Source organism: Tasmannia lanceolata, unplaced genomic scaffold (genome assembly GCF_043159265.1).
Source record: "Tasmannia lanceolata isolate RefF3 unplaced genomic scaffold, GAP_Taslan_0.1 ptg000044l, whole genome shotgun sequence".
Taxonomy (NCBI): domain Eukaryota; kingdom Viridiplantae; phylum Streptophyta; class Magnoliopsida; order Canellales; family Winteraceae; genus Tasmannia; species Tasmannia lanceolata.
In genome coordinates, this window is record NW_027518721.1 from 819,932 (window position 1) to 891,754 (window position 71,823).

General features: G+C 45.0%; 2 protein-coding genes across 3 annotated transcripts; one reads left to right on the plus strand and one right to left on the minus strand.

Moving 5' to 3' along the window:
* Positions 1–12,579: 12,579 nt before the first annotated feature.
* On the minus strand, positions 12,580–58,827 carry LOC143863524 (uncharacterized). Of its 2 annotated transcripts, none has more exons than XM_077374209.1 (4): positions 58,381–58,825; positions 57,576–57,723; positions 18,856–19,068; positions 12,580–18,364 (listed from the first exon to the last, which is right to left on the minus strand). In XM_077374209.1, coding segments are annotated over exons 1-4 (729 nt in total). In that variant the 5' UTR covers positions 58,747–58,825; the 3' UTR covers positions 12,580–18,362. The 2 variants fall into 2 exon arrangements, with proteins under 2 accessions (XP_077230324.1, XP_077230323.1); XM_077374208.1 differs by lacking the exon at positions 12,580–18,364 and adding an exon at positions 18,642–18,761 and having other exon boundaries at positions 58,381–58,827.
* A 3,117-nt stretch (positions 58,828–61,944) lies between these two features.
* On the plus strand, positions 61,945–63,914 carry LOC143864018 (uncharacterized). The gene is made up of 3 exons (XM_077374837.1): positions 61,945–62,376; positions 62,533–62,668; positions 63,166–63,914. Exons 1-3 carry the CDS (start codon positions 61,945–61,947, stop codon positions 63,912–63,914), a joined length of 1,317 nt encoding a protein of 438 aa, XP_077230952.1.
* Positions 63,915–71,823: the final 7,909 nt, after the last annotated feature.

Consider the following 71,823-nt stretch of genomic DNA (forward strand, 5'->3'; position numbering starts at 1 on the left):
CATACATAACTAGCTAGGGAGATCACATATAAATGTATACCGATTCATGTTTGAGATGTTGGCGCAAGGCCAAATTATTATGTATAGGTGAATGTACCGTCCCCTCTTAGAACTAAGAAGGCTAAGAGTACCAATTGAGTGACTTTTAAGATAAATGTTTTAACATCTCATACGTGTAGGTATTACCAAACAAGGGGTGATAACTATAGAGTATATATAAACCAATTTGAGTTTAATTCTATAGGACTAAGATATAGTAAGAATGATCAATAAAATATCATGTCTTAGAGAGACATCCATGATTCATGAAGGTGAGAGTATACCTCATGAGAAAGATATGATCCATATCAAAGCCTTCATGGATAGTCAATCATGTTTGGACAAGGTGAACATGACAAATGAAGTACAAAGTCCAAACATCTACTTCCTACATCCATATACCACATATGTAAAGATAAGGCATTAAGCACATAGTGAATAGCCCATTGAAAACCAAAATGTATGAGACATGTGTTCCCATCACAATGTATTGTGTGCAACCACTATATGAGTTTTAATTTTACTCAAGCGAGTAAATGCCCAAATATGATACTAGATTCCAATGAAATTTTGAATTTAACTCAAATGAGTGTCATACATTGAATCTAGATTCATTATTTAACTTCCCTATATAATATATATCATTTTATGAATTCAGGGAAGGATCCAAGGATTTTAGGATATATATGTGTGTGTGTGTATATATATATATATATATATATATATATATATATATATATATATATATCAAATGATGCAAAGCACCTTGGAGGCATGTATTCCAATATGAACTTTCATGATTATTTGAATAGAATACATATAAAATACCTATATATATTAAGGTTCATCTTAGTCATGAGATTATCCAATTAAAGCTCTTTGGAAATACACTAACTTTTAACCCATCTATGATTCTTATTATATTTGATAAAAATCATTAAGTATGTGATAGAATGGGTTTGATAAGCCAACTTGGTGCAAAGTAATACACATGTTTATTCACCTAGGGCACAAACTGATGTCTAAGAAGGAATTTGAAGTGATTTCTTAGACATAGCATCTAATATCTTAGTTTTGCTAGAAATGATATTTTAAAATATTTTAAGTACATAATTATGTACCAAGTGCCATGTTTATCGAAAAATAGAGGCTAAAGAATGATACTTTGGCATTTTCTCAATTTTTTTGCTCAAGTATTATTTGATTGTAAAAAATTTCCATTTAAGTTCAAGTCTTTAAACCTATGAGTTTCTTTTCTTTTGGTTTCGCTAGAATGATGTGATCATTTAACCTAACTCCTAGCAACTACCAAAATGGGTTCAAATTTTAAGGATGTTCTTGAAGATTCAATTTGAACACATGGGCAAGAGGTGTGGTTGAATATCCTGTAAGCACAATTTATGCTTTCACATTAAGTTCTCTATTGTGGTTTTACATGTGGATGAGTACTAAGTTCACAATTGATTTGAAGTGATTGTAAATGTGGGCACTTAGACTAGTACATATAGATACATAAGAATCAAATAATACAAGCCTATTGTATCTATAAATTACTTCTTTAAAAAGATGAGATCATTAAGCACAAGCATAAGCTAGATATCAACATGAGATATCTAGGGAACCTTTTCCAATAGATATTACAATATAACATGTCAAAGTCTTATTGCAAATAAGTTTAAGCACATAGACTTTGAATTCTAAAAAGAGATTTATCATTTAAGCACAAGCATACATAGATACATGGAATCAAAACAAAAATAAGCACATGGTATCTATACAATCAAATTTATCAAATGATATTCAAATTAAACTTCATACCCCTAAATCTACTAAGCATATAAAATGCCTCAAGTAGGGGGTTTTGGAACCCAAATCATCTTGGGCCCAACTAGGTTTGTGTGATATAATGAGTCATTTCTAATCCACACAAACTTAGAACTATTTACAAATCTAAATTTGCATTTAGATTTGTAATGTCCAATCTTACCACAATAATTACAAAAAGCATAAGAGTATGTAAATGGACGGGATGAACAAGATGATTTACAAGAGGAGTTATGATGACAAACATTAGCATTCTCTTGTAAATTATGATTTTCCAACATAATCTTTTCATTCTTCATTCTCATCTCTTCAACTTTCATTTTCAAATAATCTATGTTATGAGATGAAGGTGTTCTTATCTTTTCTTCTTCTTTAAGGAGTTGGTTCATATGTTCTAGATTATCAATTTTTTTACTTTGATGTGCATGATCTATTTCTAATAACCAAGCTCCTTGTTAATATTAGCAATATTATTTTTCAAGTTTGAATTCTTGGCTAGTTGATCCTCAAGTTTCTTATGTAATTCTTGGACATTTTCAAATAGTTCTTGAAATGTGAATTCGGCACTATCCAAGGTGTTTTCATTAGATAATCTCATTAAGCATATGTTTTGATTTTGAAGATTTTCAATAGAGTCTAAAATATTTTTAGCATTTTTGCACGAGGATACTTTTTCATAAATGTTAGGTGGTAATGCACAACATATTGCAATTAGGACTTTTGTATTTAGCAAAGATAATTTTGTATTATATTCATTTAATCATTTAGATTTAGCATTTAAAACAAATTTGTTTTCAATTATCTTTACCACATCTTTATCTAGACCTTTTAAGTATGTCTGCATATGGATCAACCATGATCCATACTCCGAACAATCCAAAATAGGTAGTTTAGATCCCATCTTTTAAAGTTGTCAAAAAATTAGATCGTTTAACTCTTAACCGATTAGGATCTTAATCAAGAGCCCTAGCTCTGATACCAATTGAAATCCGAGGAGTAACTCAGTTTGGCAACCTAGAGGAGGGGGGTGAATAGGATGTTTATAAAACCTTTGCCTTTTAAAAAAAATTTCCTAAAATTTCACCTAAGTCTTATCCCTTGTTTAATTAAGTTTGAAATAGATAAACTTAAAAATAATATTACAAATTAATATAAGTTCAAAACTGTTGTTGATTAGCAAACTTAATTAGGTGATTAATAGCCTAATTAGCAAGGTACAAATATTGAATCAAAACCAAAGTGCTAACTACTCACTCAATTCTAACTATGTAAAAATGCAAGCACAAATAATAGAGTGAGAGAGTGAGATAGATAGAGAAATACCAACACAAGTGACACAAGGATTTATAGTGGTTCGGCCAATGGCCTACTCCACTCTACTCAAGCCCGCACTTGAGGATTTCCACTATTGAGATCTCCACGACGCCCGGCTTTGAGGCTTTTACAACCCAAGGGAATTAAACGAGGATGCCCTTGCCACCTTTACAATGTCTCTCCTACACGGCAGAGAACTAAGCTCTTCACCCAAGGGAATTAACACGGGATGCCCTTCCACCTTTCTTGTCTCTCCTACACCACCGAGATCTAAGCGCTTTCTGAAGAAGAATATAGCTTTGCCTCTAAGTAGGTTACAATGCACAATGAAGCTTCCACAATGTTCTCTAAAAAAATAAACAAGTTTAAGCCTAAACCAATCTCAAATGATTTTCACAAATCAAGGCACAATGAGTTTGGTTGGTGAGAGAAATTAACCCAAAAATAATTGCAAGTGTGTTTCTAGGTTTAATTAGAGTTAGAAATGTTCTCCCTTAATGTTTTGAAACCATACAACATATATATAGGTTCCCAACTCAATATTACCGTTTCAGGGGCAAACTGGTAATTTTCGGGTCAAAAAGTCCACTAACCATTGTAGCCGCAACGGCTAAATTTTTTGAGTTCATAGTGTTCTCGGAACTCCGAGAACAATTATCGGATTTCAGAGAAAAGATCTCGGAGTTCCGAGAAAACGGCCAAAGTAAAAATTTTACTACCTGGACCATTTCTCGGAGTTCTGAGAAAATCTCTCTGAGTTCCGAGAAGATGTCCAGAGTATAGATTATACTCCCTGGAACATTTCTCGAAGTTCCGAGGGAACTCTCAGAGTTCCGAGAAGCCTATGAACAGCAGGTTATTCCTGTTTTTAGTGTTGTTTTGTTTTGGGCTTTTGGAACTCAATTTTATCATGTTAAATGGAATTCGTGAGGGTTCCACAATTATGGAACACAACATGGTCATTCACTAATCCAATTAGGCTCTGAGGGTGTGTTGTAGTCTCTTTGGAAAATATTATTTTTCACTAGTTTTAGGGGTTTAAACAATGTGCCTTTGCAAGAGAAAATGCAAGAGAGATAGGAATATATTCTACCATTTCTATCACTCTCATGAACTCTTCTCTTGAGCTGGGATCTTCTATGGTTTAGCTTCCATGCTTGACATCTTCAAGTTGTTTACAAGCTCCTTGGTCCTTTGCATTGGTTCTTGATCCTCCAGCTTTGGCCTTCATGATCTTCTCTGTATGTTCAATGCTTTGAGATGATTGTTGAGCTTCTCCTTGGTAGATCCTCCAAGGTGTGGTTTTTCCAAGTATGCTATAGCTCCTTTGTCCATTGGTTGGTTCATCTTCAAGCATAGGCCAACAAGGTGTGTGCTAGTATGATTTGACTTGTGTAGGACCTGTCTAAAGCACAACACTCTAGGCAAATGATCAGTTCATAAACGACTAATCGATTTGCGTTTGTTAATCATCAAAACAAGATGATTGAATGAACCCATGGGGAACCCTTGGGCTTACAGTTAACCATATATATCTACTTGATTATCTAACTTTGCAATTGCATTTTATATGTCCAAGTTTACCGCATTAGTAGCAAGTAAGGGTGACTTTAGACCTAACATGATAACTTGCTTTTGAATGTGTCGTGCTAGCTTTTATGAATGAAATGTATGATTTGTGGGTATCTTTCTTATATGAAAATTTCTTTTGATGAGGTTGGTACCCAAGACCATACTTATCATAAGAGATTTTCATATCAAGTATCTCATCTAGTTTTGTCTTCCCACAATTAAACTTTAAAGAGAGTTTTTCATTTTCTCCTTTCGATTCTTTATTTTCCAAGTATAGTCTTTCAATGTTTAAGTAGATTTCTTGATTTTCTTTTAGAAAGTCTTGGTTCAAAACTTCAAGATTTTTGACTTTATCTAAGAGGACTTTGTTTTCATTTACTAAACAAGTGAGAGCATTGCATTCTTTCTTAGATTTTTCAAGTTCAAGATTTAACTTTTCTATTTCCTTCATAAGTTTGATGTTTTTGAATATTCAAGAATGTGTGCTTCTTGAAATTTCTCACAAGCATCATATAGATCATCATAAGTAAAGGAAATATTTTCATCTTTGTCATTATTTACAACATTAAGAGGAGAAAGAGAACTTACCTCCTTAGGTGAATTGTCCTCTTGAATTCCCATGAGATATATGTGGGAGACTTCTTCATCGCTTTCTTCACTTCCGGACGAGCAACTAAGCCCGTCATATGTTGCACCCCATCTTCATAATAAAAAGTATAACTGTCCATGTTAACAGTAATCTCATCATCAAATTCATCCTGACTGTTATACCCATCATCAATGTCCATCAGGGAAACAACTTGGACATTCTCCTTTTGTTCCATGCGAAGTTGCTGAACTATGCTGTCCTCTTTATCAATGACCGCTTTTTCATGAGTAGTATCCACCTCTAGCTCATTTATCTCACTCCCAACATCATCGAGTTCAATGCCTTCATCACCCGGTTCCAAAACAATGACTTCTTCGGCCTCCTCTTGGCTTTCAATTTGTGAATGACTGTTATGCTCATTTTCCTCTTCATTTTCATCACAAATCTCTTTAATATCTTGCTTATGTATTAGCTCATGGCGGCCTTGGATGTAATGATCATTTATATAGCAAGTGGAAGGTGCAAAAATCAAAGAAGAGTAAGAAAGTACCCTAGATGACAGTGGTTGAGATGTAGGTGGAGGTGAAAGACTAGCAACTCTCGGCCTTGATTTCAACATATAGTGATATCCATAAGGAAGAAATTGTCGTGCCACCTCTTTTTTCAATTCTTCCCAAGTCCGAATTGGAAGTTCATCTAATTCCCGTCGCCGGTAATTCAATGATCGCCACCAAGTCTTGACTCGGTCTCTAAATCTTGCCACAACCTTAGGCACTTGATCCTTAGGAGGTACTCTCTTGGAATCAAACTCTTCCTCCACTTCATGAACCCACTCTACTATTTCCACGGCCTCCATTCCCCAATAAAGCTCAGGGATCTCCATCCATCTATCGCCATACACGCCCAAAGAGAAACTAGGGGCTGCTTGATAGAAAGAGTCATGCTCACATTCATCCTCCATATACCTATCCCACTCCCCTTCTTGAAAAGCATGCTTACTTATGGGAAGGGACTTGTGGTGCAATGATTGTCGCCTAAAACCTTGTATTTCAGTACTTAGTCTCTTCTCCCCCTCCAAAAGTTGTGAAATGAGCTGATTGTAGTATGATATATTTGCAGCCATTTTATTTTCTTTATACTGCGTAGAAGTGTGAGTGATAAAGTCGCTTTAAGTTCTAACAAGTACTGGGCAAACAACAGTAATATCAGCTGGTTTCAACATTGAATTGAATTGGCCTTGGATGATTTCAGTTGGAGTTCAGAGTTCTATTTGGGTACAATTTCAGAGCAGCACTGGTTCGGCTTCCAATAGCTTTTCATTTATTCAAGTGCAGCTGCTCAAGTCGTGCAATGATCTAGTACCTTTGAAACAAATCATCAAACAGCATGTAGGCCTTAGCAATTGCTTTCAACAACACAAGTATTTGTGTGCATGTGAAAGAGCATACTCCTACTCCATCCTAACCGTGTGCACAGCATGATTGGTTGTTTTAAACCTGAAGCATGATTTTTTTATTTTTTTATTCTTTTGTTCAATCAATGGCTCTGAGTTTCAATCCTAGGCTCAAAATGAACGAAAATAGAATCTTTTGAGCAGGAACTATTCTCGTGAAACTAGGAAGAAGATGTTCTCAATTGAAGAACGATCTGGATCTCGTGAGGCTTCAATTGCTCAGATTAACAAAACTTAAGATGATGAGATTACTTATCTGCAACAGATCTTGAAAAATTCCTCAACTTTTCCACCAAGAACAGAGTAATATGACCGATCTACACACTTTCTTTGATTTTACCAGATGTTCTCCACAAATTGCATCAGATCTCTGCAAATTTATTCCAAGATCGGCTGAAATTGAGAAATTTCGGCGATTTGAGCTCTGATACCATTTGATGTAGGTGGCCGCGAAGCGCCTTCATCGATCTTTGGGAAAGGATCGGATCTTCAAAGGAAAGTGTCGATTATTGCAAAGGGATGCAAGAAATCTAAAATCAGGGATAAATCTTGCATGAAACAAGATATAAAGTGAAGAAAAAGAAGAAAAGATTAGAAAAAACCTAATCTTGTTTCCAATTTCACAAGAAAGAAAACAAAGATAGATGAGAAGAGAGAACTCTCCCAAACCTCTCCAAAAAAAAAAAGAATCTCTACTCAATTTCAAACTCAACAACCACTTACAAATGAGAGGGAATGGCTATTTATAGCCAATTACAAAGTAAAATGACCCTAATGCCCCTAACTAATATCAAATGATAAAAATACCATCAGTGATGCTAAAATAACCAAACTACCCCTACTTGAACCAAAAGACACAAAAGACATGTAAAATGATCAAATTCACCAACCTACCACTAGGCTAATGCATCAAATGCTAAAACTACTATACTACGAGCATGGAAGGGCCAATGTAGAGATTCCAGGGGATGCTCCTGCATCAAACTCCCCTTCTTGAAAGAACTCGTCCTCGAGTTCCCCACCGGCCTCATCATTGTCGGACTCCACCCGGATCAAAGATGAATATGGCCCATGCTCTCTTCATGGTATGCAACTCATAGTAGTCGCAAATCCATAAATCTCTCTGCACTTTAGTAGTATGGCTGTAATAGTAGTGGTAAAAGGCATCATCATGGCGAATGTTATGCATATAGATCAGTCCATGTAGTAGGGTTGCCGGATACACTTCATAAAATTCATCTTGAAGTGTTTCATCTACCTTGGACAACATCTCAAAGGCTTCAACTAAAGCTGCTCTAACCCCTTTTGTATCATAGCTGAACTCATTCTTTTGTATATTCCTGTTCTTTTCAACGTCATCCGTATGTTTAACCTCAATGCCACCTGTCTGGATACTGTCGAACATAAAAGAATCAACCTCATATTCGTTTACAGCAAAGAGAAACATGGCCATATCAACCTCATATTCTTCATTTGCATCCCCATCTTCATAATAAAAAGTATAACTGTCCATGTTAACAGTAATCTCATCATCAAATTCATCATGACTGTTATACCCATCATCAATGTCAATCAGGGAAACAACTTGGACATTCTCCTTTTGTTCCATGCGAAGTTGCTGAACTATGCTGTCCTCTTTATCAATGACCGCTTTTTCATGAGTAGTATCCACCTCTAGCTCATTTATCTCACTCCCAACATCATCTAGTTCAATGCCTTCATCACCCGGTTCCAAAACAATGACCTCTTCGGCCTCCTCTTGGCTTTCAATTTGTGAATGACTGTTATGCTCATTTTCCTCTTCATTTTCATCACAAATCTCTTTAATATCTTGCTTATGTATTAGCTCATGGCGGCCTTGGATGTAATGATCATTTATATAGCAAGTGGAAGGTGCAAAAATCAAAGAAGAGTAAGAAAGTACCCTAGATGACAGTGGTTGAGATGTAGGTGGAGGTGAAAGACTAGCAACTCTCGGCCTTGATTTCAACATATAGTGATATCCATATGGAAGAAATTGTCGTGCCACCTCTTTTTTCAATTCTTCCCAAGTCCGAATTGGAAGTTCATCTAATTCCCGTCGCCGGTAATTCAATGATCGCCACCAAGTCTTGACTCGGTCTCTAAATCTTGCCACAACCTTAGGCACTTGATCCTTAGGAGGTACTCTCTTGGAATCAAACTCTTCCTCCACTTCATGAACCCACTCTACTATTTCCACGGCCTCCATTCCCCAATAAAGCTCAGGGATCTCCATCCATCTATCGCCATACACGCCCAAAGAGAAACTAGGGGCTGCTTGATAGAAAGAGTCATGCTCACATTCATCCTCCATATACCTATCCCACTCCCCTTCTTGAAAAGCATGCTTTCTTATGGGAAGGGACTTGTGGTGCAATGATTGTCGCCTAAAACCTTGTATTTCAGTACTTAGTCTCTTCTCACCCTCCAAAAGTTGTGAAATGAGCTGATTGTAGTATGATGTATTTGCAGCCATGTTATTTTCTTTATACTGCGTAGAACTGTGAGTGATAAATTCGCTTTAAGTTCTAACAAGTACTGGGCAAACAACAGTAATATCAGCTGGTTTCAACATTGAATTGAATTGGCCTTGGATGATTTCAGTTGGAGTTCAGAGTTCTATTTGGGTAGAATTTCAGAGCAGCACTGGTTCGGCTTCCAATAGCTTTTCATTTATTCAAGTGCAGCTGCTCAAGTCGTGCAATGATCTAGTACCTTTGAAACAAATCATCAAACAGCATGTAGGCCTTAGCAATTGCTTTCAACAACACAAGTATTTTTGTGCATGTGAAAGAGCATACTCCTACTCCATCCTAACCGTGTGCACAGCATGATTGGTTGTTTTAAACCTGAAGCATGATTTTTTTAATTTTTTTATTTGTTCAATCAATGTCTCTGAGTTTCAATCCTAGGCTCAAAATGAACGAAAATAGAATCTTTTGAGCAGGAACTATTCTCGTGAAACTAGGAAGAAGATGTTCTCAAGTGAAGAACGATCTGGATCTCGTGAGGCTTCAATTGCTCAGATCAACGAAAATTAAGTTGATGAGATTACTTATCTGCAAGAGATCTTGAAAAATTCCTCAACTTTTCCACCAAGAACAGAGTAATATGACCGATCTACACACTTTCTTTGATTTTACCAGATGTTCTCCACAAATTGCATCAGATCTCTGCAAATTTATTCCAAGATCGGCTGAAATTGAGAAATTTCGGCGATTGGAGCTCTGATACCATTTGATGTAGGTGGCCGCGAAGCGCCTTCATCGATCTTTGGGAAAGGATCGGATCTTCAAAGGAAAGTGTCGGTTATTGCAAAGGGATGCAAGAAATCTAAAATCAGGGATAAATCTTGCATGAAACAAGATATAAAGTGAAGAAAAAGGAGAAAAGATTAGAAAAAACCTAATCTTGTTTCCAATTTCACAAGAAAGAAAACAAAGATAGATGAGAAGAGAGAACTCTCCCAAACCTCTCCAAAAAAAAAGAATCTCTACTCAATTTCGAACTCAACAACCATTTACAAATGAGAGGGAATGGCTATTTATAGCCAATTACAAAGTAGCCCCTAACTACTATCAAATGACCAAAATACCATGAGTGATGCTAAAATAACCAAACTACCCATACTTGAACCAAAAGACACAAAAGACATGTAAAATGATCAAATTCACCAACCTACTACTAGGCTAATTGCATAAAATGCTAAAACTACTATACTACGAGCATGGAAGGGCCAATGTAGAGATTCCAGGGGGTGCTCCTGCATCAAAACTCCACTTTCCTTTATTCTATTAATTAATTAATCCCATCAATCAATTAATAGAAATGCAACACTACCACCGTATATTCACTTGAGTGCATACTCCCTTAGTATGGTATAAATCATCTATGTATCTAATACAGATCATCTCATCCAGCCTTGCAATACATAAATCTGGGATCTGAATTCTACAAGAGTCCTCAAAGGTCAAGCAAGTCATGAGTGGTTCAATGCAGGGATCTGAGGCAATTAATGTCTTGTTTTGTGCCCTTTCTCCTGAAGAATTTCATAGGGTCTCCACCTATTGAACCGCTAGGGAAATTTGAGATTATCTTGAAGTGAACCATGAAGGGACAAAGACAATAAACTCATATCCCTAGTTCGCCACCCTCCAGCCCAGAATGCTTGGCCTCCTGTATCAAGTCGATCTTGTACACCATCATGAGATGACCAGGTGGCCACATAGGTTGGTCTTACAAAGCTCAATCAACTTTTCTTCCCATCACTAAACTTAATGAATAGTCGGCATTCTATAAGTAGTTTTTCGAGTCCATGAAACTTTGCTTCTTGTAGTCAGCACGCAGCACCTCTGTTCAATCACGCAGCACCTCCGTTCATTTAACTCGTGTCCTTCCAGCCCAGAATGCTTGGCCTCCTGTGCCAAGTCGAACTTGTACACCATCACGAGATGACCAGATAGGTAGCTACAGGGTCATAGCAGGCGTGGAGGACACACACCCCCCCCCCCCCCCCCCCCCCCCCCCCCCCCGACCAATGCAGGCAAAGGCAAAGTGTAAATTCGTCCGAACCCCAAGTGTTAATTGCAGGCTCCGCCCCTGGGTCTTAGTCCAAAACCGATATCTCACGCATAGGGCAAAGGCCTTCAAAAATCAAGAATTTAGCTTTTTTCTTGAGGAACTCCACATGAAGCTTCATGAATCAAGGGCTAGGATCAACCAATCAAAGTGTGTCAACAACAATGGGCATTTATTGTTGTTGGAAATCGAATTAAGGAATCCAATAACATTCAGCTGGAACAGGTGGGGCTGAAATACTGCCTCGTAGGAAAGAGCGTAGCAACCACAATCTTCTTACGATTTTTCTATATTTTCTGTTATATGTCGGTAGGGATTTGCTAGGGACCATCACAGAAAGGCATTTCGTGGGTGGCTGTTGCATGAGAGAGCAGCCACCTCAAATGAATTATATGAACAGGACAAAATCTGCTGAAAAGTGAGCCTATGTGGCTGCTCTCTGACGCAACACCCAGCAGCAAAATGCCTTTCCGCGATGGTCCCTAGCAAATCCGAGGTAGGTAATATGATAAATATCCCGCTATCTTGAGATCACTATTTCATCTACCCATTTTTTTCTCTGATAAGTCTGTCTTATAAATTGACCCTTTTTCATAATTCATGAGGAAAACTTCAGAATGGTCGCGACCTCATTGCAATACAATGCTATGTCATATTGGGTCCCACCATATTGATCTTAACCTTCAATTGATAGGCCTTGCTTTGGATCTTTTTGAGTTAAAGGGGCAAAGGGTTTATATTTTATTTTATTTTTTTCTTCTTCTATATATTTTGGGTTAGAGGCAAGGTTCTATGTCCTCCTCTTGTAACAAAAGAATGGCCCAAGAATCATGCCAATCATCCAATCCTAATATGCAATAACGTATATTTTAGTTGAACATGGATGTCAACATAATTGTAACTTGGACAGCCAAAAATTGCCCCGACTGTCTTCTTCCTCGCGAGAAAAAGAAAATGGCTCCAGAGAGAGTTTGGGGAGATTATTAGCATTATATATGTAGAGAGAGTAGGCGTAGGGGTAGGGGTAGGGGTAGGGGTAGGGGTAGGGGTATCATTACCATTATATATATGTGCAGAGAGGGTTTGGGGAGATTATTAAAAAGGGTGGAGTGCTGATATCCAAACCAACCAATTTTAGTGGTCGAGAGAAAAAGAAAATTGCCCCGACTGTCTCCTTCGTCGCAACAAATACCCCTTGGCTAAAAAAAGAAAAAAGAAAACAGAAAATAGAACCCTCCTCTTTCATGGCAAAAAGAACCCTTGCTTCATTGAAGAAAAAACCACAAAATGAGAGAGTTCTGTATATTCACCCACAAAATAACCTAGTTTTTAGGTTATTCCAATAACCCTCTTCACGGATGTCACATGGGCCAACAAGCACCCAACAAATACCACTTTTTGCCAATTTATCCACCTCTTCATTTGCGGAGCGCGTTCTATGCTCTATCTTGGGGCGTACTTCTCTAACCAAGTCTCTTACTTCAGCAATGATATTCTAGAGCCTCCATGGACCCTTTGACTTCTCCAGCGCCCAAGCAATAGCATTAGTTGAGTCCCCTTCTATGATTAGAGGATTTGACAGATAATCTTTCTACCATTTGAGACCAAACAGCATGGCCCTCACTTCCGCCTCATTTGCATCGCAGTTACCCACAGTTACCCACCGGGCCCAAGGTAATTATCGTTCTTCCTGTTGCATCCCGGATTAGACCTCCAATCCCTGCTTTTTCGGGATTTCCCAATAAACTCCCATCAACTTTATCCATCCCTCCAGTGGAGCCTTCCATTTCGGAGTAGGTTTATTCACAAGCTTCCTCTCCCGTGTTATAGGGTACCAATTACGCAGGATTTCTCCCAGTCCGTAATTTATACCTCTTTCACCTTTTGCCCAGCTGATCAGGTCCACCTTGACATCCGTTCGAATGCCAGCCGCTTTTTCCTTTCTCGCCGAAGATGCGATTGTTCCTATCCTTCCAAACGTTCCAAATGATGATGTGTGGAAGAATTTTCCAGAAATCATGGCCAGTTTCACCAAATAAACCTCTTGTACGGTTTAGTAATATCCTACGAACTGTTTTTTGGAACAACCCATGGTACTCCAAAATACTTCATCGCACCCGTCCATATTTTGAAAGTAAAAGGGCAGTGCAAGAGTAAGTGATCCAGTGTCTCATGATTCTCTACACAGCACACACCAACCAGCCATTTCAAAGCCCCTCCTTTGTAATCGGTCACCAGTGTTTATCTTTTTATGGGCCACGGTCCAGGCAAAAGCCGCAACCCTAAGCGGAGCCGCGGTTTTCTACATGCATGCCCTCCGAGATGCCTTTTTATGTTTCCTTATTCAACAAGGAAAAGAAAGATTTAATGAAAATTTCAACTTGAGTTTACGGTGTCCACACACGCTCATCAGCTTCAAAAGGCGAACAATAATGTGAATTCAGATCCTCCAGCATCGAAACAAAGGTCACAATTTCCTCGTCCTTCAAGTTTCCAGGAGATCTTATGTCCCAAAAGATCCGTCCATCCGACCCGCGCCTAATGAAATTGTCCGATACCTTAGATTCTCCATTTACTGCAATTCTAAATAGATTGGGGAAAGTTTCATACAATGGTTTTTCCCCTATCCACAAGTCCATCCAGAGACGAACATCATTACCTTTACCGACTCTAAACCTTACGAATTTTTGGAATTCCACCATCAATGAGTAGATTGATCTCCAGGCTCCCGACCCCTTTCCGACTTTAGGTTTCCGGGCGTTCCAATCCCCTACTTCCCTCCCGTATTTGTCTCCAATAATGCTATGCCAAAACGCCTCCTTTTCATCTCCATAACGCCACAGCCATTTACCGAAGAATGATTTATTCCTCAATTTGTTTTCCCAATCCCCAGTCCACCATGTTTCTTTAATTTTGTCACCCTTTACCAATTCATTAGGTGTTTGGTTGTTGTTTTTATACCATCACCTTCCCATAGAAAATCCCACTGAATTTTTTCGATTCTACGAGCAGATGCTTTAAACAATGACATAAAATATACCAGCATGTTCGCGAGTGCCGCTTTGATCAAAGTTATTCTCCCTCCAAATGAGATATATTTCTTCTTTCATGTAGCTAATTTATGCTCTAACCTTTCCACCACCGGATCCCATTGAGCAGCCTTTGGAACCCCAAACCCGAGTGGTAAACCCATATATGACATTGGTATTTCACCTTCCTCAAATCCCAAGATATCCGCGTAGAGCTTCAGTTGCTGACGATCCACATTAATCCCAGCGATGAAACTTCTACACAGGTTGATTTTCAGACCCGAAACTATCTCGAACCATCGGAAAATTCTCTTGACATTAACAACAGTCGTTTTATCCAAGGTTGCCAGAGCGGGAATCGGAATCGAAAGCGGGAATCGAAGGCTCCCGGGGAAGAATCCTGATCAAGGTTGCCAGAGCGGGAATCGAAAGCGGGAATCGAAATAGGAATCGAAGGCTCCCAGGGAAGAAACCTGCTTCCTAGGTTTTATCTTCCTCAATCATCACAAGTGTATCATCAACGAATTGCAAGTGGCTTACCGTCCGGTTGTTAACACTAGGCCTCAAGCCTTTAATGAATCCTTTAGCTTCAACTTTCGTAATCATTTGACTCAGCGCCTCCACGACAATATTGAACAAATACGGAGAAAGTAGGTCCCCTGCCATAGACTTCAAGTGCTACCAAAAAACCCTTCAGCAGTGCCATTCAATAGAATAGAGGATGTTGATGAGATACAAGCTCTTACCCAACTTCGCCATCGTAGCCCGAGCCCCATTTTTTGTTGGATGAAGTCAAGAAAGTCCCAATCCACATGATCGTATGCCTTCACGATATCAATCTTGAAGAGCAAACCTCTCAGTCCTTTCCTCTTTACAAAGTCGATTACTTCATTCGCAATTAGTACCCCATCTAATATTTGCCTTTTGTCTACGAAAGCACCTTGAAATTGCAAAATCAGATCCCCCATAATAGCTTTAAGCCTTCTGGATAGCATGTTGGATATAATTTTGGATACCCCATGGATAAGGCTAATCGGGCGGAAGTTCTTAACGCCAAGCACCCCTTCCTTTTTTGGAAGAAGGGTAATGAACGTAGTATTAGCTTCCTTGTTCAGGATTCCACGCTCGTGAAATTCATGGTTCCGCCATAAACTCATCTTTCATCACTCCCCAGTAGTTCTGATAGAAAGCCATAGGGAATTTGTCACGACTGGGAGCTTTGTCCTTCGCCATAGAGAATATCTCTCTCTCCACTTCATCTTCCGTAAATACCCGTTCCAGATACGTAGCCTGAGCTGTGGAGATTGAGAGAAATTCTAAACCGTTCAGCTTGGGCCTCCAGGAATATTCATGTTCATATAGATTGGAGTAAAAGCCGATAAGGAAATTTTTTATCTGCTCACTTTCTTCCACCAGTACATCTCCCTCCTTGAGACAGTTGATCGAATTAATTCTTCTACGTACATTCTCCATGCGGTGAAAAAATTGAGTTATGATCCCCCTCTTTTAACCAAAGAGCGTGGGATCTCTGACGCCATATGATCTCCTCCCTCCTCATAATTTCTCCATGTTCCTCCATCAGCTGTACTCTTTCCAATTTATCACTGGTTAGCATTTGTTCAACCTCTTCTTTGATTTCTAAGGTGTGTAGTAGCATTTCTTCAACCTCTTCTTTGATTTCTAAGGTGTGTAGTGAATGTAGAACCTCTTCTTTTCTCCTTCTCCTTAGTTTCTCCTCCTCCCTCTGCCAAACCCTTTCCCTAGCCTTCCACCCTTATTTCATTCCACCACGAATAAACTCTGTCATCGAACCCCGTTTGCTTGCAAAGATCCAAATCGAAACGGAAAGGTCTCGGACCACCAGAGTAAACGGATATTTCATAAGAATAGGGTTATGGTCTGACGTTGGTTTCAGCAAAACCCTCTGATAAATAAAGGGAAACTGCCATTCACATTCTTTGGAGACGAGAATACGATCAATCCTAGTCCTCATCAGATTATCCTGGTTATTCGACCATGAGAATCGAGCTCCTTCTAATGGAAGATCGGTCAACATAGTTTCTTGTATGAAATTTGACAGGTTTCTCATACTGGCAGTAATCCTTCAATGGTTATTTTTTTCCGACGGGTACCTGATCGTATTGAAGTCGCCCCCGACAATCCACGGTCCCTGCCATTGTTCCGTAATGTCCTTTAGTTCCGACCACAACCCTCTTCTCTCACGTGCTCTAGCCGGTCCATATACAATAGTTATCTTCCATTTTTCATTCCAATCAGCAGATTTGAACATGATTGAAATTGAAAAACGTTTTATGCATACCTCCTCCATTATAAAGCAACCGTCTTTCCAGATTACGATAATACCCCATGCCGTTCCAACCGCTTCTTTAGCTACCCATTGTCTGTGATTTCTCCCGCATAAGTTATTGATTGTTGACTCTGTTACACCAATGATTTTTTATTCAATAACAGCTATTAGATCAAGATTTCTGCCCCGAACCAAATCTTTAATAGAATGCTGTTTCTTCTCCGCCCCCAAGCACCTGATATTCCAGACAGAAATCTTCATAATAGCACATGAGAAAAACCCCCACCCTTGTTCCCAGTACACCTCCGTTTAAGGCCCGCACCTCCTGGTGCCCCTTTTTTACTTGCTTCCTCACAAACCTTTTATTTGCTTCCCTGTGATCAATATCATCAGAATGTTCCATGTTGCAGCTTCGTTTTCTTCGTAACTAATTCCCAGCTCCTTACCCATTGTTCCCATTTGTTCCCTTTCCGGTATGGTAGAATCCACAATCGTGTTATCCAATTCATCTGATAGAGAAAGAGCTTCTCGAATTTTTCACGAACCTCCACTTCCAGCGAGTATTGTTTAGTCTCTAGACTTCAAGGCTTCCAACTCCCCACTACTCACCTCTCGATCTTCATCAGGTTTGTCTTCTGTCCTTTCAGCCTCATCCGAAACTCCCTTGAAGTGGGCTCCCTTAAAATTCTCATCGACCCTTTGTACTGCAACTTCTTTAACGATCTCTACCCTCTCCTTTGGGATCTCCACAGTTCCTGTTCCTTGTAGCGACCCCTTTTCTTGCAAGTTTCCCTTCACAACTTTCAGCACCCACCCTCAGAAATGATATTATTCCCATCACCCGCCATCGTTCCTCCACTAGTGGTTCTTTGGACGGTAGCCTCGTCCCGTGAGGCATCAGACTTGTTAGCCTTACTCCATTTCAATTTCAGAAACGCATGTGCAATATCCTCTTTTTTCGGTGACTCGGAAGATCTTCTCCGCTTTCTGAGCATCGAGTTAGCGGCACGAGATCACATTTCTGCGCACGGCTTTTCTATAAGCATGTAATATCGTCGTTTGGAGAAGAAACCAGAAAATGACCCAGAGGAATAGTGCCGGTTTCTATATCAACTCTTGTGGTGACCGGTATTTACTTTCCACCGACTGACCACAAAAGTCCTACGTTTGTATTCACCTTCCTTACCCGGTTTCCCATCTTCAATCAGCATGGGTGCAAACTGGTTAACATGATCCATACTACTGACAAGAGGATAACAGCTGGTGGTACCTTTTTCGAAGCAGCGAGAACATGGCACACCACGAGGGTTAGTGGCGTTACACTCGTCACCGACCACAATCTCCACGGCCGGTATCCCGATCGATTCAATCCTCACTTATTTTTCCTCATTAGTGTAGCACCAGAAGGTTCCCGTTGAGGATACATGTTCCATCCTCCGTACATACATTTCTTGATTTTTGCCAGATGTCCCCGCAATCATATTGAAACAGAACGTGTGTCCCCCCCACCAACAGTGCTTATCCTGTGGTGAGACGGCTCACCCTTTCCATTTGACACCCTCTCGTCGACGTGTGTCCCATTATCTGGCACTTGGTAGGCATTATCTGACACTTGACGTGTGTCCCATTACCTGTTTCTGTTATGTGAGAAATTGAATCAGCTCTTGATTTAGAACAATGGTTATAACCAAATCCATTCGTAAGCAAGCTTTTGTGGTTGGCAAGGTTGGGTTGCCTTGAAAACTTGGACTGCTGGATACCCAAGTTAATGAGAACAGTGCATATGGATTTAATTGTCAATTTATAGGTCACCCATTGGATGGTTAGGATCAATTAATCAATAAAAGTTTTTCAAATTGAAACCACCAAATGACTGGTTTTGACCATTGAAGGCAAGTTGGAGCAAGAGCTGTGTGGAGAAGTGGATGGAAAGTGGAAACACTCTCTCCCATCATAAAATACAAGAAAAACCCAGAGTCCAGAGATTTTGAATTTGTGGCTAAATTACAGTATTTACGAGCAGTGTGAACCACCCTAAGAAAACATAAGAACTGATTCAGAATATTTTTCACCTTCATCAGAACATGGAATGATCAAAATATAATTCGTTTAGGTTAGTTATACTCACAAGCCTTAAGATGTTCTTCTGTTGCATTAAGAGTAGGAATCTTGACCCTGGGAGGTTTATCTAAGCTGTACAGACCCTCAGGGCTAAAAACTATGTAGAGAACGTCATCCATGCCGCTCTCTAAAGAGTATAAATGTTGTCCAGCGGCGAAGCTACCCAGTAGTTGGTATGATCTCTCTGATCCATCCATCTGGAGGCAGAAATCCTCAGTACCTACGAAAACCAGAGGCAACACTATGGTAATCCAGGTAATGTAAATTTGACATGAAAACAGAGAGGATTTTTGGTACATATATATGAGTACAGCAGGATATAATAACATAGAATATACATTAAACTGTATTTGGGTACCTAAAAATACATATACAAATGAATGAAAGCAAGCCATGCCAACAAGAGAGATCAAGAGGTCAGAAGTCCTACAACATCACACAGCACAAGTTATTGGGTGCTCAGATTGAACAGAAAAAGAATGCTTCTTTGAGAATAAAGGAGAAAACCACATCCCAAACAAGATATCAAAAAGCCTATGTGACACTTTTCCCCACTCACAAGTGACCCACCAAAAGGCAAGCCTAGAAGAAAAGAAGAATGTTTAGTATAGTCTTTCACCAAATACTTTTTCTTTTCTTTTCCCGATATTTAGTTCTCATACAACAGTACAAGCATACAAATAGGAGCAGCGAATAGCTATAATAAATATCAACTTTGACATTTTTTGACGCACGGTTCATTTTTCAAGATGATCTAACGTCAACATGAATGACGACCCGGAATCAGCCATTTGTGAACATTTTTGTTTCTAGTGCGACTAACTCTATCGGAGTGGAGGTTAGATCACATCGCTTTTGTTAGCCGATGCAATTAAATAGAAATCAGTATTACTACTTTTTAATAAGTCTTACTACTAACTACTAAATGTTAAATTAAGAAGTCCATGAAATTCTAAATGTGGATATACTAACTTTGACTGTCATAGAAAAATGTTTTCTTGTTCGAAGATATTGTAGAAATTAAAGAAAAATAATCCTCAAAAAGAAAAAAGACACTTCAGCCTAGTGAGCATGTGCGTCCTCTGCCATCGAGATAAGGAGACTTTGGATCATCTCATGTTGCATTGTCCATTCGCATACTTTTTATGGACAACAACATTTGGAGCTTTTGGGATTTCTTGAGCTTGCCTTGAATCTATTAGCTCTCTTCTCCTTGGTTTGCGGTCAGGGCCTTTCGGTGAGATGGTTAGATACCTCAGGGCAACAACCCCCTAAGCCATAGTATGGAACATCTAGAAGGAGCGCAATAGACAGATCTTTTAGGCAAAGAGTAGAATTGCTGCCCGTGTCGCCTCTGATATCAAAGTGGAACTGGTCTCCTGGATAAAATCAAAGAAACAAACCCCTTACGGGATGGGGATCTGATAAGGAACTGGTGGTCTGTGATATGAGATAGAACCATCACGTCCAAGCCCAAACCTAAATGGATGAGTCCCCGAACGGGGTGGTTGAAACAAAACTTTGATGGTTGTTCCCTGGGTAATTCTGGAAAGGCCGGGGTTGGAGTTGTCATTAGAAATTCCTCTGGGATGTTTACTATGACGTATTCGGGACCATGCGGTATATGTGACTCTAATGAGGCGGAGATCAAGGCCTTACTTTTTGGACTGCGGTGGGCCTTTGAACACGATCAACGTCCCCTCATAGTGGAAGGTGACTCCTCAAACGTCGTAGCCTGGGCTTCTGAAACATCAAAGAGTCCTTGGAGATTTCAAGCCCAGTTACAGAAATACTGGATCTGATGCGGGTAGTTAACCCGAGACTTAAACACCGAAGGCGTTCAACGAATGAGGTGGTTGACACTCTAGCTAAGGCGGGAGCTAACAGGGAGGATTTCGAAGTAGTATCATATTTGTAATTAGTCTTGATCCTCAGGGAAGGGTAGTGTACATCTGTTTTTGGAAGAACAAATGTTCCTCTTTTTTTCCTATAATAGTCCTTGTATGCCCGGTTTCCAGTTAATATTTGTAAAAGCAGGCTGGGACTACTGGTCCCGAATGCTATTTCAATATTTATGGAAAATGTCATCTTTCAAAAAAAAAACAGGAAAAAAGAACAAAGGCATCAATGAAAATTCACTCCAATTAATTTGCAATTGGAGCTTAGATGGATGAAAAGTGAAAATCTTGGATTGTTTCCCTCTTTGGGAAGAGAAGAAATGGTTTTGTGCAACCTAGGACCAGTTATTTCTGACCAATTTACTAGTGGTCACTTGTGCACTCGGTGGTCATTATGGGATAAGGCTAAAAACCTTACACAATCACCTAAAATCCTAGGAACCCATCTAGGCCCATAATGAGATATGTAGCAAAACATCAATTATGAACTTAGGTAAGATTGTGTAGCTAAATGGCACGGAATACTAATACATTCTCATATTCTGATATTGTAGAAATTAAAGAAAAACGATCCTCAAAAAGGAAAAAGTACAAAGCCATCAATGAATTTTTTTTTTTTTTTTAAAGATGACAAATTTCATTAATATTTGAAGCGCAATCGGGACCAGGGGTCCCAGCCTGCATTTACAAATATTAGATATAAGACACCGGACATATCCGATGGTTTACAAAAAAGGCAAAGCATACTTCCAGAAGAAAGGATAGAACTATCCTTTTCATAATGGAATACTCACATTACAAATACGAAAATATTTCATGCTCCTCCTGTTCTACTCCCGCTTTAGCCAGAGTGTCAGCCATCTCATTTGCCGATCGCCTCCAATGTTCAAGCCACGGATTAAGTACTCGCATTAGATCCAGTATTTACGCTACTAGCTCCTGCAATCTCCAGGGACCCTTTGATGACTCAGAAGCCCAAGCCACTACATTTGAGGAATCCCCTTCCACTATAAGGGGACGCCGGTCGTGTTCAGATGCCCATTGTAGACCAAAGAGTAATGCTCTAACCTCAGCCTCATTAGAGTCACATATTCTACAAGGTCCCAAATATGACATAACAACTGAGCCAGAAGAGTTCCTAATGACTCCTCCAATCCCCGCTCTTCCAGGATTGCCCAAAGCGCTGCCATCGAAATTCAGTTTCAGCCCGCCAACTAGCCTAATGGTGGGCATGACCATTTTGGTTTAGGCTTGGAACGAATAGTTCTATCCCATATTATTGACCACTAGTTCCTTATAAGGTCACCCATTACATAAGGGGTTTGTTTCTTGACCTTTGTCCATGAAATCATTTCAATTTTGATATCCGAGGCAACACAAGCCACAGTTCTATTTTTCTCCTGGAAGATGCGTCTATTGCGTTCTTTCCAGATATTCCATACTATGGCATATGGAGTTGTTGCCCAAAGATATCTACCCATTTCTCCAAAGGGCCTTGAGCGCCATCCAGAAAGGAGGGAGCAGATCGACTGAGGGCAGACCCAAGAGACCCCAAAAGCTCTGATTGCTTTTGTCCAGATATGATAAGCGAAAGCGTAGTGCAGCATTAGATGGTTCAGGGTTTCTTCATTTTGACGACTAAGAGCACACATACTAGCCATACTGAAGTGCCTTTTTTTTAGGCGATCACATGTATTGATCCTCTTGTGTATCAGTGTCCATCCAAAGGCTACTACCCTTGGTGGAGCCAACGATTTCCAAATACGCCTTACCGGAGAAAGATGCCCCTCATTTAACCAAGAGAAGAAAGACTTGGCGCAGAAGTCCCCACTCGAAGAGGGATCCAAATTCTTTCATCCTCCTTATGTTGCGAGCAATATGCCGATTCCAGGGAAAGAAGTAGTCTCTGGAACTCTTGAATTTCATCATCCTTGAAGTCTCGACGCAAGCGAATATCCCAGAACCCTATTCCACCCTGACCCTCTCTCACCAAGTAGTCAGCAACAGTCGCTTATGGATTCGAAGCAATTCTAAAAAGCCCTGGAAATTCCAAGATGAGCCTGCTTGTTGGACCAAGTGAACTTTGCTCCGTTGAGTGGGATGTCCAGTAATTCATGATTCTGTATAAAGTTTGAAAAAATCCTCATGTTGGTTGTGCGCCGTCAATGAAAATTCACTCCAATTGATTTGCAATTGGAGCTTAGATGGATGAAAAGTGAAAATCTTGTATTGTTTCCCTCTCTGGGAAGAGAAGAAATGGTTTTGCACAACCTAGGACTTGTTATTTCTGACCAATTTACAGGTGGTCACTGGTGCACTCGGTGGTCATTATGGGACAAGGCTAAAAACCTTAGACAATCACCTAAAATCCTAGGAACTCAGCTAGGCCCATAATGAGATATGTAGCAAAACATCAATTATGAACTTAGGCAAGATTGTGTAGCTAAATGGCACGGGATACAATAATAAAAGACTGTTTTTGCAAAATCTGTGCTGTTGTGACTTGTGACTGTAAAGTACAAATATTACTGAAAACATTATATTCCTAATTTTCTCACAAATTTCAGGAGCAATTAAATTTCTGTCGATTTCATTAGGATGGTCTTAAAGGTACTTCACTCATTCTGTGATATTTCCCCGCTTGTGACCCGCTCGGTTTGTGAGCGCTGTTTGCCTTCTTTTTCTATAGAAGTTTTTTTTTTATATCATTAAAAAATTCATTCTGTAATATACTGGCATTTCTCATTTTATTTATCGGTGAGCATATATTTATTGGACATCAGTGTGGCCTTTCAGTCATTTTACATGGATTTTTGTTCGTGTAGATAATATTTGTGTATTTTTCTTTATCCATACGAGCCTTGGCGCAACGGTAAGGTTGCTCCATTGTGACCTAGTGGTCACGGGTTCGAGTCACGGAAACAGCCTCTCTGCAAAGTAGGGGTAAGGCTGTGTACATCTAGCCCTCTCCAGGCCCCGCAATGGTGGGAGCCTCGTGCACTGGGCCACCCCTTTTCTTTATCCATGCGATATTGTAATTGTTCAGTATTTCCTGCTAGTGATAATGCATATTGTAAAACTAGATGCTAGCTGATCATGTGATAAATTAAACATTCATAGGTGGCTTTACTACTCGCATAGCAAGAGTGAGATGAGGCTAATCACAAGAAGGTGATAAGCCGCCTTGATTTATCAAAAGGTAGGATGACGCCTTTCACACGTTTATATGTTTGGATGAGCTGTTGGACATGAAACAAATGACCTGAGTCAATTATGACATTTCTTAATGATAAAAGATTTTATTGATAGAGAAAAGATCCCACGATCGAGGTGGCCAATGTAAAGGTGTAATACCTCCTTAATCTTGACCAAAATTTCCAAAATTTGACCGAAATTCCCAAAATTCGACCGAAATGGTCAGAACGACAAAAAAAATGAAAAGATGATATTATTTGCATTTCCTTTCAATTCATTAATGTAAGAATGATATTTGGTAGGCAACAAAAAATTATATCTTATGTAGGAGATGTCAAATCAGCATGGGACCAATAATACCTCGTAACTCTATGTGGTCTTGACATAGAGTTGGGGTCCTTCGAGGGGAGACTATTCAGTGTACTTACTTATACTTCATTACTTGCTTATACTTCATTACACTCTACTTCTTTATTGACTTTACTGTTCCAGAAATGTGCGACTACGCATGTTACTGGGTGTCCGATGTGATTAAGCCATTATGGATAGCTTTCTTGGTTATGTGATGGTTTCTAAGTATGTATTTGTGCTTATTCTAGCATTTCACAAAGTTTCATATTTAAAATTTCATCATTTGCATATGTTTTCATACATTTCCTTGATTTTACAAGATTTCCACCGAAAGCAAAATATTTCCATTTTCATGCCGACCGAAATCGAAATTTAAAACCTTTGTCCACTCTATTCTTCTCTAGCCCAGCTCACTCTTTCTTTCTTGTTCACCTCCACCTCTCTTTGGTGTCCCTGTAGACTTTTGGGGCTATTAGAGAGTGGTTTAGGGACTATTCATCATAATAGTCTCATTTTCGCATCTTTCTCATATTTTCTTACCCTTTCTCAGTCCATGCGGTATTTTCCTTATTCCATAGAGGCACCCTGCTGTTTGTCGAGACATTTCATTGATTTCCTCTCAATTTGCACCACCTTGTCCAAGATTTTTCATCTCATACCAGTTTCTTTCCGTTTGGGCTGCAGTTCTCATTGTATTTTCCACCCCGGACATCATTTACTATTGAATGCTGCTGCGCGGAGACTGTTCGGGGCTTCCGAGCTTCTCCTCCACCATCTTGGACCTCCAACATACGAGTTTTGAAGTTGATGTGCTGACTTCTTTGGGTGAGATCTAACCTACACCGTTTCTACCTCATTAGACTTGATTTCGCCAATGATACCATTGACTAGCTCGCTTACCTTAGCCTTACTCTTGAGACTATTCTCCTTTAGATTGATGTTTGTTATTTGGGCCTTACAGTTTGCACTTTTTTTATTTTCGGATTTTATTCATACCTATTACTTATTGCTTCCCATAATTATCTATAGGTTATCTTTGGTGTAAGTCCTTATTGCAAATTATGATTGAACTGAATTTTGTATGAATTATCTCAAAGGTTGACTTAAGTAACACTAACACGAATTGTTTAACTTTTCGAACACTTAATCTAAAATTGGGTTTGCTTGTGCTATTTTATGTAAAGATTAACCAATTAAGCTCCAAAGGTTCTTTGAGATAAACCCACGAACCTTTGGGTTCCCACCAAGAATGGAGCTTAGGTAAAAGGGAGTCGACTCAAGGGTGTCCATGATGAGGCAGGGGAGTTTTGAAACTATGCATACACCTCATTGTAGTCCATTCACCCGATCGGACTTGAGAAACAGAGAATTTGCTCACTCATGTGATCCCTGAAAATGCCTCCATTTCACTTTCTTCCCACTTCTGTTTGCGTTGAACGTCCAGTGTGGAGTAGCAGAAGAAATTGTTGGCATATGGATATGCATCCCAACCACTTCGGCAGACGGTGGGCGTATGGGGGCATGCCAGAACTGATTGTGGTTCAATGAGTTAGGCCAATTTTGACCTGAAGTACCAAAGCAACTGTATGATCGCTCACAAATCATGTTTGTTGGCCGCTGGTTTGGTCATTCGTCCAAATAAAGCGAGTACGAAGGCCTAAGTTTCCCTATGGGATCCCTCGGAAGTACAACTGTTGATGTGATCCAACCTTAATGAGCATCTACTATTTTAGGACAGTTTCTATTTTTTTATAGTTTTTATTCTGAGCATCTAGGCTGCTTTTTATTTTGAGAACACTTTCTATTTTGAGTTTCTATTTTGGGAGCCTAGATTTGGGGGTTGTCCACATCAACCAGGGCCCACACCACCTTACCATCATCTCACACTTATATCTTTGACCATGGCCCACCCATCACTTACCCCTTAAGTCATTTAACCTAATGACTTAAGTGAAGCTTATATCCTATTGGCCAATAGGTTGAGCCCAATCATTTAACACTTAAGACTTTAATACTTTTATAAACCTAATAGAGGCCCACTCAAATCAGTTTTGTGACTGTGTAGTCCACAACTGCAACAGTGACCTCCTCTTCTCTTTCCCCTCTATCATTTCCCCTCCTCTATTTTCTCTGTCTTCTTTCTTTCCTTCTCTATCTCCCCTTCACTCCATGCTGCCTTCCCTGCAGTTTCTACAGTCCCTAGTCAAAAAGCAAGAAACAGGACTGTGCATAACCAACAATCCTCTCAATCCTTCTTGTCTTCTTGAATCCCTTCTTTCCTTCTCCACGCTGGTAATAGTGCTTGATAGGGTATGAAAAGCAACGACCAATTAGCTATCGACATGTGGCCAAAAGCAACGACCAATTAGCTATCGACACGTGGCCCTTAAGGGGTCCACCACGAATTTAACACTGGCCCAGGGGTAATCCAGTAATTACCTGAGAGTAGGTAAACCTAAACCCACAGAAGCGCCGACACCTGTCCTGGGGTAGGTAATTCAACCACCCTAGGCCTCCCTCTATAAAAGGCCTCTCAAGGCTCAAAGCAAAGGGTAATAACTTCTAAGCTGCCACTCTTAAAGTTTGGCTCTGCACTTCTGCTCATACTGACTTGAGTGTCGAAGGGGGGTCCGGAGCAACGACTCCAAGTTGGTCTTCTGACTACGTGCGCTCTTGGGCAGGACTTCAGTTCCTTCAGTCCAGCTCATTGGGCCCGCCAGATCAGCTCTTACGTCACTGCCGTATCTGTTACCGATTTTAGGCCTAACAGTGCTAGTTACAAATCATGCACCAGCTTTCTTCACTGTTTTCTTTAGTTTTCTATGCACTCAATTCTTCACGACCTACCTTGCTGGATATAGGGATATGTCACTGGTTTTCTCTCAGCATAGCATCACTTTGATGTCATTTACAAATCTTATCAGTGACCTTACTTTTGGGCTGTGCACGAGTATATTTCTTCACCCTAAACATGGTATAATGTTGGTTGCTCTTGTCATGGACTGGTCCCTGCTTCTCCACCGCTCCTCTTCTCAAACATTCATACGTGTTCGGGGTTTGAGGGGGTAATATATCAAGACGAATCACACAAACGGCCCCTACATGATCCCCATCCAGGATAGTCTGATCATACTCTCCCTCAAACATTCTTACCATGTGAAGCATGTTATTCTTCACATTTAGTCTTATCATCACGTTCTACTGGTTCTGCTGTGTTGGTATAAGGTTTTTTTTTTAATGGTTGTTGGTATAAGGATTGAACACCCTAAGTAGACAATCAGACAACCAGTGAATTGGTTCACGCTTTCGGGGGTTCCTTAGGGACCGATTCACTCTGCGTAGATTGACTCATAGCCTTATGCATTCAAGTACGTGTTTCTAGTCTCTTTCCTTCGTGACTCTCGGATCGAAGAGATTGGGTGGTTTGGGTCCTAGAAGAGCACGCCCTGCGCTTGTCTCACCGACTGGGACTTTCACAACTTTGCTCTTAATAGTAAGAGTGGAGTTTGGCAGACTTGTCACAGGGTCACTAGCGGCCATTGTTTTAAATTTCGGTTTCGGTAACAATTTTTGCCTTGGCCGAAACCGAAATTTCGGCCAAAATCCGGTAATAAAAAAAGTATTATTTTATTCTTTCCCAAATTTCAGCCAAAATTTGGGAAGAATACTATTTTAAAAAAAAATCAAATTTTCTGAAATTTCAGCCCAAATTTCCCAAATTTCATGGTAATTTGTTAAAACCGAAATTTTGAATTTCGTGAAATTTCGGTTTCGGTTTCAACCAAAATCCAAAATTTCAGACCGCAATTTCGGATTTCGGCCGAAATTTAAAACCATGCTAGCGACCGAGCTAGAGGACCCTGTCCACAAATGCTAGGAAGAAACCTTTCAGATTTCAGTCCATGTGGCTTGAAGACAGCTCAATCTATGAAGTAGTTGAAAGAGCTTGACAAATCCAAGTGAAAGGCACACCTCTGTTCAGAGTCAGCCAAAATCTAAGAGAGGTCAAAAAATGCCTGAAGAGCTGGAATCATGGGGTCTTCGGAAGGATAGACATCTTTGCTCCTCTCCTAAGGCAACAACTAGCAGAAATCCAAACCTCAATTGCAGCCCGACCCATGAAGCAGAGATTAAGGGATGAGGAAAATAATCTTTAAGATGCCTATGTCAAAATTGCCAGAAAAGAAGAAATTTTCTCCAGAAAAAAATCGAGTCCAATAGCTCAACCTTGGGGACTCAAATACATCCTATTTTCACTCAGCTATGATGGCCCATAGAAACAGCAATAACATCCAGGGGACCACCACTAGAGAAGGAACAATCACTAATGACCCTGAGGCTATTGCTAACACTATGGTAAGCCTTCTTCCAAGATTTGCTAAATGCAGACCCTGAAGAAAAACTCATAAATCAATCTCTCATCCCGAATCCTAAAAGGTTGCTTCAACCCCAGGATGCCGATGCTCTCACCAAAGATTTCTCGGCTGAGGAGATTTGGGATGTCATAAGCAAGGCCGATGGCAACAAAGCCCCAGGCCCAGATGGCTTTAATGGAGATTTGTTTCAAAAAAATTTGGTACTTGATAAAGGAAGATATCATCGAGGCCACCCAATCCTTCTTTGCCAAAGGAAAAATCCTCCCAGAGCTGAACACAACTCTCATAGCCCTCATCCTCAAAAGCCCAGAAGCTAGCTCTTCAGATAAATACAGACCCATTTCCCTGTGTAACTTCCTGTAGAAAGTTATTACCAAGCTCATGGCAAATAGGCTCAAACCTTTCATGGGTAAGTTAACTAGCCCCTACCAATCAGCTTTCTTTAAAGGTAGAAACATCTAAGATAACAACCGCCTAGTTCACGGCCTTTGCCACAACTTTCATAAGAAGAAATCCAGGAGAGCAATGTACATCAAGATGGACCTAAAAAAGCTTTTGATAGTGTAAATCATTCCTCTCTGATCATTTTCCTCAAGAAGATTGGATTTCCTGAGAACTGGTGCAAGTGGATCCATCAATGTGTATCCTCCCCTACTTTCTCGGTTCTCATTAATGGCAGTCCCCATGGTCTCTTCTCCAGCACCAATGGCTTGAGACAAGGATCCCCCTAACCCCTCTCCTCTTCTGTTTCATGATGGAAATGCTTTCCTGCCTCCTAAACTCTTATATCTCTCAAGGTCTGCTTTCCTCCCCCTTTTCTCAAGGAGACTTAACAATCTCCCACACCCTCTTTGCGGATGATGTCATGATATTCGCCAACCCAGATGCTAAAACAGCAGAAGGAATCATAAAATGTCTGAGACTTTAAATTCTGTTCTGGCCTGGAGTTCAACCCGTCCAAAGGTGAAGTTTTCTTCTCGGGAGTTCCCAAAAGCACTGGGAGAAATGGGGAATTATATGCAACATCCTGAAGATTGGTGAAGGCGTCCTCCCAACCAAATACCTTGGCCTTCCATTAATCACCACCAGACTTACCTCAAGAGACTGCCAACCCATTCTCGACAAGGTCAGAAATCAGATCTCCACATGGTCTAACAGGCACTTACTAGAGCTGGCAGAGTAGAAATGGTGAGAACTGTCCTTAGTGCTTTCCAAGTCTACTTAGGTCTGCTGCTTTCCACATCCTTCAAATGTTTTAGACAAAATTGAGAAAATCTCCAGAGACTATATGGTCGGGGTGCAAGCTGGAGAAAACCAACCACAGCATCTCTTGGGACACCATATGCAACCAAAAAAGGAAGGAGGACCTGGCATCAGAAGACTCTCCGACCTTAACAAAGCCTCTCAGCTGAAGCAACTCTGGCATATTCTCAATGAAGAAAATATCCCCTGGGTAAACTGTTTCAAGAAAAAGTACATCCGAAATAGAAGCATCTGGAATCTCTCCATGCTCTACAATCCTTCCTGGGCTGCTCGTAGCATAATCAAATCAAGAACCCTTGCTCTCCCCCACATCTGCTACATTGTTGGAAGTCAATCCAAACTTCTTTTCTGATCTGATCCTTGGCATCCAAATGGCCCTCTCTCTACACTCACATCCCTGGGATCCCTCCCCACCTTTATTCCCCAAAACGCAACAATCTCTGATGCTATGATGAATAACTGGTGGGACATGAACCAAGTGGAACATCACCTCTCTGAACTCAAAGATTTAATTGACTCGGCTCTCCTCACTCATTTGGAAACCTAATACAGATGGGATCTATACTATTCAGAGCACTTGGGATGCAATTAGAGACCATAACCGGAGCGCCGATTGGGCTCCCTCAATCTGGTTCTTGCGCATATCCCCAAATTCACCATCACTTCCTGGCAAGCTATCCAAGGCAGACTCCCCACTCGTGACAGGCTTCACTTCCTTGGCTCAGCGAGAGATAGATCATGCCCTCTCTGCAATGTGGAAAATGAATCCATAAATCATCTCTTCTTCTCTTGTAGCTACTCAGCCAGGATTTGGAGATCAATCCTGTGGCGTATCTCCCATAGAAGAAAACAAATGAAATCTCTCAAAGATGAAGAAGCATGGATTAGAGCCAAATTCAAATTCAAAGGCCAAGCGTCGTGTCTTGCTTGAATCCTCCTCACGGCTTCAATCTACTTCATTTGGATCGAAAGAAACAACAAAGTTCATGGGGAGCAAAAACCCACAAACAATTCATACAAAAAAAAAATCATTAGGGCCGCTAGGGAGCGCATTCTCTTCCTCCGGCTAGACCACAACCCAACTGATGAAAACAGACTCATAGCAGAAAACATGAATTTGCTCATCTTCCCAACAATCAAAGTACCTAAGAGCTGCCATTGGCAACCTCTGGCCGCCTCTAGCGTGAAGTTAAATACCGACGTGTCCCTCGCCAATGATAAAGCGTGCATTGGTGGACATCTCCATAACAGCAAAGGTAGCATCCTCGCCCTCTTCTCCATTGACTGCCAGCCTAGCACAATTCAGAACCTTGAGATTGAAGCATCCACAAAGGAGTATTGATGGCACGCAATTTGAATATCTCTAACCTCTTGATTGAATTTGATTCTCTCCTAGCGGTTAAGGTAATCCAAAAATTCCAGCCTTGCCCTTGGAAGAAGTTGCAGTCTCTAGAAAAAATTCAATATTTGCTAGACCATTTTGAATCGTGGAAGATCTCCCACATTTGGCGAGAAGGCAAAAGAGCCGCAGACTTCCTTTCAAAATTTTCATGTGCTTGTAAAGGAGATTCTATCCCTATCCATTCCATCCCGATTGAGCTATCTTCCATCTTGATAGAGGACTCTTCGGGAGCCACTTATATCAGAATGTAATCTTCTTTTTTCTAATACATCTGGTCGGGGTCCGCCTAACCCCAAATTGCCCATCCAAAAAAAAAAAAGAGGAGCCTCTATTAGTGTCCCTTCGCAGAATACGATGGGCGATATTCTCGGCCTTCAGGGCCACTCGGAAGGCATCATCAATAGGGCGGAGGGTATGAAGAGAAACCGACTCATAGATCTGAAATCGCAGACCAATGATGAATCGAGCTGTAGCCTGCTCTTCATCTTCAACCAATGCATTATGAACTGTCAAATGATGGAACTCTTTTGGGATTACCTCACGAAAAAAAAAAAAAAAAGAGTAGCCTATATTAGTGTCCCTTCGCAGAATACGATGGGCGATATTCTCGGCCTTCAGGGCCACTCGGAAGGCATCATCAATAGGGCGGAGAGTATGAAGAGAAACCGACTCATAGATCTGAAATCGCAGACCAATGATGAATCGAGCTGTAGCCTGCTCTTCATCTTCAACCAATGCATTATGAACTGTCAAATGATGGAACTCTTTTGGGATTCCCTCACGAAACAATGCCCCTACTGGCAGGTATTTTTACCTTTCAACTTGTCTTTTATTGTGGCCCAACTACCAATCTTGGCCTTTCCTTTATTTATCTCTCCTCGTTTGAAATTGTTTCTACCAAACAAGGGAAACTCCTTAAGTAGAGAGGAGAAGCTTATGGCCAGGTAGAAAACGGGAGTTGGTGGGATCTTGTGCAAACTTGACATGGAAAAAGCTTATGACCAGGTGGAGTGGTCTTGCCTAGACTACTTACTTGGGAGAATGGGCTTTGGATCCCATTGGAGAGGATGGATCACAAGTTGCCTTTCTTCAGATTCATTCTCTATTATCATCAACGGATCGCCTAAACGGCTGTTTAAATCCTCCAAGGGGATGCGTCAAAGAGATCCGTAATCCCCTTTCTTTTTGTGATTGTAGCAGAGACCTTGAGCCGTCTATTGGAAAAGGGTAGAAATGTCGGGCCGATTGAAGGGTTCAGAATTGGACAGAATGGTGTTGAAGTGTCTCATTTGCAATTTGCAGATGATATTCTCTTGTTTTGCTCCCCTCATTCCGCAGATTTTGAATTTAAAGGCTATTCTCAACTGTTATGAATTGATTACAAGGCAAAGATCGAACTTTCATAAGTCTAGTATCTTTTTCTTGAACTGTGATCCTTCGATGGCAAATGGAGTAGCTGGAATTATGGGATGTAGGTTGGATCATCTCCCTTCCACTTATTTGGGTTTGCCTCTTGGGGTGGGTAGACCTAAGAAACCCTCTTGAGCAAAGATCAGATAATTGGAAAAGGGAATTTGGTGTCTCGGGGGGTGGTAGAGTCACTCTCATCAAGGCGGTGCTAGCTAATATCCCCATCTACCAGCTTTCTTTGTTTAAATGTCTTATGAGCATAGTTAATAGGATTGAACAGATTCAGCATAGATTTTTATTTTTATTTTTGAGGCGGGGGGAGCGGGGGTCATGATGAGAAGAAAGGTATTCCTTTAATGGAATGGGAAGATGTTTGCAAGACCATTAAAGGTGGGGTGTTGGAATCAGGAGGATCAAAGAGTTCAATTTTGCGCTTTTGGGTAAGTAGCTATGGAAATTTGGGGAAGAGAATTAATAATTTTGGGCTAAAGTGATCGCTAGTAAATATGGAGCATCTCATGGCAATTGGGAACCAGAAGATAGGTTTAGGAAGCAAGGGTCGACGGTTTGGCGTGATGTCCTGAGAATTCGACATCGGTTCAATCAAGGTATCAATTTCAGGGTCTATTCATGCGATCGCATAAGGGTTTTTTTTTCTCTTTAAGGATGTTAACCATAGAATAAGAGCAGTTTGGTTGAAGTGGAAGCTTGCTTGCCTCAGGAGTTCTGTCCGATCGTAAAATCCCTACCAAGTTGAAGGGAAAGTTTTATAAGACAGTTGTGAGGCCAGCCATGCTGTACGAGAGAGCACCGCTTAAGATGGTTTGGACATATCCAACGCAGGCCTTTGGATGCTCCGGTGAGAAGAGGTGACTCATGCCAAATTGATGGAGTAAAAAGAGGTAGGGGCAAGTCGAAAACAACTTGGGTAGAAACAGTGAGGAAAGACTTGATAGCTAGGGACATAACAGAGAACATGACCCTGGATAGGATAGAATGGAAGAAAATGATCCACGTAGAAGAACCCAACTAGAGCCAGGATTAGAGCCGGAGAAATTCCTTTCACATTCTTCATGAAATTTTTCTAAAGGATCCATTTAGCCGACCCCAACTAGTTGGGACAAAGGCTTTGTTTAGTTGAGTTGAGTTTGGGGTGGGGGGGGAGGGGGCGCTGGGAGGCTTGGTGTTCCCCTATCCCTTTAGAGACCTTTTCCCTGACTTGTCTGAAGTTGCAATTCATAAGGAGGCCTTAGTGAAAGATTGTTTCGTAAGAAGTGGGGATAGGGTGATTTGGAAGCCAAGCTTTAGAAGAAACTTCTTTGAGAGGGAACTTGATGTGGTGGCAAGGCTTCTTCACTTGCTAGATGAATGTTACATCGAGTTGTCTTGGGTGGATAAAAGGATATGGATCTAGGAATCTTCTGGGGTTTTCTCTGTCACATAATTCTACAACCATCTTGTGTCGTGCCCTGTGCTCTCCATTGAAGCTAAAGTGTGGAGGATCCAAGCTCCTCCTAGAGTTTGCACTTTCAGCTGGGCTACTTGCCACGGTTGGATCCAGGCGATTAATTTTCTTCGGAAGTGAGGGATGTGGCTAGTGGATCATTGCCCTCTTTGTATAGAAGATGGGGAATCGATTGACCATATTTTCATTCATTGAAAGGTAGCTAGGGAGGTTTGGAGTGGTATTCTGTCCAGGTTTGGAATGTCTTAAGTATTTCCATCCAGGCTTGTAGATCTTCTGGAAGAGTGGTCGTTGGTTCCTTGGAAGAGTAAAGGAAACGTTTTGTGGAACATTTCCCTATTAGCTACCGTATGGGTGCTTTGGAAAGAAAGAAATTCTAGGGTCTTTGAAGGTGTCGCCAGGTCTCTTCATTTCTTATTCATGAAAGTGATTGAAGCGACTATTGCACGGGTGAGAATCCTCCCCTCCTTTAGGTTCGTTTCTGCCTTCGACCTTTCGTAGGGTTGGAGGGAGGTGTGCTCTAGTATAGAAAGGCGCCCTATGACTGTCCAAGAGTGGGAGGCTCCTGTAGATGGGATGCTAAAGCTAAACTTTGATGGTTCTAGCATGGGGAACCCTGGAGCCCTGGACTAGCAGGCATGAGTGGTGTTCTAAGAGACTCTAGTGGTGTTGTCATCTGGTCCTTTTCTGGGCCCCTTGGGATTGCAGACACAAGTGAGGCGGAGGTTAGGGTCGTCCACTAGGGAATAAAGTATTTGGAAAAAGATTGGATGGATAAGGTCATAATTGAGGGAGACTCCTCGAATGTCATTAGGTGGCTTAGTGGATCGAGAATATACCTCCATGGAAATTTGCCAAGTTCTTCGACGAGATCCAAGACAGGTAAGGGTCGTCTATCATTTTTAAGCATACCAGAAAGTCTGCTAATGGTGTAGCGGATAGACTTGCGAGGGATGGGGTGGGGAAGCAGGAGCTAGAGTTGTTTGAGTTCCTTCCCCCTTGATCTCTATCTTTATCTTGTAGCTTTTATATTCTCTTCTTTCTTTCTTTGATTTGTACTCTCCGGTTGACCATCTCGGTCTTCCCTTTTTCTCGAATGAAATTTGCAACCATTCAAAAGAGAAAGTGATGCAGATCGTAGGCCAATAAGTGGGATATTTGCCCATTACGATTTCTAGGCATTTATTTTCCATGTTATTTAGTTTTTAGGCTTTTATTTTCCATCTTATTGAGAATTATGAAGTTTAGTCTTTTAAGGAATTCTTATTTTAGTAGGTTTCTATCTTCTAGGTTGTTAATTGCCTATTTATAGGCCTCTTTACAGCTTTATTGTGAACTGTGATGATTAATTGAATTGATTGAGAGGTTCTCCCCATTCTTCCCTCTCTTCTTCTACTTCTCTTCTCTTATTCTTCCCTCTCTTCTCCTCTTCTCCTCTTCTCCTATTCTTCTTCTACTTCTCCCTAATTTCGTCTGTTCTTCTCTACTTATTCTTCTTCTCTCTTCTTCTTCTTCCCCTATTCTTCTTCTCTTCTTCTTCTTCCCCTATTCTTCTTCTCTTCTTCTCCCCTTTCTTCTATTTCTCTCTTCTTCTTCTCCTTTTATCCCCTTTCTTTTATTTCTCTTCCCGGTCCTACATCAAATTTGGTATCAGAGCAAAGGTTCCAAGATCGTCTTCAACCTCCACATCAACACCATTAAAGTTTGCCGCACGAAGCTTCAGATTTGCTACAGTAAAAGCTATTGTTGCTGCTTGTTTTGACGAAAGAAATAGCCCTGATATCAGCTGCGAACCAGTCCCGAAAACCCCAATTTTTTTTTTTACTTCGAATCCCCTCTAGAAACCCTAGCACTCACTTCGTGAAAGCCCCAAACTACCCACTCACAGCCACCTCTCGATACACTAAAACCAGTCCCTAAACAACCCAGAAATTCCCAAGTGGCAGAAGACCAGTCCCGAGATCCCTTTCAAGGTACGCCATCATCTTTCCCAAGCCCATATTTCGTCCTGAATCTCAGCCGATAACCCAACAATCTTCATCTTTTATTTTAGTCCAGAACCAGTCCCGAGACCCAAATAGCCTTAATCCCTCCCTTGAATCTAAGCCAACACCATCCTTTCAATTTTATAATCAGCCCATCTAGGTCCCATCTTTCTTCACAGAGCCACCCCACCCCTACACAACTTATAGAAACCCCAGCCTCATCCATAATCCCTTATTTTTTCCCCCTTCACCACCAATCAACCTGAAATTGAATTGACAACCAGCCCCTTGCACCCTGAAGTTGAATTGAAGCTACACACAACAGCCATTAGAAACCCAGTCCTTTCTCATCCAAAACAGTCCCAAGAAACCCAATTCAATCAGTTTTGCAACATAAACCCAGCCTAAAGCCCTGCAGATTTTTAGCCGTAATCATCCGGATCCTCTCTTTTCGGTGTTCAATCTCCTCTCCATCAAACCCTGTCCGCTTTCTTCTCCGGCAATTCCTTTTCGTAAGAGAGAAGCTTGAGTCTTTCTTTCTTTGGTCCTATTGAAAAGGCAAATTGCCTTGTTGAATAGGTTTGTTTCATAACGTATCTGTAGCTTTCTTGCAGAGAAAGGCAACTTACTTTAGCTGTTACCTGTGCTAACAGGTCAACTTAAAAGTAAGTAAGTCCCATAAACCAGTTTCTATTTCCTTGTTCACTAGACAAGTTACACTGTAACTTGAGAAAGTAAAGTCACATATTGGTTTCTTTCTTTCATCCGATTGATGGTGGGCCACAAAATATTAAAGAAACACGTGAGGTAAGTTATCTAATATCTTATACACCCCCTCTCCTTTCCAGTACACCCCATCCTTTCCCTTTGGGTATATTAAAAAATCAGAAAAATTATAAAAAAAGAAAAAACAAATCAGAGTTTCTATCTCTCTCTTCATTCTCTCTCTACTTTTTTTCTCTACCCCATCTCATTTTCTCTCTCCTCACTCGAGCCGTTTCTGCTCAAAATTGGGTTTCGCCATCAACACGAAAGTTTTTCATGACAACTTTTCGAGTATATCTAACCTACTTTCAGCAGTCAACAACTAGTGCAAGCACTACAACGACTAACTTTGGCCGTCCGTCCGTTTTGGTCCGATCGCAAATCCGAGCCATCTAACAGTCCAATCTGAGATCAGCGAAAAGCAATGTCTTCCATTCGACATGACAGACAAATCAGACGGTTGATTTTATTTTTTCGACGCCGATCCCAATGGCTCCACCATATGTTCCATATTTTGACGGGTACGACGATAGTTATTTGAAGGCCAGACTCACTATAGCTATTATGAGGATGCATGTCTACGATGGATCTATGATTTAGATGCCTATTATGTGTACTATGACTATGATGACCACGCGCCCATCTACCGACTCAGAAAAACTGTAAGAGGACAAGCTCAGTCATTTTGAACACACATGGTGACATAGCGTCGTAACTTAGGCGACCCTCCATACAGTCAATGGGAGGATGTCCGTTATGATTTTCTGCGAGCTTATGCCCCAATGCCTCTTTATCGGTCCAGGCAGAAAAAAAATACGCGAAGAGAGGCAGCTCGCCGCGAACATAAAGCCTTCGTTGTTGTCACGCCCCAAACCCCACCCTAGGCGTAGGACATGACAGCGCCGTATACCTGTAAAGCGAGCTCTACAAGTATACAAGGCTAACAGAATAATATCAGATCCAAGCATAAAATAAGCTAAGCTTAAAGAAATTTAGCGACGTCTTTTACAAGGTTCACATAATACTCACTATCTAACTGATCAAATCAAACTAAAAGATCTCCAAGGTAAAGCCTCGACTTCCTCGTTTGCCTCACGAGGATCTAAATCTGAAAATGTTATAAACCACAGTCAGCTGAAAAGCTCAGTCCATAATAAAGCACTACTCTAAGTGTAGGTCTAAGCATGCCAAGGCTCAATAAGGGTCAAATAGAAAGGTCAGAATTGAATATTGAAGTCACAAACAGAAAGAGTGGGTATAGTGATAATCAAAAGAGCATATCAAAATAGAATACTGAATCGAGGTGCAATCGAAACTACACAGTAATCAAAGCTAGTATCAAAACAGAAGTCAAAGCTAGGATCAAAACAGAAATCAAAGCCAAAAAGGGTGTCCAAAATACAAAGTCCAGAATGCGTCCACTTTGAGATCATCGTCCTGATCCAGAAGGCACGTTATTACTCACACCGACTACCCACGGTGTTGGAACCAAGGTTGCCAGGGCGGGAATAAAAAACGGGATTCGATTCGGGATTCGAAAGCCCCGGGGATGGTTGGGAGCAAGATTCGAAATTTCGCAGGGGAATCGTCGGGGAGTCGCCGGAGATTCGCTGGGGATTTGCTGGAGAGTTGTCGGGGACACCCATTGCAAGTGTACTTTGCAATCAAAGCCACTGAATTTTTCTCACATCATGTACATTAGCCCCCTTTGCAATCAAAGCCACTGAATTTTTCTCACCCATTGCCACTGACGATGGGTGTGGGGTGATCAAAATGGGCGTAGATATCACTCCCCTAAACCATTCTCAAGCCCGGAAACCTCTCAAGCAGTTAACCATTCACACAGAAACCGTTCAAGAGGGGGGGTGGGTTTCTATCCGGGGAATCGCAGGGGAAATGGATTTCAAGGAATGGGATTCGCGGTTTTGGGTAATGTGAATCCGCGAATTATATTATCAATGAAATGCGAATCCATAAATGAAGAATCGCGATTCCGGTGGAAAAGAAATTGCGATTCCCAAATAGGGATTCGCGTTTCCGATGAAAATGATTCTGGATTCCCCTATTTTGGGGAATCGAACTGAATCCCGAATCTGATTCGCGAATCGGGGAATCGCGATTCCCTACCTGTGAGAACGAATCCTGCTTCCTTGGTTGGAACTAGTTCCTTAAAGTTCAGATACAAGTCGATAGGGCCAGTGTTTTATCCCACTGACGAGCCAGAAGTTCCAGTGTACTACCCCCACGGTGGGTCCAGAGTTGCCAATTGATTTACCCCCATATGGCAGGGTCCAAAAATAATCCAAGCCTCCCCCAAAGTGCCCAGAAACAGAAGGTAAATCCAAAGTCAATAGCAGATAGTTCCAAAGGTCCAGATAACAGTAAAGAGATTCTTGGCAGATATTATGCAGAAGTCCAGATGGCGAAACAAAAGTCCAAAAAATAGTATCCAAAGGTCCAAAAGGTACGGATCACAGCTGATCAAAGATTTCCACAAAAGGGGTTCAAAGGTTCATATTACAAATAAAGTAAGCAAAGTAATGACAGTACAATAAACAAAGCAGTGACAAGTACAGAAGTTATAAGGGTCCATAGATTACAAAATAGGCATGCTAGACCCAATTAGTTGCTGAGATAATGTAAGGCAAAGCAAAGGTACACAATTCTACTAGTCAAAGGTGCAAAAGATCGAATCAAATTGGGCTAACAATTCACCCAAAGTAATACGTTATTACGTACCTCAATATCGGATGTGTTTTCCTCAAATTCTCCATAAGGATTAATTACCTGACCCAAACAAATCATATTTATCATTTAAAAGGTCTAAAGAAATGGACCGAATCAAAGAATCTGAAATCCGAAACTCAAAACAAGATTCACAATTCCCAGTGGGTTCGGGCTCCTGACCAAGGTTATTCGGGCGTCCAAACACTCCCTTCGAGAGACCCTCGGGCGTCTCTAAGATTCTTCCAAAAATCTGAGCTCTCAAGTTTTTCTAAACCCCACACGTTTGGGAGCCCGACCCAATCTGTTCGGGCTTCCGAAACCGTTAGATTGGGTTTTTCTTCCGGGTCCGCGAGTTTACATATTTTACCCGGCTCTTCACAACTTTGAACAAATTAGATAATTGATCATTAAAACTACATCAAAATAGGTTCTTAGCTCGAACCGATGATTCTGACGCCCACTATATATGCCAACGATCGGATCGCACTCTGATTCCCTTCTTCTTTCTTATTCTCCCATTTCAAGCTTAGATGGGACCCTTTCCTTGCTCGACCCTCTTTGACCGGATAAATCTTCCTCACAGCATACAAAAATGATTTATAGCTTCCAATTAAAAGTAAAATTGGAACATCCCTCTCTTCAGGTTTCATGCCTCTTATTGAACCCAAGTAGATTTGGAACCCATGTGATGACCAAAATTTAAACTATGGGAAAAGATTTCTTGATTTCCTCCATTCATTGCAGCCCTTCTGAATTTGTAAATTCTTCCTTCTTGATCACCCATCAGATCTTATGTACGCGTAAGTAAAAATTCTCCTTTTTATGATCAAATCATAGCAACTAATCCTAATCCCAACCATCCATCTTAAAGGAAACTCCCTATAGTTTCCTAAACCCATGGTAGACCTCCAAAAATCCCTCTCTAAGATGATTTGATAGAGCTTAAGAGTTTCCTAAAAGTCCTCTTTTCATCAACCTATTCAAAGCCGACTCCAAAATCACTTCATCCTACGCAATTTCGTTAGCTTCCCAAATATTTTAATATTCCTAAAGATCTCTTAAACCAATCTCACGCCGAAGTATCCCCGTAAAGATTTCCTAAAATCTCTACATCTAGTTAACGAATCCACAAGATAAGAGAGTACCATTTTGGGTCTCTAAAAGTTCTCCACCCAAAATGTCCATAACTCCTAAAGTTTCTCAAATTCCAAATCACACTAACAAATCCCAAAGGCTTGGTGATTGTTCCATAAGGGCAGTACCATATGATTTTAATAGTCTAAAGTAACTTTCACCGTACACCCTCCCAAAAGGTTAGGGCATGGAAAATCTCTTTCAATCTCCAATTGGAATTCCAAATATTATTAATTTAATTTACTAATAAAATATAAGTTCCCATATTTAATGGGACTCCTTCCCAAATTTCAAACGTCCAAAATAGGGTGGCTTCCAAAATAGCTTTGTCGTCAGACACAGAGAAGTCAATCTAAATTCTAAAATTTAGAAACCTTCCCCAAAAATTTCAAATACTAATAAAGTCTCTTTTGATAACGACACACCTAAAAGTCCTAATAAAACTTGAGTTAAATTTTGATACCTGCACCCCCATTCAAGCTTTAAAATTGTATGCCTAGTTTGAATAATGACACCCAATGAGGAATACAATTTCTTACGGTGAGGCCGGGTATCACACTCGCCTTGAATGAAATGTTGCAGCCCGTCGTGCACTAGAGGCAGAAATTGAAGGAAGCAAAGGAATTTGCTAACACTATTGACAAGCCAAACATAGATGATGCTATTGGTCTTGGTCCGACAGATGATATTGTGGATGAGATCATTATAGAGGTTGAGCCCATGATTATGTCAGATACTGAGTCCATGATGGTAGATACTGAATCAGAGACGTCTGATATAGAGCCAGAGAGTCCAGTGATTGCTGAGGCCGACGTCGACGAGCATGACGATTCAGAGCTTTCCCCAACACCAGTCGCAGAGCATCTAGAGAGAAATCTTGACACTCCGCAGTAGAGGCAGATATTGTGACTGAGCCATGTGAAGCTGATTCTTTGACATAGTTGACCGAGCACCGCCATGAGCCATAGGCGGGTGACCTGACTGAAGAGCCATTACCTGAGACGGATGATCAAGAGCATATTGCTAAGGATTGCACTATCTTTGAGCCGGTTGAGAAGACTGTCGAGATTTGTGCTGACACAGAGGTGCTTGTTAAGCAGATTGATCAGGAGGATTGCCCGCCTGATATCACCATGTCAGATACAATTCTAGCAGATGACTTTGTTGTTGATTCCATTAATCCAGATGTGATACCAGTAAATGATGACCTTATTGAGGCTGGTCATGGATTGGTACTGCCCATAGCTGTTATGCCAATCCCACCAATCCAGAAGGAGTACGTTACCATTTTCCCAGCTTCATTACTTGTCAGGAGAGGTTCTCGTATTTATGATTCTACATGGGTGATTTCTTCCCTCTCACTCCGTCGACATTTCAGATTACGAGCATCGCACATCAGGAGTGTCGCCGACAGATTATGACTCATACTACTTGCATGGCTTGTCTACATATTTTATCCTGGCAGATTAGAACTCGAGGGCGAGTTCTTTTCAAGCGGGGGAGAATGATGTAGATCGTCGGCCAATAAATAACATATTTGCCCATTAGGATTTCTAGGCATTTATTTTCTATGTTATTTAGTTTTTAGGCTTTTATTTTTCATGTTATTTAGAATTATGAAGTTTAGTCTTTTAGGAATTCTTATTTTAGTAGGTTTTGATCTCTTAAGTTATTAATTGCCTATTTATAGGCCTCTTTACAGCTTTATTGTGAACTCTGATGATTAATTGAATTGATTGAGAGCTTCTCCCCATTCTTCTCTCTCTTCTTCTACTTCTCTTCTCCTATTCTTCCCTCTCTTCTCCTCTTCTCCTATTTTTCTTCTACTTCTCCCTAATTTCGTCTCTTCTTCTCTACTTATTCTTCTTCTCTCTTCTTCTTATTCCCCTATTCTTCTCCTCTTCTTCTCCTATTTCTTCTATTTCTCTCTTCTTCTTCTCCTTTATCCCCTTTCTTCTATTTCTCTTCCCAGTCCTAGATCAGAGAGAGGGTGAGAGAGAGATGAAGGAGCAAAAGAGGAGGAAAAAACATATGACGACTACCTTGCTTGGGCGAGTGCTCAAGGGGGTGCTTGATGCAAATTTCAAGTTCTCCTCTTAGGGCTATCCACCTTTTATAGTGATTTGAGGGAGATTGAGTGGGCCCGCATTAGGCTACCAATGGGATTTATATTGACTTAAGTGTTAAGTGAGTGGGCCCAACCTATGGCTAATAGGATGTAAATTTTACTTTGAGTCATTAACTTAAATGACTTAAGTGGTAGGTGATAAGTGGTAGGTGATAGTTGGGCCATGGTCAAAGATATAAGTAAGCCAATGGTGAAACAGTGTGGGTCCTAGTTGATTTGGACAACCCCCATATCTCGCCTCCCAAAATAGAAACAAACTCAGACAAGAAAATTTGCTCAAAATAAAAACTAGCCTAGATGCTCAAAATAGAAACTATAAAAAAAAAATGAAAACTGACCCAAAATAGAATGTGCTCATCAATGATGGATCCTTACAAGCATGAAGCAAGTGCAGGTGCGAGGGCAGAGGCGAGAGCGGGGCGGGGGAGCGTGGGGGTTTAGAAGAGTCTTAAGGTTGGGAACGCCATGGGAGCATTTATGTAATATTTTCTTTATATGTTTTCTTCAAAATTCAAGTATATTAAAAAATAGTAATTTCTAACTATCTTTGTATATATCGTTCAAAATTTAAGTACATCAAAAAGTAGTAATTTATAACCATCTTCATTTTCGTGCACTCTTTCCTCGTGCCTTCTTAAGACACATTTGTGCTTGCTCCAATGAAGTTATTTGAAGAGTTGGAGGAGTATGATGCAAGAAAATTGGTGATGGTGGGAATTGTGGAGTAATAGGAGAAGGTTGGGAGCGCCATGGGAGCGATTTCCATCCCTTTAGGAGCGTCATGAGAGCGCTTTCTGTCCTAAGGAGCATGGAATCGCGGTTCTAGCTTAGGAGTGGCACCCATGAGGAAGATTCCTGCCCCCAAGGCTGGATCACATCAACCGTCGTACTCCAGAGGGGCCTATACTCTAGAGGGCCCTATAGGGAAACTCAGGCCTTCGTAATCACCTGATTTGGATAAATGACCAAACCAGCGGCACACAAACCTGGATTGTGAGTGACCACAGAGTTGATTTAGGGCTTCAAGTCCAAATCGGCTAAACTCATTGAATCACAATTGATGGCGTCTGGATCCGGGTCTGCGATCGCGCGGTCGGTAGAGGGCCTCCGCGGGGTCTGCAATCACAAACAAAAGGGGGTCAGGGGGGGTCCGGGGTGGGTCCCGGACGACCACTTCGACACCCAAGTCAGATCCTTCGACCAGTCAATATAAAGAACAGCTAGAAAGGGAGGGGGTTTTGATCAGGGTTACCAGGGCCGGTGCGCGGGGACATTTCTGGGTGCATAAATGAGTGAGTCGGAGGGGACTAGCAGGGAGGGCAGGATGGGATTCCTGGCCTCCTCTGTTGTTGCCTCGCCTCTTTTTCCGGTATTGCGGGGTGGAGGATGGGTGAATTCCCTGCTTTCAGGGGCAAAAAGAAAAAAGGTCCCTCTCTTCTTCCTTTCCCTCCCCTTTTAAAGGGAGGTGTGCGGCCCTTTTCATCATTATGGAGGGAAAAACTTCCTTTGCAGGATTGGGCCGTCCCTCTGCCTCGCCGGCGCGCGTGGCTTTGGCGGCCATTTCCTTCCCTAATTTGTGATGATGGGGCCTGGGTGGTGAGAGGGCGACATGTGTCATGAATGTGTGGTCTTTGCCGTTTTCCAACACCCTTCTTCATGATGGTTGGGCTCTGCTCGTGCATGGATGACACGTGGCGATATCTGGGAGCGTAGCCGTATTTGTGCCCCATCATAACTCCCCCTTACTCCTTTGGTCCATTGAATGGGCCAAGGGAGTAACGTTTTGTTCGAGCAAAGTCATGATGAGGATATTTACGAGGGCTCCGGGGTGCGAGGAGACGTGCCGTTTTATCCGGCGGCTGTCCTTGGGAAGCGGCAGCGTCGTTAGGAAGGCTGCGTTGTCTCGAGGCACCAGGATTTCTTTCCCGAGTTTAAAAGAGGGGAATTACCCTGGTGCCTTTTTGTGGCTCTTCGTCGCTCTTCTTCTTTCCTTTGCGGTAGGGGTTCTTTTTGTATATTCTTCAGCAACATGTCTGGCTCTTCTTCACGAGTTAGGGGCAAGGCCTGTTTCCTCCAGGAGTCGTCGAGCGACCCTGACTTGTCCTCCGATCCGGGGGAGGATCTCGTGGCTCGTCGGAAGAAGGCTAAGAGGGGCCCGGGCGCTTCGTCGGGCTTCCCCCCCTTCGCCTTTCTTCCCTGCCTAGGAAGGACAGATTGTCCAGGTCCCGCGTTGCCCGGGAGTGGTCGTTTTTCTCTCGAGCCTATCGTCAGGGAACGGAACTGTGTGGACGTGTTTCGAAGATGGGTCAGGAGATCGAGGACTTGAAGCAGGAGAACGAGGTTCTACAGAAGAAAGTTCATCTTCTCAACGAGCAGCTGTTGGAATATGAGGTGGACCCCCTGCTGGAGACCTCTTGGGAGGAGGAGGGGAACTCCTCTGGAGAGGAGTCGTTCTCCGATTAAGCTTTGGCTTTCTATGTTTCCTGCGTGTCTATCCCCTTCTCTGGCGGGGATTTCTGAGGCCTGCGTGCCCTGTGCTGTTTTTTTGGTTTCCCTTTATTTTTGTAGGCCTATGGGCCAGGAGGATGTCAATGGGTAGTTTATGTGTATTTGGGCCGTATCTCTTAATGTTGTTCTTGGCTTGTGATGGAGAATCTCTGTGTTTGCAAGGATTTGCGATGCTCCGACCCTTCCGGGCGCGAACCTGCGTGGGGTCGGGATAGCGAAGCGTGTCGAATTCGTATGATCTTGCCCTTTACCCTCTACTTCCTTTATGAAGGTTAGGCTTTATGTAGATCTGGGGGCGACGCGTGGCGTGCTTCGGTGATAGCGCCGTCTTTGTATGTTATCGTGATATGACCTTTAGTCCATTGATTGGCCTCGGGGAGCGGGCCCGTTGGCATAGTTAAAGGATAATGTGGTGAAGGCGTTTATGGGAGCATTGGGGTGCGAGCGGATATTCTGCTCCGTCCAGCGGCTCCTTCCCGAGGCGCCGCTTGGTTATTCAGTAGGAAACGAACACGCGGGTAGTAAGTGCTTCATTTTTCCACACCGGGGTTTCCTATAAGGGTTCTATAAGGGGTGAGCTTTCCTGAAGTCAGGAAGATCGCCCTTTGTTTCTTCTTTGCCTTTTTGATTTCTTCCGGCCTTTCTTCAGGCTTGTCCGAGATGTCGTCGCCTTTCCAGGGTCTCTTTGTGAGCGGCGATCGTAGGTCTGATCGCGACGGGAGTCGTCCGAATAACCCCGAGGCAAACTCTGGCGGGCTGGGGCCTCAGCGAGGGGTTCCGGAGGGGGACATGGATCATCCTCCTCCCCCGCACGAGAGGGAGTCTCATGAAGCGTTTATTCACCGCAACCGTTCCTTCTTTTCCTGCGTCCATCGTAGGGGAATGGAGGTTTTTAGCCGGATGAGGGACATGGATCGGGAGATTGCTGCTTTGCGCGCAGAGAACGATCTGTTGAGGAACCGGGTGCGTTGGTTGAATGACCAGGCCCGTTTTGCTGGGAATCGGCGTTGGGGAAGCTCTTCGGACGGGGAACAGAGTGATAGGGAGCTTTCTGATGCGGAAAACTCTTTCAGCGGCCAGTCCCTCTGAGCTGATTGCGGTGGGATTTCGGAATTTTTGGAGGAAGCCTCTTGTCTTTGCGCTTTCTTTTTTTGTCTTAGGGGTCTTGGGGGCTTCGGGCCTGCGTGCCTATTGTCCTTACTCCCCCTTTTTGTAGGCCTTTGGTCCAGGAGGAAGTGGTTTATGAATGGCGCCTTTCTTTTTCCTGTTTCTGATGTGTGTTTTCTCCTTACGTGTTTGCTTTTCTTTTGCATGCTTGCTTTCTCGCGCGTTTCTGAGCCCTTGTCGCTACGTTCGATATTTTCGGCCCGGTGGTATTTTGTATGGGGTATCTAGTCGTACCTTTATGACGGGTTCCGAGCTCTTTGCCATCGAACGTGGTTTTTTTCCATCTTGTGGAGGTGTATGCCGGGCCCTTGTGACGGGGTCCGGGCCCTTTCTTTATGAACGCAGTTTTTTCCATCTGGTGGAGGTGTATGGATGGCTTGCTGGGGAAGTTATGTCGTGGGTAGGGGTAGAGGCGTCCTTTCCGTATGGCGCTTCGACTTATGGCGGTTCCCTTGGGTTTCTCAATCGGCGCCACGTGTGCGCGTCCCATCGACTTAGAAAGGGCGGGAGATCGAACGACAGGTGTACAAACCCTAGCCTTTTTTAAACCCTTTTTGGGGATTTCATTTTTTACTTTATTCCTTCGTCTTCCTCGATTAGAACGGGTTTTTCTCCGCGGCGATTCTTCTACGTGTTGCTTGTCGTCCACGCTTCGTTCGGTGAGTTCTGTGTCTTTGTTTCATAGCTTACGATGTCTGTTGCGACTGTGCCTCAGAGCCCCTCTTCCGTGTCGGTAGAGGTGGTGGAGAGGGCTCCGGTGAGAAAGAGGAGGCGGTTGTCTGCAGAGGGTGGGGGCGGCGTCGCTGAAGATGTGCGGCAGCCCACGGAGATGAGGGATAGTTCCGGGGCCTCCGGGTCGTCGGTGGGGGCCGCTGCTTCGGAATCTCCGGCTCGAGTTTCTTATGCTCGTGGGGCGGAGATTGGGGACATTCGGCCTGGCGCCGTTATTCGTCCCGGCCGGGTGGCGTGTTTCAGGAATACTTTGGAAAAAGGGGCGGCGGAGAAAATTAGGAGGGAGTTCCATATCCCCGACGATTATGGGATTAGAGTCCCCTCCTTTGTAGAAGGGGTGTGTGAGGGTACCACGGAGGAAGAGGTAGCTTTCTACGTGGAAGCTTTCCGGGCGGGGGTTAGGTTTCCGCTCTTAGACATTATAATAGAGGCCCTCGAGTTTTACCAAGTGGCTCCTTCCCAACTGGCGCCTAATAGTTGGCGCACACTCCTGGCCTTTGTGGCCAAAGCGGGTCTTCATAAGGTTCAGCCCACCCTTCCGCTGCTCCGGGCCTGCGTTGCCCTCAGTCCGTTGGTGAAGGGGGAGGACAGCTGGCTTTATCTGACCCAGCGTCGTCAGGTGAAGATTGCAGCGAACTTGCCTTCGTCCATCAAGAAGCGGAAGGAGGAGTATGTGTTTGTTACCCCTCCATCGGACGCTGGCTGGGATTTTCCTCGTTCTTGGAGGCGCTCCGTTGAGTGGCGGAGGAAGTCCCTTCCCGACGAGTCTGACTACAGCAAGTTTGACTTGGGGAAGCTCGCCTCTGGGGAGGCTATTGACGTCTCCGAGTTTAGGTGGGAGAGGAGCCTGAAGAAGTTTGGCTTGGTGGGAGCTGTGGAGAGGAGGGTCCGTTGCACGGGCGAGGGAACGGGGGAGAGTTCAGCCAGCTATCGTGGTGAGCCCCTCCCCTCTTCCTCTCTCTTTTTTTTTTTTTTTTTTGGTTTTCCTTTGCTTTGAGCGATTGTTATTTTCTTGTTTTTGGCAGGAGAGATGTCTTCTTCTGGTGACGTTGGTAAGGGGAAGGAGGTTGCGGCGGTGACAAGGGGCTTGTCGAGACGTAAGAAAATTCCTTCTGACTTTATGGCCGCGGCCAGGATGGGTCGGTCGCAAGCGAGGCTCGCAACATCTATACCTTCCAGCCCCTCTGGTCGAGCGGTTGGAGAGAAGGGGCCGGTCAGTTCCTCACCCCCGGGGTCTGAGCATCCTGCCAAGAGGGTCGCCGGCCGCGTGGCGTGTCCTTCAATCTTTGCGGAGGACGTGCCAAGTCGGATGGAGGGGGCGGTAATGACCAAGCTTCTTCTGGAGCGGGCGGAGCTTCCCCCGCAGAGTTTCCAGGTGCGAGGGGAACTGTTTAAGCCTGGCTGGAGGATTGGTGTTGAGGACAGCGTTCTTGCGAATCCCCGGGTTGGGGTGGAGCTAGGGGTGACAACTGCCCTTCCTTGTGACGAGGCTGAGCTGAAGGGCTACGATCGTAGGGCCCTGGGGGCTCAGTATTTTCAATCAACTTCCTGCGTAAGTAACGGGTGGCCGGTTTTCTGATGGTATTTTTCTCTCCTCGCTGTTTTCGAGATTGCATGTTGGAAGTTTTCTGATAACTTGCCTTTTGCAGTCCCAAAGTTATGCCAGGAGGATGGTGCAGTGCCTTCTTGAGGATGAGGCTGAGATAAGTGCTGCGGGGGAGCTAAACCGGCAGTTATGCGAGGAATTGGACAGAGCCCGGGCGGAGAGAGCGACCTTTGATGACACTGTTGCTCAACTCCGGGAAGATCTCCGGGTAAATGTGGAGGGGAGGAGCCGTGCGTCGGACAAATTGGTGCTGGCTCGGCGAACTCATGCCCGGGAATTGGAGAAGGCACGGGAGGAATGGCGCGACTCTGTGGAGTTTTTTAAGGCTGCGGCTACGTTCAGCGTGGATATTGAGATTGATGCGTTTACTGAATGCCGGGGCGCGTTCAAGAGGTCGATCCTTCCTTCCCTCTCGATAAACTGATGCATGAGTCTGAGGTTGATCCTTTGCCGGTACCGGCGGAAGTGGTGGAGCCGGTAGGAGAGGAGGTGGCCACCCCGGTGGATCGCGTAGTTGCCGAGACTTCCGAGGGGGCCCAGTGATGTTGTGAATGCCTCGGGGGGCTTGCTCTTTTCTTTTAATGTTCCTGGTTATTTGGTCTGTAATAACTTTTGAACTACCTATTTTTTTGTTTGGTATGTAACCGTATTGACATCTCTGCATATATACGATGCGCCGCGAGGTTTTCGAGTTCTTGCTGTTGGTCCTCAGGCTTTTGCGAATTTTGTTGGTGAGGGTATTCTTAGTGCACCCCGTAGGGCGTCTGTTTATGGGAGGACTATCTTCCCCTCGAATGATCAGTTCGGGGTTAATGGGTCCCGCCTGCCCTTAAAGGGGGAGGTCTTTTTTTTTTCATGGGGAGCGTTTTAGGGTATTCTCGGGGGGATCGGCCCCGATGTTACCTCTGTCTCACTCCCTGTTTTCTTTCGGGTCCCTCATTTATCGTGGGCCGGAAAGTGGAGATGTACGCTGCTTTTGTAGAAGTGCTTTTCCATTAATTTGTTGACAACAATACATCTTTGCTTCTAGAACACAAAAAAAGGAAACCAAAACACTTGTCATATTTTTAAAAGAAAGACACGGAACTTACCCTGTCGTTTTACTGATAGAACTTTCGGAGGTTGTCCATGCTCCAACTGCGAGGGACCGGGGTCCCATCGAGGCGTTCTAGTTGGTAGGCCCCGGGTCGAAGTGCTCGAACGACTTTGTACGGTCCTTCCCATTTGCGTGCGAGCTTACCCGTGTTGCGGGGGTCTGATACCTCCGCACGCCGTAGCACCAGATCTCCGGGTTTTACCGAACGCTTTTTTACCCGGGCGTTGTAGTATCGTGCCACCTTTTGCTGGTAGGAGGCGGTTCGGAAGAGGGCTTGCTCTCTTTTCTCGAGCACGAGATCGAGGTTGTTCCGGAGGAGTTCGGAATTTCCCTGCTCGTCGTAATTCGCGGTGCGAAAGCTGGGGAGGCCAATTTCTAGCGGAATGACCGCTTCGGTCCCAAAGGTTAAGCTAAAAGGGGATTCTCCAGTTGCGGTCCGTGGTGTTGTTCGATAGGCCCAGAGGACGCTAGGGAGTGCGTCCAGCCAGTTTTTTCCGGCTTCTCCCAATCTCTTCTTGAGACTTTGTAGCAAAATCCTGTTGGTTACCTCGACATGCCCGTTGGCCTGCGGGTGTGCTACGGAGGCGAAACGGTGTTCGATGCTTAGGCTATCACAGAATCTGCCAAATTCGGCGCTTGCGAACTGGGGACCGTTGTCTGTTACAAGGGTCTTTGGAATGCCGAAACGGCAAACGACGTCGTGATAGAAGAACTTCTCCGTCGCTTTGGAATTGGGTTTCACCACGGCTTTGACCTCAACCCACTTGGTGAAGTAGTCGATGGCGACGTATAACATTGTATGCCCCCCGGGGGCCTTGGGGAATGGTCCGAGTAGATCCATGCCCCACATGGCGAAAGGCAGGGATCCTGCTATCGCGGTGTACGGTGTAGCCGGTTGGTGGGGGGTGGTTGCGTACCTTTGGCATGGGCTGCATTTTTTGACGAATTCCTTGGCGTCCCTAAGGACCGTGGGCCAGAAGTAGCCGTGCCTTACGATTTTCTGGGCTAGGGTCCTGCCGCCTCCATGGTCTCCGCAGATCCCTTCATGTACTTCTCGTAGCGCGTAGTCTGATTCGGAGGGTACCAGGCATCGGAGGTACGGCCATGTGTATGACCGTTTGTAGAGCCTGGGCCCGTGGACCACGTAATGGGCGGCTCTTGCGGTTAGGCGCCGGGCTTCCAGCTTATCTGCGGGTAGTATACCGTCTTTCAGGTATCGTATGATGGGGTCCATCCAGTTTGGCCCCGGTGGAATCTCCAGAACTTGTATCTCGTCGATGCTGGGGTGGGGCAGGATTTCTGTGAGCACGGTGCCGAAGTCATGGGTCTCTTCGGCGGCCATTCTTGATAATGCATCCGCTCGGTTGTTCATGTCTCGCGGCACCTGGAGGATCTCTACCTCTCCCATCCCCTGCAGTTTCTCTTTTACCTTGTGGAGGTATTTTTTCATTCTGAAGCCCTTGGCTTCGTATATTCCGTTTACTTGGTTAACGACAAGCTGTGAGTCGCTATAGACTTTCAACTTGCCCGCGCCGAGCTCCGCGGCTAGACTTAGTCCTGCTAGTAAGGCTTCGTATTCGGCCTCGTTATTTGAGGCTTTGAAATCCAACCTGAGGGCATATTCCAGTGTGAACTCTTCTGGGCCGTGGAGGACCACTCCCGCTCCGTGTCCTTTATTGCCGGCGGAGCCGTCAACGTGCAGGATCCAAGGGGTCTCGCTGTTCTGTTCCGAGGAGTCCTGCATCCCGTCGTCGCAAACCGTGTGCGCAGTGGGGCCCCCGCCGCTCCCCATTGTTGCTGGTTCTTCGGCCGGGGCCGTGAATTCCACTATAAAGTCAGCGAGGGCTTGAGATTTGATAGCCGGCCTTGGGCGGACTTGTATGTCGAACTCGCCCAGCTCGACGGCCCAACTTACCATCCTACCCGAGGTCTCTGGTTTTTGGAGAATCTTCCTGAGGGGCTAGTCGGTTAGCAGGACTATGGGGTGGGCCTGGAAGTAGGGGCGGAGCTTTCGAGCGGCACTGACGACTGCGAGGGCGAATTTCTCTATGTTCGAGTATCGGATTTCTGCACCGTGGAGAGTCTTGCTCACGTAGTACACAGGGTGTTCCTTTTTGTCGCTTTGTTTGGCCAACACCGTACTTACTGCCGTGGGGCTGACGGCCAGATATAAAAATAGCTCTTCCCCCGGCTCGGGTTTGGCGAGTACGGGCGGTGTCTGGAGGTATTGCTTCAGAGAGTCGAAGGCCTCTTGGCAGGCCGGGGTCCATTCGAATTCCCGTATGTTTTTTAATTGTTTGAAGAAGGGTTGGCACTTCTCTGCTGATTTGGGCATGAATCGGTCGAGGGCCGTGATCCGTCCTGCGAGCCTCTGTACTTCTACTGCTGTCGTCGGGGGTTCCATGTCTAGGATGGCCTGGATTTTTTCTGGGTTGGCCTCGATTCCTCTTTGGCTGACCATGAACCCCAAGAACTTTCCGGAAGTTACCCCAAAGGCGCATTTCGCAAGGTTCAGCTTCATTCGGGCTCGTCGTAAGGTGTCGAAAGTTTCCTGAAGGTCGGAGATGTGTCTGGCGGATTCCAGGCTTTTTACCAGCATATCGTCGACATACACCTCTACGCTCCTTCCAATTTGCGTTTGGAATAGCTTATTCACGAGCCGCTGGTAGGTGGCGCCTGCGTTTTTTAGCCCGAAGGGCATGACAGTGTAGCAGTAGACGCCCTGATCGGTGATAAACGCTGTTTTCGGGATGTCTGGCTCGTGCATTTTGACCTGATTGTAGCCTGAGAACGCGTCTAAGAAGGTGAGAAGTTCGTGTCCGGAGGTGGCGTCGATGAGTTGGTCTATGCGCGGGAGGGGATAGGGGTCTTTTGGGCAGGCCCGGTTGAGGTCGGTGAAGTCTATACAGGCCCGCCATCCTCCGCCAGCTTTCTTGACCATCACGACGTTTGACAGCCACTCGGGATACCGGATTTCCCTGACGAATCCGGCTTGTAGCAGTTTTTCCACTTCGGCCTTTATGTGAGTTTGGCGCTCTACTGCGAAGTTCCTCTTTTTCTGCCGGACGGGTTTAAGGGCGGGGTTCACATTCAACTTGTGGACGGCCATTTCCTTGGGTATCCCGGGCATGTCCTTGGCGGACCATGCGAACATGTCTTTGTTTATTCTGAGGAAGTTGATCATCTGGTCTCGCAGGGGACCTGTTAACATGGAACTTATCCGGACTTGTCTCTCCGGCTGATCTTTGGTCAGGGGGATGGAGTCTAGCTCCTCGGCGGGCTCTCCTCTGATTGCGCGAGCCCGCTGCCGAGGGTCTTCACTGCCGATTGTGAAGTTTTCGGCTGGGGCGTTGGTTCCTCTCAGGCTTGCCGCGTAGCACTGGCGTGCTATCATATGCTGTCCCCTGACCTCTCCTACTCCGTCCGGAGTGGGGAATTTCATCTTGAGATGGGGGGTGGAGACTACGGCTCCCAAGTCTCTGAGAGCAGGGCGCCCAATAATGGCGCTGTAGGTGAACGGTATGTCTACGACCAGGAAGGTGGTCAGGATGGTTTTCTGCAAGGGGTACGCCCCGAAAGTCACGGGCAAGTCGATCTTGCCGTCTACCTGTACGGATGCCCCGGAGAAACCGTAGATGGAGTATTCCGCGGGTCCCAGCCTTTCCCTGCCCAGTTTCATTTCTTCGAAAGTTTCGAGGTGTAGCACATTGACGGAGCTTCCTGTGTCCACCAAGATTTTTCCTATATCGAAGTTGGCGACGACTAGCCTGATGACCAGTGCATCGTCATGCGGGACTTGTAGCCCGTCGAGGTCTGTTGGAAAAAGTGATGATCTGGTTTTCATGGGGCGGATTTGTTCGGGCCTTCTTGGAAGGTATATCCATGGAGAATACCCGTTCCGCGTATGCCCGCCGACCGGCTGTTGTCGGCCCTCCCGCCGCGGGCCCGCCTGCCATGATATTGATTTTTCCTATGATGGTAGGCGGTTGCTCGCGAGCCTGTGGCTGTTCGGGGGGCTCGCCTTTTCGGGGGCGCTGGTGGCGGCTCGTGTCGTGTCTGCTGCGGGATCGGCGTCGGCTTCGTGAGTGATGCCTACTGGGGGATCGGTGTCGGCTTATGGACCGGCGGCGGTTTGGTGACCGATGCCTACCTCTGGGTTCGTCGAGCGGGCGCTGGGCCTCGCATGGGCTTTTGTCGGGACTCCTGAGGTACTGGTTTAGGTGTCCTTCTTCGGCCAGCCTTTCCAGCTGGAGGCGGAGGTGGAAGCAGTGGTCAGTTTCGTGGCCGTGGTCCCCGTGGAATTCGCAGAATTTCCTGGCGGACCTCTTCTTTGGATCTGTGGCCATTTTCTTGGGGGGGGTCAGGAGACCCTGATCCCTAATAGCTGATAGAACGTGGGAGAGGGGGAACTTTAGCGGGGCAGTTCCCAGCCTTTCGAAGACGGGGACAGGGTTACGGCCCGTCTGTCTTTCATCGGTTCGTGGCCTTATGGCCCTTCGGCCGTCGCTTTTTCTCTCGTCGGGGCCGGGCCGATTCTGTTCTCGAGCGCAGGCTTCTTCTGCTCGGACGAACTTATCAGCCTTTGATTCAAGCTCCTGTAGGTCCCGCGGGGGCTTGAGGGTGAGGTGCAGCTTAAGATTCGGATCGGTGGTGGCATGCTTTAGTGTGGCGACCGCTATCTGGACGTCCATGTTGGAGAGTTGGGCCAATTCGGCGTTGAACTTCAACATGAAGTCTCTTAGGGTCTCGTTTCAACCTTGGCGGAGGGCTAGGAGGGCGTCCGCAGGATCATGGCGGAGGCGGTTGTTGGCGAACCTTGTGCTGAACTTTCGCCCGAATTCGTGGAAGGATGCGATGGAGTCGGGCTCCAATCTCATGTACCAGTCGTTGGCGGTTTTTCTTAGTAGGGATGCAAAGGCTCTGCACATGAATCCATCCGACGCGCCTCGAAGCGTCATTACTCTCTTGAATGTCTGGAGGAACTCGAGGGGGTCCGTGCTCCCGTCATATAGACCGAAGCGGGAGAGGTCTATGTCTGCTTCTGCGGGGGTCTTTAAGACCTCTGAGGTGAACGGGGATGCCGTTTCCCTTTCCCACTCATCGAGGATGCCGTGGGCGTAGGGTTTTTTCATTTCTAGTTTTACCTCTCGGATTTGCCTTTGCAGGTCCGCTATTGGATCCAAGCTGGGCGGTTGTGCCGAGGTTGCAACTTCTTCTGCCCGAGCCAAGGGCGGTTCCCGGAGACGGGTATCTTGGACAGGGGGGGCGCGGCTGTTAGTAACCTGTCTCCCGCTGCCTCGCTGGTGTCCCCCGGCTGCGTGGGGCAAGGGGCTATTTGTTGATGGGGACGGCGTTCTGCGAGTCGGCGCTCGCTTTCACCGGGGATGTCGTTCCCCTGACTGTTCCTCGTTGCCTTCGTCGTAGGCTTCTGTCCGGTCCTGTGTCGTCCAGGGCCTTTCCGAAGCCGGAAGAGGCAAACGCTGGAGTAGTTCGTTGCGAAGTTCGTTGAACATCTCCATGGTGGGGACCATCTGTGGCGTGCTAGAGGAGGGTCGGGGTCGGTCCGAAGGCGGTGAGTTTCGCTCTTGGGAGCTTGAGGAGCTGGCTTGTGCGCGCTGGGCCTGACTCCTGGTTATTACCCCTGTTTCTGGCTGTTGGGTGTGGTTTCTCATCGCCATAAGGCGTTCAGTTACTCGACGAGTCCCACGGATGGCGCCAATATGATAGCGTCTGGATCCGGGTCTGCGATCGCGCGGTCGGTAGAGGGCCTCCGCGGGGTCTGCAATCACAAACAAAAGGGGGTCAGGGGGGTCCGGGGTGGGTCCCGGACGACCACTTCGACACCCAAGTCAGATCCTTCGACCAGTCAATATAAAGAACAGCTAGAAAGGGAGGGGGTTTTGATCAGGGTTACCAGGGCCGGTGCGCGGGGACATTTCTGGGTGCATAAATGAGTGAGTCGGAGGGGACTAGCAGGGAGGGCAGGATGGGATTCCTGGCCTCCTCTGTTGTTGCCTCGCCTCTTTTTCCGGTATTGCGGGGTGGAGGATGGGTGAATTCCCTGCTTTCAGGGGCAAAAATAAAAAAGGTCCCTCTCTTCTTCCTTTCCCTCCCCTTTTAAAGGGAGGTGTGCGGCCCTTTTCATCATTATGGAGGGAAAAACTTCCTTTGCAGGATTGGGCCGTCCCTCTGCCTCGCCGGCGCGCGTGGCTTTGGCGGCCATTTCCTTCCCTAATTTGTGATGATGAGGCCTGGGTGGTGAGAGGGCGACATGTGTCATGAATGTGTGGTCTTTGCCGTTTTCCAACACCCTTCTTCATGATGGTTGGGCTCTGCTCGTGCATGGATGACACGTGGCGATATCTGGGAGCGTAGCCGTATTTGTGCCCCATCAACAATCGGTTTTGGCACGCATCCACATGCAGACCGCTGGCCAAAGTGGTTGGGAGACTCATCCGCACCCCAACAATTTCTTTTGCTACCCCACTTTGGATGTTCAATAGAAATGAGATTAAGTTACTGAGATACTGGCACATTAAAAGAAGAAAGTGAAATGGACCCTTTCTCCTCGTAGCACTATCAAGTTCAACTTTGATGGTGCTAATTTGGACAACACGATCGGGATAATGGACTAGAATGAGATGGAAGCATAGTTTCAAAACTCCCCTGCATCATCATGGACTCCTCCGAGTCGACTCTTTTTTTTTTTACCTTAGCCATATTCTTGTCCAAACGTACGTGTTTTGCACTTCAAAGTCATTTAAAACTCCTTTGACACAACAAGATTTTGACCACATCAACTAAGTGCATAGTTGTGTCAACCGAGTACTCGACCACATCATGCCGAGTTGAATAGGATTTGCTTTGGCCGCATTTCGAATCACTGGGTGGAAGCTGGGCCCCTCCTTACCTGCTTACATCTATTAAAGACTATTTGTGGAAAGGGCCTCGTCGAACGTAATCTCTTGAGGTGAAGCACCTCTCCCCTGGGCCGTGGAGATTAGCTACAAGAATAAATGAGATTTTTTATTTGTACTGTTCTTATTCCTTGGCCTTTACTCACATCCTCCGAAGAGCAAACAAGATTGTTGAGCGTCTCGCTAAGGGTGATATAAGGAGAGAATCATTTTATGTGAAACAATCTATGCTACGGGAAAATTGTTTTTTGTTTTTCTGTTTTTAATCTTCTTTTAATGGTTAAAAAATATTTTGGGCATATCAAGAATAGATTTTATTATTTCTTAATTTGGAATGTATTGTCTAGGGTACATTTGATAACGTTCAATAGAATAAACCACAGGAAATGAAAGAATTTTATGGAGAAACTGAGAAAGTAATCGCGAAAGAAATTTTGAAATCAAGTATCAGAAGATTTGGCCCGAGAAGTGGCAAATTCAATGTTGTAGTATCTTTTGCATATTTTAAGAGTTTCATAATGAACAATGGAAAAAAAATGAAGCTGGTACACCAACAGTTATGATCACAAAAATGCATCAATTTGCAAATGAATTCAACTTACAGGCAGCGAGCTCTAGTTGAGTCTGATAAATAAAATCCAGGGCAGCAGAGATTTCTTGCTCGAATTGATGAAATGGCCCGGCCGTGAAATTCATCTTCCGGATCTTACAGACGCCCTCTCCCAATTCCATCATTGCTCCTCGGTGGTTCTAGAAATGTTCAAATTCAAAAATCAAAACCCTAAACCTCTACTCTCAATAAAAGACAGAAAAATTTGAAGTTTCCAAGCTCCTACCCAACTGATTACTCCTCCATGGTTCTAAAAAGACTCAAAACCAACATCAAAGCCCTAACCCTTATCTTAATAAAAGAACGATAGAAAGCAGGGATTCCAAGCACAAAAGAAAAAAAAAATTAAAACCAAATATCCCTAACCCTAATAGAGACAATAAAGAAATTATGTTAGAATTAGTTTTCCTAATTTCGATTGTCTTCTTTATTTAAGTTATTTCCATATTAGAGTAGGGTTTCCTTATTTCCTTTTTTCTATTCTGCTGATTTCTGTTTTCATAGTTTGTTTTTCCTAATTTCTATATAATGTAGATGCCTTATGGCTTTTGAACAAGGAATAATCAAATTTAGTGCAATTAGCATATTGGAGGCCGAGTTTCCTCAAATTAACTAATTGGAGGCCTGAGTTTCCTCGAATTAACTCATTATTTCGCTTCTGATAGAAGGGTGTTCTATCAAATTAGGGGTTTTCAAGACCCTAAGTGAGTCAACGAGTTCTATTATTGTTCAAGATCAAAACCCTAACCCTAATCTCGAGAGAAAGCATGTAAGAGTTCGGGAGTCCAAAAACCTACCTGATTAAAGAGATGATGTAATCCGACCGCGCACTGTAAAATCCCGTGAATTAGGGTTCGCCTCGGCTCTTCCGCTCTGTTCCAAAGAGCTTCGAGGAAATCATGGCATTTGTAAAAATCTCTACTGTTGAAGAGCGAGACTGCTCGATCAAATCTGCAATCTTCATCGGAGGATTCTTCAAAGAAATAGTCGCTCGAATTACGATACCGGAGAAGGAATCTGAATGATGTTTGATTGGAGTTTACGAAATTTTGAGATCGAAAAGGGAAGGTCGAGGAAATGGGGAAGAGAGAGAAGGATCGAGAGAGATAAGAGGGAGGTTGGAGAGGAATTAAAAGGAAAGGGAGAGTCGTGAAACAATACATTAAAGAGGGAAAATGTTGTCTGCAACTTGGGCCATTTTTCGTGTGGGGGGTGGTGGTGGTCTAGATTTCGAAACTCTCTTGTTAGTCGTTGTCACTTATCAAGACGAGTGTGCGCATCACACATCCGGGGCATGTTATCGTGGGTGAGTTTGAAAGATGAGGTATTACGCGGAATGTCCACTCTTGTCAATTGCACGAACCGGTACCGGATCGGTTAAAAAGGGAGTATTTTACTCACTTAGAAAGAGAAAATAATGAGTTTTTTTTTTACGGAAAATTAAGGACGTGTTCAAGATTCGGAAGATCAATAGTTAGTGAGAGAGAGAGAGAGAGTAATTTTGTCCGGCATTGGGCCTCCAGCCATGGTTTTAAATTTCGGTTTCCAAATGCCTTTTGGAACTCACCGAAACTGAAATTTCGGCCAAAATGGGTAGACCATTAAAAAAATAATTTATGAGGTGTAAAAACAGCAGCCTATTAGCTGCCGACACGTGTCTTGAGGGGGCCCACCGCAGACCCCGCATCAGCAGGGGTAGTTTGGTAATTACCACAGAGTAGGTGAGCTTGGACCTATAGCTGGTCGACACCTGTCTTGGAGCATTAACTCCCCAACTACCCCAATTTTTCTCTATAAAAGGGCTTCCAAAGCTCATAAATCAGGGTATTGAATTCTCACCCACCACTCTTAAAACTCCCTCTTCACTCCGGCTCATACTGACTTGAGTGTCGAAGGGCCTGTCCGGAGTACACTCCGGGTCGGTCATTCTATCCCCGTTTGCTTCTGTGCAGAACACAGCTCATCCGGACGCTATTTCCTTCACTTCAGCTCCTCGGGCCCTCCAGCTCGGCTCTTACGTCACTGTCATATCTGTTAACCGATTTCGGGCCTAACAGATTGGCGCCATCCGTGGGACCCTGAACTAAAGGCTGTTCCAATCACTTTACAAAAAATGGCAGGGTGCAAGAGTGCGCGGGTGCCAACCGCACGGACTACCCGAGCCGTGCTACCCGGCAGGACTCGGAGCGAGCAACTCGCCTCGCTGGTGGTGGCAGCTTCTGCTACGGCTGAACAGAGCCAGCCTCGTGTGGTACACCTCAACTCCATGCCCACTCCGGATCAAGTTCAAGCCCTTTTCCAACAGATGATAGCTCTCGTCGGGCATTACCAGCAGCTACTCCAGGCGCCTCCCCAACCTCCCCCAGAAGCTCCACGACCTGTGCAAGAAAGGTCAGACATCCACAGGGGAGAGTCGTCGCGCCATGATGAGGACCGAACTCACCACTCCACCAGACAAGTCCGCCATCCACCAGCCAGGCATGCACAGACTGAGCCGCACCGCCGTCGGAGGTCGCGGTCCCGCTCCGCGCAAAGGCGCCGAGCTCACGAAGAGCGCACACCACAGGCGAAATCCCGGTCCCGTCATATGAGTCCGGAAAGCCACTCCGGCTCCGCGGCGAGCCCATTTGTGGAAAGAAACAGGTCCCCAGACCATAGAGCTGACCCGATGCTGCAGAGAATAGAAGAGATGGACCACAGAATTGAAGAGCTGGCTAAAGATCAAAGCCGGCCCGTTTCTAGGGCGTTCACAAGCAGAACGTCATTCACCGACGACGTCATGGGTGCCCCAGCACCCAGGGGATTTAAAATGCCAACTATCCCGCAGTATGATGGAACCACTGACCCCGTGGACCACTTGGAGACGTTCCGAACAATGATGCTCATCCATGGTGCGCAGATGGCTTCCTTTGCAGAGCATTCCCGACGACCCTGACAGGTGCAGCAAGGGACTGGTACTCAAGGATCAGACCGAACTCCATCAGCAACTTCGATGACTTTGGGGAAGACTCGGTCCGCCATTTCATGAGCAGCCGCAGGCCAAGGAAGACAACAGCATCCTTAATGGCCTTGCGGCAGGAGGATAATGAACCTCCCAAAGCCTTCATCAGCCGATTCAACAGGGAGGCGCTTCAAGTGACAAATCTAGACCCCTCGGCCGCTACAAACGCACTTCTCGCAGGTGCTAGATCTAATGATTTCCGCCGAGCAGTGACTCGCCGGAATCCACACTCCCTAGCAGACCTAATGGCTGGGGCGGAGGAATATATTTCAGTAGAAGAGACTCTGCCGGCTCTGGACTCGAATCGGAGGAGAACCTCTGATGACATGAACCAAGACAAGCACTCTGCTAAGCCGCGTAGGGATGACAAGGTTGTTAGAAGAGACAAGTCCCCCCAAAGAACGGAGGAAAACTTCACCCCTCTCAACACCTCCCGAAGGCACATACTAGCTGCTATCAGCGGAGAAGAGTTCATAAAGTGGCCGACCCCAATGATCTCCAAGGGGAACAGGAGAGACAAGTCAAAATCTGCCGGTTCCACAGGGACCACGACCACGACACGGACTACTGCTGGCAGCTGAAGAAGGAGATCGAGCAATTGATCAGCCGGGGCTATTTGAAAAAATATGTCCGAGGTGACACCCACAGGAACGAGCCCAAGGAGAAAGGTCCCCAGGGCCGAAGTCCTCGGCGGTCTCAACCACCCCCAGCTCGAAGACAATCTCCTCCACCGCCTAGTCCACAACCAGAGGTACCCCACTCCCAACCAAGGGGAGTCATTGGCACAATCATGGGCGGTCCGGCAGCTGGAGGCACCTCGTCTGCTGCTCGAAAAGCATACGCACGCCGAGTCAACGTCATGCACGCATGCGGCAAGAAGATGAAGACGGAGAATGAGATCTCCTTCTCAGATGCAGACCTCGACGGCCTGATATTACCACATGACGACGCCCTAGTCTTAACCATGCTCGTCGCAAACTGGGAGTTGAAGAAAATCCTGGTAGACAATGGGAGTTCAGCCGACATTCTGTACTATCACGCCTTCGAAAGAATGATGATAGGTGACGACCGCTTAAGGCCGGCAAACTCAGATCTCTTCGACTTCTCGGGAGAGGTAGTCAAGGTTGAGGGACAAATCGAGCTTCCTGTCCTCGTCGGAGAGTCGCCCTGCCAAGCCTTCACCATGGTCAACTTCCTAGTAGTGAGGGCCACTTCGGTCTATAACGCTATTTTAGGACAGCCTGGCCAGAACCTGATCCGCGCCGTCGCGTCTGCTTATCACCAGAAGATGAAGTTTATTACGCCCAACGGCGTTGGAGAAGTAAGGGGGGACCAGCTGCAATCTAGGGAGTGTTATGCAATGGCACTCAAGGGCAAAAATGCGACGGAGTCATTGCCAATTGAGCTACTCGACCTGAGGGACGAAGCTCGGGGAAATCAACCCGCCGAAGACCTTATCTCCATCCCCCTATGCGAGGACGATGATGAGAAGGTCGTTCAGATCGGCTCCTCTCTAGACGACGGCACCCGGCGCTGCCTCACCCAATTTCTTCAGGACAACGCAGATGTCTTTGCATGGACCCCCGCGGACATGCCCGGTATTAACCTGGAGGTCAGTACGCAGAGACTAGGTGTTGACCCAACCTACAGGCCGGTAAAGCAGAAAAGAAGACACTTCGCCCTGGAAAGGCGGCAGGCGATCAAAGAAGAAGTAGAGAGGCTCCTAAAAGCTGACTTCATTCGAGAAATCCAATATCCGGACTGGTTGGCAAATGTAGTCCTGGTGAAACAGGCAAATGGGAAATGGAGAACCTGCGTCGACTTCACCGATCTAAATAAAGCCTGCCCCAAGGACAGCTACCCTCTCCCAAAGATCGATCAGCTCATCGACGCCACCGCGGGTCACGAGTTATTGAGCTTCATGGACGCCTTCTCCGGATATAATCAGATCAGAATGTATGAGTCCGATATACCGAAGACCTCCTTTGTAACAGACCAGGGGACCTACTGCTACCGTGTTATGCCCTTCGGCCTGAAAAACGCCGGGGCCACATACCAGAGGCTTGTAAACAAGCTTTTCCGGAGTCAGATCGGCCGCAACATGGAAGTCTATGTCGACGACATGCTGGTCAAAAGCCGGAGTACGCAAGATCATGTCTCCGACCTGGAAGAAACGTTCCAAGTCCTGAGAGAGCACGGGATGAAGCTCAATCCCACCAAGTGCACCTTCGGCGTTAGCTCGGGAAAATTCCTAGGGTTTATGGTCAGCCAAAGAGGCATAGAGGCCAATCCAGAAAAAATCAAGGCCGTGGTGGAGCTCACTCCGCCCAAAACCATCAGAGAAGTGCAGCGATTGACAGGGATGATAGCCGTGCTGGGGCGCTTCGTTTCGAAATCTGCAGAGAGGTGTCTCCCTTTCTTCAACGTAGTTAAAGGACTCAAGACCGTGCCCTGGACAGAGGAATGCCAGGCCGCCTTCGAGGAGTTAAAACAATATTTGTCCTCTCCACCGCTATTGACAAAACCGGAGCCTGGTGAGGAGCTACTCTTGTATCTATCTATAAGCCCCTGGCTCTGGCAGCAGTCCTAATTCGTGAGGAGCACAGCCAACAAAAGCCGGTCTACTACGTTAGCAAAGTCTTGCACGATGCTGAAACAAGGTACCAGCGGGTCGAGAAATTGGCTTATGCGCTGGTAATGGCGGCCAGAAAGTTGAAACCGTATTTTCAAGCTCACACGATAAAGGTCCTAACTAACCAGCCGCTTAGGCAAGTTCTCCATAAACCGGATACCTCGGGGCGACTCGTTAAATGGGCCGTGGAACTGAGTGAATTTGACATCCGGTACATGCCCAGGCCCGCAATCAAGGCTCAGGTATTGGCAGATTTCGTAGCTGAATGCTCCATCCCCCAACAGGCTGCCGAGTTTGAAGTTGTTCAAACCCCAGTTCTGGAAAAGTCAGTCACTCATGAGGAGCGAGCAGCAGATGAGGCTGAAGCAGAAATCGTCCCCACGCCAGCAGAACTGGATCTATCAGCTGCTAAGCCCATCTGGGAAGTGTACGTGGACGGGTCTTCGAACAAGGGTGGCTGTGGTGCCGGCCTGATTCTCACCGGACCAAACAGCTTCACCGCAGATTATGCCCTAAGGTTCGGATTCCGCGCATCTAATAATGAGGCAGAATACGAAGCCTTCCTCGCCGGGATGAATCTCGCCGTTGAAGTCAAGGCCCAAAGGCTGAAAGCCTACTGTGATTCCCAGTTGGTTACAAATCATATTCAAGGAACGTACGAAGCCCGCGACGAGCGTATGATCAAGTACCTCTCCTAGGTCCGACAGTTATCCACCAAGTTCAAAAGTTTCGAGGTCGTCAGAATCCCCAGAACAGAGAACACAAAAGCAGATGTACTATCTAAGCTAGCCCCGTCCGGATACACGACTCTCGGAAATATATGTATGGAGTTCCTACAGAGATCCAGTATCGAAAGAAAGGCTGCTGAAGTCATGGAGGTAGAGCATGAGTCCTGCTGGATGGACGAGATCGTCGACTACCTGCGTAGTGGGAAACTACCCGAGGCGAAGAAAGAAGCCCGCAAGGTGATCCAAAGGGCAGCCCAGTTTTCACTCGATGGCGAGAACCTGTTCAAAAGGTCCTACACCCTCCCATACTTAAAGTGTCTCCGGCCCAGCGACGCCGCGTACACCCTGCAAGAGACACACGAAGGTATTTGCGGAGAGCACCTGGGGGGCAAGGCCCTGGCGATCAAAGTTTTGCTGAGAGGTCTGTACTGGACGACCTTGAGACAAGATGCATTGACCCTGGTCAAGAGGTGCGAGAGATGCCAAAAGTTCTCCCCCACCATCCATCAGCCCGCTGTATCTATGGCTCCAATCATCAGCCCGCTACCCTTCGCGATTTGGGGGATGGATATCTTGGGCCCCTTTCCACCGGCCTCCGGAAAGCGCACCTTCGTAGTAGTGGCCATTGATTATTTTACCAAATGGGTGGAGGCCGAACCTCTAGCCCAGATCACCGAGCAGAATGTACAGAACTTCTTCTGGAAATCAGTGGTCTGCAGATTCGGGATTCCTCGCGCCTTGATAACAGATAACGGTAAACAGTTCAACTGCCGAAACTTTCGGAAGTTTTGCTCCGACCTGAAAATTGAGCAGAGGTTCACCTCAGTAGCGTACCCACAGACCAACGGGCAGACAGAAGTCACAAACCGAATCCTACTGCAGGGGATAAAGAAAAGACTGGACGAAAAAGCTGGCCGATGGGCAGATGAGCTCTATCACGTCCTATGGGCGTATCGCACCACCCTGCGCACACCAACGGGTGAGTCACCATTCAACCTGTCCTTCGGAACAGAGACGGTAATACCTGTCGATGTAGGCACCCCGTCCGCTAGAATCACCAACTTCAACGAACAGCTCAACGGTGACGGGCTCCGCGCGAATCTCGACTTATTGGAGGAGGCGAGAGAAGAATCCCAAATAAGAGTCGCCTACAAGCAGAAAGTATCTCGCTATCATGACTCCAAGATGCGTCTCAGAGAGTTTCAAGTTGGGGATCTGGTCTTAAGGGAAGCTGCTGTCTCCCAACCTCAGAAGGTCGGGAAACTCTCCCCAACCTGGGAGGGGCCCTACCGAGTAAAAGAGGTGATTCGTCCGGGAAGTTATAGGCTGGAAACACTCGAGGAACAGCTAATACCCCATGCCTGGAACTCAAAGAACCTTCGCAAATACCATTAGTAGCGAGCTAACCGGCACAAGAATGACTTTGTAAATATATTCTGAATGTGAATGAAAGAAGCTCTTTTACAAATCTCTTCGTATTCGTCAAATTGGAAACCAAGTTCACTAAAACTAGGGTACTCGACGCTTGGTTCGCCACGGCTCGTCTCCGCAAAGATCGGGAGCCCACTCCTGGTCCAGAACCAGCCCTGATGCAAAAACCGAAGCTCTTCGGAAACCCAGTTCGCTAAAACTTGGGTACTCATCAAATCGGAAACCCAGTTCACTAAAACTAGGGTACTCGACGCTTGGTTCGCCACGGCTCGTCTCCGCAAAGAGCGGGAGCCCACTTCTGGTCCGGAAGCAGCCCGGATGCAAAAACCAAAGCTCCTTGGAAACCCGGTTCACTAAAACTAGGGTAATCGATGCTTGGTTCTCCACGGCTCATCTCCGCAAAGACTGGGAGCCCACTCCTGGTCCGGAACCAGCCCGGATGCAAAAACCGAAGCTCTTCGGAAACCCAGTTCGCTAAAACTTGGGTACTCATCAAATTGGAAACCTAGTTCACTAAAACTAGGGTACTCGACGCTTGGTTCGCCACGGCTCGTCTCCGCAAAGACCGGGAGCCCACTCCTGGTTCGGAACCATCCCGGATGCAAAAACCAAAGCTCCTTGGAAACCCGGTTCACTAAAACTAGGGTAATCGACGCTTGGTTCGCCACGGCTCGTCTCCGCAAAGACCGAGAGGCCACTCCTGGTTCGGAACCAGCCCGGATGCAAAAACCAAAGCTCTTCGGAAACCCAGTTCGTTAAAACTTGGGTACTCATCAAATCGGAAACCCAGTTCACTAAAACTACGGTACTCGACGCTTGGTTCGCCACGGCTCGTCTCCGCAAAGATTGGGAGCCCACTCCTGGTCCGGAACCAGCCCAGATGCAAGAACTAAGCTCCTGAGAAACCGTGCACATTAGGATTAACCTAAGCCCATGACGCCTGCCTGGAGCAATAGCTACACGGTATATGGCCAAACAGTATAAACTAGAGACAAAAGCTGAGCAGAGGTAGACAATAAAAGGTTGCTTTCCATTCATATGTTGGGGCCTCAGAGGACCATTACAAAAACAACGCCTCAACGGGCTGTTACAAAAAGTTGGGCCTCCAGGGGGCCATTACAAAAAGGAATCAAGAAATCACCAAAAAGGGGAGCAGGAGAGCTCAAGACCCCTCGTTGCCGCCATCCGGCGCTGGATCTGCCCTTGGGGCCAAGAGTGCGTCCGCTGTGGCCGGCTCATCACCAGTAATTGTCGGTGGGTCAGGTAGAACCATCTTGGACAAATCAATACCCGGGTCGGAGTCCTTGACCTGCCCCAGGCAGTCAAAAAACCCTACCTTATAGGCCTCACTGGATAGCAGAAGGAGTTCGTCCTCCTTTTCCTGAACGGCCACAAGCTGCCTCTCTCGGGCTCTCTCTCTCTGAGCGGTGAGGGCCTCTGTGGCTTTCTCCTTCTGTGCGGTCAGTTGAGCGGCGAAGTCTTCTTTAAACTTCTTGTTCTCCTCGGCCGACTTTTCAATGATTTTCTGAAGGTCCTTTGCCTCCTTGATCAACTTCCCATTCTCCGCCTCCGACTTCGTAATTGCGTCAGAGAACTTCTTACTCTTCCCCCGAAGATCATTGAAGTACACTCCAATCTACAAGATACAAATGAGCAAGTGTTAATACAGGTAAACGAAGTAAAAGACGGACAGAGAGTGAGCGTACTCGTTGGCCATCTTACCTGATAAAGTGAAGAAAATACAGCCTCTTTGGCCGTAGCTGGCGGCTCGTGGAGAACCTGTTCCTTATCTTTGTTGAGAATACACTTGCTCTGGATCTCAACAGCTACCCGGCTCTCACCGAGGCCGGTGTCATTTTTCTGAATGGCCCAATTGGGCCGAAAAACATTATCTCCGGACCTCGCCGGGGGAGGAAGGGTCCCAGCAGATGTTCCCACCATCTTCGAGGACCTTGCACCCCGGCCCGAGGAACTCACCAATTTCACCGAACTCTTGGGTTTGGGTGGCGGCGGCGCGTCCTGGGTTGGGGCCGGACTCGCTGTCTCCAGGGCCTTTCTTTTCTGACCCTGACGGACCGTCCCAAAGGCCCCCTTCCTCATTTTATCAACTAAAGACTGCTTCTGCATCTCTGAAAGATAGACGAAAACAAAACCAGTCAGAAACAAGGAAAAGAGGAAAGATAAGTTTTAAACAAGACTAGCCACGTACGTGCCGGGGTCGCAGTACTAAGTCCCAGCCCAACCAGAACCTCTTCCCCTTGGAAGTCTGAACAATCAGTAGGTCCCTCACGGTCCAGCACCTCCCGAAGTAAAGCAAGCGTCCTCGCATCTTCACCCTCAAGGAACGGCTTGCGACTCATCGCGACTGTATCCGGGGTTCCCCATTTCAAAGGGACCGGCCAGGGCTCGCTGGACTCCCTGTCCTCGACATAGAAGAACCTGTTCCTCCACAAGTGTATCGAGGAGGGAATGCCAGTGATCATTTTTACCTCAGGACGCTGGCTAATGTAAATCCAACCCCCACCCTTGTGCCTCTTCAATTGCACACACGCGCGGAACAACGGTACTGACAAGTTCCTCTGAAGCCGGCCCTGAATGAGGTACACGAACCCCGTCAGTAGCCTCCACGAGTTCGGCGCCACCTGGGCCGGAGCCAGCCCGTAGTGCTGAAGCACCGAGGCGAAGAACAGGTGCAGAGGAAATCTGAGTCCGGCCCTCAGTGACTCATCATATATCCAAATATCAGAGCTTTCGTTACAGGCCCTATCTCCCTCCTTCGCCTCCCTCAGTCCAAACCTGGATGGAATATAGTATTTATCCCTAATCACTGCCATGGCGGACTCATCCAGGTAATTCTCCTCGTTGAGAGCCTGTATGTTGTATTTGGGATTGGCATCCATCCGGGCTCTCGCCACGACCTCAACGGACCGGTCAGGGAGAAACGTTGTGGACGCCTAGCCGACGTCACTACCAACACTCCCCTCTAGTGGGACGTAGCTATCCGTCAGAAGCGGAACGGTGTTCAAGTCCAATATTACTTCGTCCTCCACCTCCTCATCACTACTTATAATATTCACACTTATGTTGGGACTTGCCATTTTCGGGGCCGGTGACCAGGTAGGCCTATCCTCGGTCCTAATCGACGATCTAGACCCTGAACTACTAGAAGACGATTCTCCCAAACCGGACTCAGAACTAGAGCTACTAGACATGAAAGCAGAAAAAGAAACGAATGAGACGCGCTCAAGAAAAATTACCGGATCGCACTGAAAGCTCCCGAATCCAACGCCGTTCACAACCACAAAACTACACGAGCCGAACTGGCCTTCGCCGAACTTGCAAAGAAAAGAAGAGGAGGAGAAGGAGAAGGAGAAGTGAAATGTGAAAAATGAAAAGGTAAAAACCCCCTCTTTATAGATTTTTCTAAGGTGGTGTGCATTAAATGAAGGGCACACATTTCGAGGACGCCCGAGTGGTGCCGCGTGTCTTTTATTAATGGCGGGCACAAACTTCGAGGCAAGGGCGTAAGCGAAAATACGCGCGTACCTCTAAAAGACCAAGGACATTCGTACAAGTGCTCGTTCGGAGGAAGGCAGTCCGGCCTAGGCCGGACTGGATATGACGCGTCTCACAAAACGACAAAAAACGGTCCGGCCCAAGCCAGGCTGGATATGACGCGTCTCGCTAAACGACAAAAAACAATCTGGCCCAAGCCGGACTGGATATGACGCGTCTCGCTAAACGACAAAAATCAGTCCGGCCAAAGCCGGACTGGATAGCTAAACGACAAAAAACAGTCCGGCTTAGCCGGACTGGATATGACGCGTCTCGCTAAACGATAAAAAGCAGTCCGGCCCAAGCCGGACTGGATGACTAAACGATAAAAAACAGTCTGGCCCAAGCCGGCCTAGGAAAATCCGGCCTGATAACTTCCAGACTGCTCCAATCTCCGGACTGGTAGTTTCCGGACTGCTCCAATCTCCGGACTGCCTCAAATTCCGGACTGCTTCAAATTCCGGACTGCTCCAATTTCCGGACTGCCCCAAGTTTCCGGACTGCTCCAATTTCCGGACTGCCCCAAATTTTCGGACTGCTTCAATTTCCGGACTGCCCCAAATTTCCGGACTGCCCCAAATTTCCGGACTGCTCCAAATTCCGGACTGATAATTTCCGGACTGCTCCAAACTTCCGGACTGCTCCGGATTTCGGACTGCTCCAAACTTCCGGACAGCTCCAAATTCTGGACCGCCTCACAGGCCGGGCTTCGACCACCACCAATCAGAGATGTACTCAACCACATTTCCCCAATTCACCATAATAACTTGGAGAACTGGGGGCAACTGATGGGGTGTAAAAACAGCAGCCTATTAGCTGCCGACACGTGTCTTGAAGGGGGCCCACCGCAGACCCCGCGTCAGCAGGGGTAGTTTGGTAATTACCACAGAGTAGGTGAGCTTGGACCTATAGATGGTCGACACCTATCTTGGAGCATTAACTCCCCAACTACCTTAATTTTTCTCTATAAAAGGGCTTCCAAAGCTCATAAATCAGGGTATTGAATTCTCACCCACCACTCTTAAAACTCCCTCTTCACTCCGGCTCATACTGACTTGAGTGTCGAAGGGCCTGTCCGGAGTACACTCCGGGTCGGTCATTCTGACCCCGTTTGCTTCTGTGCAGAACACAGCTCATCCGGACGCTATTTCCTTCACTTCAGCTCCTCGGGCCCTCCAGCTCGGCTCTTACGTCACTGTCATATCTGTTAACCGATTTTGGGCCTAACAATAATATTTTATTTAATACGAAATTACGGTTGAAATTTCTTCAAAATGGCTATATAATTAAAAAAAATTGAGATTTTTGGGTTGAATTTCTCAAAATTTCGGATGAAATTATAAAAACACAAAGTTTCGACTTAGATCCGGTGCCATTTCGAGCATTAGCAGTTTCGGTTTCGATGTTGGCCGAAATCCAAAATTTCGGTCAAATTTTAAAACCATGCCTCCAGCTCAATGGCCAAGGCTGTGTTCTTCCACCCAGAGGTCGGAACGTAAGGAATGCTAAACTCAAGCAACAATGGTGACGTACAACCAATAAGAGTGGCCCTTTAGCACATTTTTGTGTGAAGTGAAACCAATGAGGGGGTCCCTTCGGCCCATTTTCGCAAGGGCGCCCCTCAGTTTAACATTCCTCTTAGAATGTTTAGGCAATTTAGTACAAAGTTGTTTTTACGAGGGCTCTTTCTCACAGCCGAATTCGTATTTTTCATTTAATTCACAAGTTGTACTCTTTTTCATAAGAAAAAAAGATAAAAGAAAAAATTACCATTGTAATAGGATAAGACAGAAAACCCTTAATTTTTTCTTCTAAAAGTGGAAAAGAATGTCTTCTTTCTCATTTTATAGTGATTCTATGAGACTGACTGCAGAGCGGCTGATGTACTTCACCTTGGAAGGATTCAACGGACTTGATTGCCACGGAACTCGCTGATTCTCTATTCAATCCGGTCCTGGTGCTATGGGTCCCCTCGACGGAGAGTCACCTATGCTTCAGTCTCTTGGATCCGACTGGTGTATCGCCTTCCATCCGTTATTGGGCATTGGAATGAGTGGTTTAGCTTCCCTTCGATCGGATGAGCTTCTACTACTGTAAGAAACCGTGACACTCCACAATGAAGCTATACTATGCATTAACTCGTCCCGAGGGCTGCCGAAGCTCTGATTCACCCCCGGTATCCTATTGTAAAAGGTCTCTACTTTTCAGCTAAACCTTTTCACAACAGGACTTTACCGAGACTAGTGAATTGTCGCAATATGTGTTCGAGGACTAGTGGATTATCAGAGGCACAAGCCCTTTGTATATAGGGCTGGCAATTTCACCCGGAAAAGCGGGGATCCGCCCCGCCCCGCCCCGCTTGGGGAGGGGATTCCCCGATTTGAGTGGGGGAAGGGGAAGGGGATTTAAAAAATTCCCCGGTGCGGGGAAGGGGAGGAGAAGGGGATGGAGTTGGCCCCGCCCCGCATTAATGCCATTTTTTTCTTGTATTTTTTTAAGTTTTTTTTTTTTTGGGGAAAACTACTAGAAACCCCTTGGATCAAAACATATCTACAAGATTCTTCCAAAATTTTCATAATTTCCATTAGTACAGTTTTGTCCCTGACATAGCTTTTTATGTTTTCTTTTACCCATAATCCATTGGGCATTGTCCCTCATTATATTAGTATATTACCCTTAGAAATCCCTAAAATCTCTCCCTCGAACCATCACTGTAAGGCAACATTAAATTCTTTGAAAATCTCCCTCCCCCAAATAAAGGCAGCATCTCTCTGATGAGTGATGAGATTTTATATGGTGTGCGCTCGTATAGTCCATTATTTTTCAAAAAGTAATGTATGGGATACGCCATAAGATGGTCCAAACTGTCCATTTGATAGGCTATAATTTAAAA

Excerpts from the sequence above, each read along its gene's own strand:
- LOC143863524 (XM_077374208.1), bottom strand. The coding sequence starts at position 58,746 with ATGTATTGTTTCACGACTCTCCCTTTCCTTTTAATTCCTCTCCAACCT. Across the intron at positions 57,724-58,380 it reads TACATCATCTCTTTAATCAG|AACCACCGAGGAGCAATGAT; the intron begins GTAGGTTTTTGG and ends GAACATTTCTAG. Across the intron at positions 18,762-18,855 it reads AGAAGAACATCTTAAGGCTT|GGTGGTTCACACTGCTCGTA; the intron begins GTGAGTATAACT and ends ATGTTTTCTTAG.
- LOC143864018 (XM_077374837.1), top strand. The coding sequence starts at position 61,945 with ATGGCACTCAAGGGCAAAAATGCGACGGAGTCATTGCCAATTGAGCTA. Across the intron at positions 62,377-62,532 it reads ATGTAGTCCTGGTGAAACAG|ATCAGAATGTATGAGTCCGA; the intron begins GCAAATGGGAAA and ends GGATATAATCAG. Across the intron at positions 62,669-63,165 it reads TGTAAACAAGCTTTTCCGGA|CAGTCCTAATTCGTGAGGAG; the intron begins GTCAGATCGGCC and ends TGGCTCTGGCAG.